At 35.6% G+C, this 71411-nt stretch overlaps 7 protein-coding genes and 1 long non-coding RNA gene across 10 annotated transcripts in view; 6 read left to right on the top strand and 2 right to left on the bottom strand.

Moving 5' to 3' along the window:
- Window positions 1–1788: 1788 nt before the first annotated feature.
- Window positions 1789–2931, top strand: LOC109004618 (heavy metal-associated isoprenylated plant protein 23-like). Its single transcript, XM_018983244.2, has 2 exons — window positions 1789–2281; window positions 2378–2931. Exons 1-2 carry the CDS (start codon window positions 2125–2127, stop codon window positions 2674–2676), a joined length of 456 nt encoding a protein of 151 aa, XP_018838789.1. The 5' UTR covers window positions 1789–2124; the 3' UTR covers window positions 2677–2931.
- A 1953-nt stretch (window positions 2932–4884) lies between these two features.
- Window positions 4885–9277, bottom strand: LOC109004617 (photosynthetic NDH subunit of lumenal location 4, chloroplastic). 2 transcript variants are annotated; one of them, XM_018983243.2, is made up of 6 exons: window positions 8765–9277; window positions 8103–8195; window positions 6613–6673; window positions 6449–6517; window positions 5845–5969; window positions 4885–5169 (listed from the first exon to the last, which is right to left on the bottom strand). In XM_018983243.2, the coding sequence occupies exons 1-5, from the start codon at window positions 9155–9157 to the stop codon at window positions 5890–5892; spliced, it is 696 nt and encodes a 231-aa protein (XP_018838788.2). In that variant the 5' UTR covers window positions 9158–9277; the 3' UTR covers window positions 4885–5169; window positions 5845–5889. The 2 variants fall into 2 exon arrangements, with proteins under 2 accessions (XP_018838788.2, XP_018838787.2); XM_018983242.2 differs by having other exon boundaries at window positions 4885–5189.
- Window positions 9278–11499: 2222 nt separating this feature from the next.
- Window positions 11500–15216, top strand: LOC109004615 (agamous-like MADS-box protein AGL104). Its single transcript, XM_018983237.2, has 11 exons — window positions 11500–11883; window positions 12250–12303; window positions 12421–12439; window positions 12558–12619; window positions 12747–12777; window positions 13123–13184; window positions 13497–13596; window positions 13756–13812; window positions 14209–14348; window positions 14517–14760; window positions 14928–15216. The coding sequence occupies exons 1-11, from the start codon at window positions 11699–11701 to the stop codon at window positions 15072–15074; spliced, it is 1101 nt and encodes a 366-aa protein (XP_018838782.1). The 5' UTR covers window positions 11500–11698; the 3' UTR covers window positions 15075–15216.
- A 2938-nt stretch (window positions 15217–18154) lies between these two features.
- LOC109004611 (pentatricopeptide repeat-containing protein At1g32415, mitochondrial) lies at window positions 18155–21246 on the top strand. 2 transcript variants are annotated; one of them, XM_035694926.1, is made up of 3 exons: window positions 18155–18432; window positions 18513–19900; window positions 19988–21246. In XM_035694926.1, exons 2-3 carry the CDS (start codon window positions 18841–18843, stop codon window positions 21070–21072), a joined length of 2145 nt encoding a protein of 714 aa, XP_035550819.1. In that variant the 5' UTR covers window positions 18155–18432; window positions 18513–18840; the 3' UTR covers window positions 21073–21246. The 2 variants fall into 2 exon arrangements, with proteins under 2 accessions (XP_035550819.1, XP_035550818.1); XM_035694925.1 differs by having other exon boundaries at window positions 18513–18591; window positions 18780–21246.
- Window positions 21247–23391: 2145 nt separating this feature from the next.
- On the top strand, window positions 23392–23969 carry LOC118349600. Its single transcript, XM_035694928.1, has 2 exons — window positions 23392–23618; window positions 23717–23969. Exons 1-2 carry the CDS (start codon window positions 23462–23464, stop codon window positions 23935–23937), a joined length of 378 nt encoding a protein of 125 aa, XP_035550821.1. The 5' UTR covers window positions 23392–23461; the 3' UTR covers window positions 23938–23969.
- Window positions 23970–24039: 70 nt separating this feature from the next.
- LOC109004616 (BUD13 homolog) lies at window positions 24040–28806 on the top strand. The gene is made up of 6 exons (XM_035694927.1): window positions 24040–24344; window positions 24450–24517; window positions 24608–24675; window positions 26805–26908; window positions 27482–27554; window positions 28150–28806. Exons 1-6 carry the CDS (start codon window positions 24076–24078, stop codon window positions 28234–28236), a joined length of 669 nt encoding a protein of 222 aa, XP_035550820.1. The 5' UTR covers window positions 24040–24075; the 3' UTR covers window positions 28237–28806.
- Window positions 28807–38786: 9980 nt separating this feature from the next.
- Window positions 38787–40447, top strand: LOC109004620. Its single transcript, XR_001998318.2, has 3 exons — window positions 38787–39215; window positions 39796–39904; window positions 40344–40447. It is a non-coding gene; the product is annotated as an uncharacterized LOC109004620 (long non-coding RNA).
- A 29942-nt stretch (window positions 40448–70389) lies between these two features.
- Window positions 70390–71411, bottom strand: part of LOC109004613 (L-ascorbate oxidase-like) — a 2923-nt gene continuing 1901 nt past the window's right edge. Inside the window, exon 5 of the mRNA XM_018983233.2 lies at window positions 70390–71411. This exon is cut by the window's right edge and continues 69 nt beyond it. Coding sequence (XP_018838778.1) covers window positions 70524–71411 — 888 coding nt within the window. The 3' untranslated portion in view covers window positions 70390–70523.

Raw genomic sequence — 71411 nt, forward strand, 5'->3', positions numbered from 1 at the left:
CCATTGCTGAGCCATATGGCGGCCCATTCCTGAACCCTTTTTTTCAACCCAGCACAAACACAGTACAATCAAAAAGGGGAGGAAAATAAAATCCAAGTATAGTTCTGAATCCGAAATCCTTCAATATACATTTCAATGTGCAATTTCATGAATATCAATACACAGGTACGATAATATTAGGAATATGTGCTAATCGGAACAATCATTTGAAATTCCTAAATATCATCGTAAATCTATTTCTCAGACCGAAAGGACACTCAACTACAACATGATAAAAATCAAGAAACAAAAATAGGCCATATATAAAATCAATCAAATAGATATTTATTTATTGTATATTTTATTGAGATTATAAAATATCTGTAATCTGACGCTCTGATACCACATGTTAAATATTTTAATATAAACATTAATAATTGAATGTTTGATTTTCTATGATCCACGATAATAAAATAAATAACAGTTAAAAGACGTACATTTCTCCATCTCAGTTGAATAGAGAATCTCACCTGACTATGAGAGAAGAATCACTTTAACAACTTTATCTCGAAGTCTCCCGATGGCTAGAGACACAATAATGATTTAGGTGAGAACCCTTTAACCCCTCAGTATTATTTATAGACTTCTATCCATCGTAAAATTTAGAGACATTCGTGTCCCACTGTGACTAGATATATAGGTATTATTGTCCCACTGTGACTCATTAATTAAGTGATAATATTTGTGTTAGTCTAAACTCATTAAGTTATGGGTGTGTGAGACGTATAATTTTAATAAAACTCTTACACAAGTAAGATCATAAGGAAAAGCGTGTAATGAGTGTAGCAAACAGTGGATGTATAATAGACATATTGATCTATCAATATTCTTCGCTGAGTATTCAGTAGATGGAGCTCCGGCTGACCAATCAAACCCAGCAGCCAATGCAAAAGAAAGAAAACATGATAGGAAAACAAAAAAGATGGAGTGGACAGACAGACAGACAGACAGACAGCCAGCCAGCCAGCCAAACAAAGGGAGCCACTCAGCCAGCTCCTACATTCCCGCTCCTACTATTTCCACCGTCAGATTCTGCCACGCGTCAATCGGCTGCACTGATGATCTTGTTGCAACTCCTTTCACCGTCCATTATTAATTTAATCAATCAATCAATTAAGTAGTAATTATCTTTCCCAGGAACATTACTTTCAATTTCAAAAGGTTTTCTTTACTGTTAGAAAGACATCTTTGTAAAATCCTTGGCGTGCTATTAATATCATCCCTCCCTCCTCTCTGATCCTCTCCATCTTAGGCTGGTTAGTTTGTGTTTGTTTCCTAGCATCTGCATCACATTATTTCATGATAAATTGAGTTGAATGAGTTGTCAAAGAGCCAATTTACTGGTTAAAGTTTCAAATAAAGTTTCAAACAAATGATTTACAATTGGAGAAATCTGGATCCTTTGTTTTTCCTTCTCTCTTTTGTTAGACGTTCAAATTCAAAGGGAAAAAAAGTGTGTAAGATCTTTAAATGAAAATGTACATATAAATAGTTACCAAGATGGTATGGTTGCCCACAACAAAGTTTCCTTCAAATATCCTTTCTCCTGAGCATAAGGTTTTTGTATCAGGAACTAAGAAAAAATTAGGACAAAGTCTACAGCAGAAAAATATCAGGGGTTTTAAAGTTTTAAGTATACTGCAGCAGCTCTGTTCCGGGTCCACCACCTTCTTTTTTTTTCTGTTTGAATGTAATGTAAAGCCCTTATAAGAAGCAGGTCTGTGTAATGAAAAGATATTAGAGCAATTAAAGAAGTTAAGACAGCAGCTTTGCTTATCTTTTCCTTTGCCGGTTAGAAGTCATGGAAGGATTCCATTATTTGTAGGTTAGTTCCTTGCAGCTTCTTTGGGTGTTCACTTCAAATGCCCTCTCTATAAATTCACCTTACACATTCCCTCAAATCGATCTGTGTTTTGTTGTCCTCTCCTCTTTGAATATCTCTGTTTTTTTTTCCTGGTCTACTTTCTGTTTTCCAAGAACTTTCTGAGTCTAGTCTCTTTCTATCAAGCTCATCAAACTTGTAATCAAGCTCTTGATTTCATCTTTCAAAGAGGTTTTTCGTGAAAGGTATTTTTAATACAGAAAATGGGAGTTGGAGGCACTTTAGAATATTTGTTTGATTTGATGGCCAGTAGCCATAAACACAAGAAGAAAAAACAACTGCAGACCGTGGAGCTGAAGGTCAGGATGGACTGTGATGGCTGTGAGCTTAAGGTCAAGAAGGCACTATCTTCGTTAAGAGGTAATTAAGTTGCATTTTTCTTCCCCTTTCTCCTTAGCTTGTTACAAATGATGACAGGCTGCTAAATTTGACAAGAGAGTTTTGATACTTTGCCAGGAGTTAGATCAGTAGACATAAGCAGGAAACAGCAGAAGGTGACTGTGACTGGATATGTTGAAGCAAGCAGGGTGCTGAAGAGGGCCAAGTCAACAGGGAAAAAGACAGAGATCTGGCCTTACATTCCTTACAACTTAGTGGCTCAGCCTTACACAACTCAGGCCTATGACAAGAAGGCACCTCCTGGTTATGTCAGGAATGTAGAGAACACTGCCACCACTGGCACCATGACAATATATGCGGACCCATATATCACAATGTTCAGTGATGACAACCCCAATGCATGCTCTATTATGTAGCTGAAGAAACAATACCAAACCTTCTGTCTCATTTACTTCTCCTCCTCTTATTATTAGTCTACCTGGCTATAAACCATTGTCATTGTCCCCAACGTAGTAGGGGGTTTACTATTTCATTCTTGTTTTGTGGTTATGAAGTGATTGAGAAAATCTGTAAGCTATAATTCATGTTTTCATTCTTTTCTTCTATGGAGGGTCCTGGATAGGGTGAATCCTGATCAGCTGTACTCTGTACTTTTACAATTCTATGGTGGTTTCTATAGGTCTTGAAAATTTAATAAACTCCAATCTCATCTCATTTAAACTGCATAACCAAATGAGGCTATATGGTGGGTTGTTCTGTGAGTTGTTATGAGGCACCCATTGTAGCTTCTACACTTCTTTCTGCCAGGGATGACTCCGGCTGGTCCGCGACTGTAATTCGCCTCAATGTGGAAACCCATTTTCAAGTTTGTTCATTGCAAATTCGTTTGCAGGTTGACTATTATGAAAAAGGTTTATTTACAAGTTCGTTTGTTGACGTAAGACTAATTTGAAAATCTGCCATATCAGCTAACTTAAAAAGGTAGAACTCGGCAACTATATGCAGGCAGTGGGATGGATGTTTGCGATATCTATTTAAAAGCTATTTCATGAGACTAGAGGAAAGTTGAATTGCAGAGTTTTTGCTCTGGAAACCTTCCATGCATTCATGACATTTCTAATATTGTCAAGAGTCAAGACGGCTTTTCTAAGGAATTCCTCTTATAAAGCTAGAAAATCCTGCTTACATCAGATTGGTAATCCCCTTTGAGTTCATGTGCATTTCTTGATAACAGAGATTTAGGTTTAAATCCAGGATACAAGCATTGGTGAGGATCGAAGTCAGAAAAAAACATTTTTATTTAAACTTGTAGCTTTTACAATTGGCTGAACTCGCAATTTCAAATTAGCCTTTCCTCTAAATTTGAAAAAAAAAAAAAAAAATCCCTTTTGATGCTAGCTAATATTTAGGCCCCGTTTGGATAGTGAGATGAGATGAGATAATTTTAAATAAAAATTAAATAAAATATTATTAAAATATTATTTTTTTATATCATTATTGTTTTGAGATTTAAAGAAATTGAATTGTTTATTATATTTTGTATGAAAATTTAAAAAAATTATAATGATGAGAAGAGATAAGACCATTTTTGTATCCAATTAGGACTTTAAACAATAAAGATGATCTAGAGTTCAAATTATTTTAAAGAAAAACATTTGGTTTATATCACATCTTATGAAAGTAAACTTATAAATTTAACATGTGAGATTGTAACGTAAGATTGTAACATGTCTTATGTCACACGTGAGATTGTAAAGTTGATTTTTTTATTATAAAGTAAATCTAAGTCATATCCCTTTACAAGTTTACTTTTCTAAAATAGACCTAACAGTTCTGTGTACTACACCATTTCAGAACAGTATGAAGAGAGAGAGAGCTGAGGCAAAAGAAAGAAACTGCTAGGAGATGCGTATGTTTCTTTCTATATTATTATTCTCCACCCAGCCAACGTACGGGAGGAGTCATCTTTACTTCCTTTTCGGCTTTTCTACTGCCATCAGCCTTTCTAGGATCCGAAGGAAGCGTAAAGGCATGCATCAATCCCAATAAAAGAGAGATTCACGTGCAATAACTGGAGTCATAAAGCATACCCACACTTTCCCCCATCCCAACTATCTTCCACAGTCCATTCCCTACCCTGAAGCTAAAATCTCTGGTTCATAATTTCTTTGATATAACCTTCCTTAGTTAAGATTTTACTCGACATCATAGGAAACCCAAAAGTCTATTGATCAATTAATACAGGCTTTACTAAAGAATGTTTTCAGATATACTTATTATATGGAGTTGCAATGTCTGCATTGATACCCAACTAGCTAATAAATAGTGCTGATTTTGTGGCAATTGATGTGGACTTTGAGATAGCAGATTAAGCGATGCCATCTTACTTCAGTGAAAAACTTCCATGATTTATTTGTAAGAAATTCGTTTGCCATGGTAGATACAGTTTTCATGCAGCATTGTAATGGTAAATGTGAACTTGGGGACAAGATTGATGTACTCGTCAACCCTTGATACCAAAATCCAATTTTGAAAACAATATCTTTTTCTTATCCTTTATTTTGGTTCTCTTCGTGGGGAACTGGAAGGAGGGGACAGGGGATTACGGTTGGGGTTTGGAAACAAAATTCACAATGTTATGTACTCTTCTTAAGATCAATATCACATATACAGGTGGTCTTGTTGCAAGCCATGTGCAAAAGACAAACATGTTAAATCAATCGATTACCACCAAAATCAGAAGAACTTCCAGCTTCAAGGGGAGCTTGATGCGAGTCTTACTTCAGGAAAAGAACAGTTGGAAAGCAGTTGCGTTAGGCCAGATATGGCACTTGCACTTTTTGAGAAGGGTGACTAGTGTCAGCCATACAATTTGAACCATATTCAAAAGCAAGATGCACTTCGGCGCCCTAAACATTGAAAACCAAGCCTATTACAAGTAATCAGAGGAGAGGAAGTACATCAGTATTAAAGCAAGTGATGCAAAAAATCTACAATATATTAGTATTTGCCTGATGATCTTTGATGGTGTACCACCTTGTGCTTGTACTACACATGTTGATTTTTATAAGACCACTATACCATACCAAATATCTAAAAAGAGTCATCCAATCAATGAAAATATGCATGTATGAATGCAGCAGTACGAGGCTTATCATTATCCTCCGTTAGGCAATCTTGACCCTAGACATTACTCTGGACAATTGGATCTTTGCTTCCTCCTCTATGCATTCACAGCATGTGCGCCGTAATGCCTTTTTATCTTTTCCTGTATTCCTATAGAAGTACTTCAGTTTGACCCAAGAACCAAAGCAGCAAACATGTTGTATCAAGGTCTCTGAGAAAGGAGTGACACCTGCAATTATGAGTGACAGCTATCTTGATTTCCCATTTCTGGGAAGGCCAATCTATTGCAGGTCTATGATCTCCAATTCTCAGGCCACGTGTGCAAATGGTAAAGTTCGTATGGGGTCCTGAATGCTTGATCACCATCTAAACTTCCATCTCATAATCAGGTTCTTGGGTTACCATCTAAACTTCTATCTTTTAATGGGATTTCAGTTCAGGGTGCACAGAAAACTCACTTGAACCTCATAGGCTTCCCATCCATATGCTAATGAATGTGAGCTTCACTTTCTGTTCCCGCTGTAGATACGAACAAAATTAATATCATATAGAAGAGTTGCATTGCCAGGTACATTGCAGTCACCTATACAAAAAAGACATGGATGTCAGTATGACCTGTGCACCATTCCAACAAAAGCATGTCATAATCATGATACAATCGGGAAAACTCATGCAACCAAGGAGCTTTGAAAATTTTCAATTGCTGGCATTTTGTCGACTGAGGTTCACAAAACTTTGCAGGGGACTTGTCAAGTCTGATCCATTAGGAATTTTTTGTCAACAAAGCTCCACAACACTATATATCTGCCCCGAGAAAGTTTTGACCACGGACAATTTTCTAGGCATATCGTCACACACATTCTCACCAGGAGAGAGGGAGAGAGAACGAGAGAACAGAGGCAGATAGATAGCAATTATAGTTTTTTTTCTGTTTTTTTTTCTGTCCCTTTTCATTAATTCTGTGAGTGTTGTTGTAGGCGTTTATGACCATATAATGTTTCATCTTTGAAGACTACAATCATTATGAGAGTCGGGATATTGAATTTCTCTCTTGAACCCCACCTGAAAAGCATCCTGCTGGTTCTGGCCCATATGCTAATTCAGGAGGAATGTGAAGCTTGCGTTTTCCACCTGTTTAAGGCAGAGTGAAAATTACTTTTTGGCAAAAGAGAAACAAAATACAGAAAATAACCTCTATAAATCTATAAACAGTTTGAGTTACATACCTACGTGCATTGGAGGTACTCCTTCACCTCCAAAAATCCCCTGGTCCAATCCCTTGATGACCTGGACACAAATAGTCATATTGAGTCAACCTTGTTAAATAAGGTTTGATTTTTCTACAATTTTGATTGTTGTCTCTAGTTTTGCAGGGAGAAAGGAGAACTACTAAGTGGGAGAAAACCTAAATTGAAAAAATTGCACATTAATGTCAACCGAGCTTAGTTACTAGCCCAATGTTTGCCTTTTTTTTTTTTTTGGCCACTAGGATGCTGATTTCCACAGCTTTTGGCTCTCTAGGTTTTCGTACAGTCACTTTGTGCACTGTTGCCTTTTTACTAGAAAGTTCATGAAGGGCTTCTGGGACACATGGATATTTATTTCAGAACAGCACATTAAAGCACTAATGTATTTCAAAGAGTGTGTACAAAAGATTCATCACCACTATAAGATTATGCTGCAAAACCAATGCCAATAAGAAGTAACAACCATAAGATGAAATTAGCACAAGATAATAGTGGATGAACAAGAAAGAAAGAACTAGACTTTGTCTAGTACTCAATTCATAAAACAGATCTACAGAATGATTAGGTGAAATAACATTTTCGAGTGTTTGACAACAACCGTGCGGAGTCCGTTCATTTGAAAAAGGTTCCATACCATGACAAGAATTAGAAAGGTTCTTATGCTAAAATGTTTCTAGGGTACCAAGTACAAAAGTACTCATTGTCTTGAGAACGGCCTATAGGACAAGCGTTTAGTGGTTCCAGACACTCTATGTCTGTAGCATGAACAGATATAACATGCAGAATATCTAACCTAAAAAACGAAGATAAAGCAGATTAAAGGATAGAGTTTTGTTACTCATCATCCCCACATACCACACTTATTTTTATTTTTTTTTAATTTGTTTTTAATTTTTTTTGTTTTATTCTTCCTAAACTAATTGAGTTCTTCTACTCATCATCCATACATCACACATTTGGTAAGAGAAAAAAAATTAAACATTAAAAAATTATGTGTGGTGTGTGGTGTGAGGATGATGAATAGAATGCAGATGTCCAGGGTATCTCTATGTGCTTCAACTTCAATGCACACAAAGTAGGTTTTGATCATAGGCCTAAAATTTCTATTATCATCAATCATAAAGTGAGAAATCGAGAGATAAGTAACGAGGCCAATTTAATGATTGGCAATAAGAGTGGGTCATTTTTTTTTTATTGGCATTAGGTGTCCAAGAACAATGTCTTGACTAATCCTGGGGGTGCACAGGCCCTTGACAAGGAGTTTCCCGCTAGTGCACCTTGGGTAATTCAAGGGGAAATTCTCCCGTCCGATGGCCCCTAGAGATTGTTTGCACCCATGACAATTCGAACCTTAGACCTTGGAGGAAGCATACCAACAAGACCAAAGCCTTAACCACTTGAGCCAATCCCTAGGGGTTATACAAGTGGGTCATACCAAGTTAATGTATTAAAGGAGACATCATACATACCTTGCCAACGCCGATACGCATAGTGAGAGGTCTAGCACGTTTATAGCTACTGTCAAAGACTGTCCCATCTCCGAATCTTGCAGTGTAGTGAATCTGTGTTGGAAATAGATTTTGGAAAATTCAATTGCATAACTAGTAGCAATAATGTTATGCAACACTAATATTACATAGAGACATCCAGTACTCGTACTCAGACTGCTGAAAGTCATATCATGAGCAGAACAGGTCTAAATGAGGCCAGAAAATAGAGCATGTTAACCATGGGTCTGACTAATGCTACATGCAACACTCCCCATCTCACTTTATCCCACTGTGTAAAATGTGGCACCCTTGGATCAACCTTAATTTTTTTAAAGAAAACTTCAAAGGTTGATGGGCGTATGTTGGATTTTTCCCCAGTATAATTCCTACATCTACGACTCATTCTAAACGATTATTAATATGATCAACCAAAAACCTTAAATAATTAAATTAGTTAACTGATGTCCCCACAAAGGTCATACAACATATAAAAGAACAGCATTTTAAACAAGGATTAGAGAGAGATAGGAACAGGCAATGGAGCAATCTAACGACTAAGCGCCACGGTGGGAAATTTACTTAAACATAAAACAATCGAAGTAAGAATCAAACCCAATATAAGATTGAATCCTAAAACTCACATCGATAAGCTCAGCGTAAGGAGCTTCCGCACCGGGCCCGACCGAGACGTCACAGTAGCCAAGCCCAGACCGAACGAAATTGAGTTCACACAAAGGCTCTCCCACAGTGGCGTAGTACTCAATTCTAGTAGCATCTGCATCTAACGGTGAGAAAGCCAGAATCGAGGCTGCTAAAATCCCAACACCCACATCAAAAACACGGTTCTTGATTGCAGAATTTGATAGCTTTGCATTGACTGCATTTGAAAAGCAAGCACGAGTAGAACCGGAACAAAGAGAAGACGAAGAATTTGGAGACGAAGAATTGGGTTTGGTGGTGAAGAAGGACTTGCGATTGAAACTTTGAAGGCTATGAAGATTTGGGGTCTTAACGTTTAGCGCAGAGACGGCCATTCTGATGTCTGCTTGTTTCGATTAAGCTTGAGCTATCTGGAACTGCTCGAGGGTTCGATATTGTATGGCTAAGCTTTCGCAAAGCGCTTTTGAGTGGGAAAAAGTGGATATCGGTTGCGACCCACAAGTGGAAAATCCTCGCCGTTAATGTCTCAACTTGTGGAGTTCACTGACAAACAAACAAGAAAACGAAAAAATCTAGGATTAAAAAAAAAAAAAAAAGTCCATAATATATAAAAGTATAACGTTTGAAAATGATGAGTTGTAAAACTCTTAAAATAGTTGGATGGAAATTTTTCACTACTTCCAATCTCAAAATGGATACACATAATAGTATAATACAATATGTGAACCATACAACATCAAGTACTAATATTAAGGGATACTTAGAGTATTTCAAAATTATATGAATAGTAATAAAATTATCAATAAAATAATTTAAATTAGAATGTTTTATTGAGTTTTGAGAAAAAAAAAATTAAAATATTATAAAGTTAAAAAATTATTTGAATATAATTTTGTAATATTATTTGTGTTTTGAAGTTTGAAAATGTTGTATTGATTTTTATATTTTGTTTTGAAGTTTATAAAATTTATAATAATTAAGTAAAAAAGTTAAATATTTGAAATTAAAAATTATTTTATGTTTGAGTGATGTTTGAAATTGAATTTATGAAAAGTTTTAAAAATTTCTCATCTCATCTCATTATTCAAACAAAAACTTTCATAAATACTAATCTATTAACCTCCTCCTCCTCTTTCTCCTTTTCTTATTTTTTTAAAAGTTACACTATTCAAAATTTTATTAATTGTCCTATTTTTTTTAGAATGAATAACTTTTTTCATAAAAATAAAAGGAAAAAGAAAATAGAAAGAAAGAGAGCTTAGGCATTCCCGAGCTGACGTGCATGAGTTATAGATCTATTACCTGAGCCAGAGGATTTGAGCACAAATGTAAGGGGAGGTGGAGTTTATCCATCTGACCAGCAGCTGATTTTTGTAGAGCTGAAAGATATGAGAAAACAAATGATACAAACACAAAGGTCGAAATTAAGCTTGGAATTCATGCTCTGTCAATTGGAGAATGAGCAAGTAGCTCATGATGATCGTAATTGATCAAGTGAAGAAACATGTAGATCCCAGGTTTGTTCACCCATTTGCAAGTTGGTTTCCCACCCTATATACATGCAATGCATTTAGTACATTACAACAAAGAATAGAGAAAATGGTGGTACATGTGAAATTATTACTTGTCTCAAAAATTTAAATTAATAGAAAAAGCTAGATTTTATTATTTATTATATACGTTAACACTCTCCGGCCCTCACGTGTAGGCAGGCCAGGCTCCCTCTCAATAGGTGACCTAATACGTAGAATATTTAAATAAATAAAATAGAGTATAGAGTCAGGATTCGAACTCATTTACCTGTGCTCTGATACTAAGTGAAATCACTACTAATTCTCCCAAAAGCTTAAACTAATGAAAATAAATATATTTTATTATTTATTTTATATCTTAATTACCCAGTGACAATTAGTTTCTGTCATGACCATATTAATTGATATAACATAGTTTCAAATCCCATATATTGCTACTAGAAAACATGAATAAAAGAACAATATTCATGCAATTTTGTAATGCCTCCACAGCTCGAGGTGCTCGAATTCTCCTTGGATGCTCCATAGCTAACATTATTAAAGTCAAGAACGAATAAAAAAAAATGTTTTAGCATTTTGTAATATGGAATATTGAATATAGTAAATACATATAATTCATGATAAATACAAATTGAAGGAATAGTAGTCATGAGTGCAAGCAGGATATCATGTTTGATATATATGTAGTGTTGAGAAATGCTTGGTACGTCCAAAGAAGAACTACTATAATAACTAACGTAAGTTTATGCAATACATCAAATTATGCAGTTATTTTTTTTTACAGAATTTGGTTTTGCATATATATATTTGATAGAGATCACTCCAACAACTCTCTCTCTCTCTCTCTCTACATATATATATACTTTCTTTTTGGAAAATGTTATTTTTTATTATAAGTTTTATCATCTTCAATCGAACTGCATCACATGATTAATTGGTGTGATTAAAAATAAGAAAATATAAGATGTAGTGTAGCATTAAATTTGTTTGAATGGTGGAACTAAATATTAATAGGGGTACGTATAATATATATATATATATATATATATATATATATATATATATATATAATAGTGTATGAAAGCCGGATTAAATTCTGTCCATTCACTACCTTTTCTGAGAAACGACCTCTTCCACTCTTCAAGGTGAGATTATAAAGATTTAACCAAGTCTGACGGCCTTGTATCTCTCCCCTTCCTTCGCATCTCTTGTCCTCTCTCTCTCTCTCTCTCTCTCTCTCTCTCGATTTGCAAGCAAGTGTGCTAAATTATATATACATTTGTTTCCTGATCGATCCAAAATAAAATTGGGTTTGGAGGATTGTTTTTGTTTAAACAGAGACGTCGACAGAGATCAGATGATGATCAAGAGATTTGTTTAAAAATGGGTCGTGTGAAACTCCCAATTAAGAGAATAGAAAACAATACGAATCGACAAGTCACCTTCTCCAAACGTAGAAATGGACTCGTTAAAAAGGCTTACGAGCTTTCCATTCTTTGTGACATTGATATTGCTCTCATTATGTTCTCCCCCTCTGGCCGTCTCACTCACTTCTCTGGCAAGAGAAGGTACCTACCCTCCCTCCTCTTCCATTCCTTCACTCTACATCTTCTTCTTCATATTTCTGCAATATCAGTTTTTTACTTAATATATAATTTCATGCATGCCTGTTTGTTACCCTACAATCAATCAATCAATATATATATATATATATATATCTTTTAATTCTTTATAAATATTATCTGATCATATATTCCTTCGTTGATCACCACGATCAGCTAGCAATCTCTGTCGTCTCATTACTTCAATGCATGTATTTTTCTGCAGGCTTGTAATTAATTAGTTTCCTCTTCTTTTTTTCATTCTGCCAATTAAATGTACGTATGCAGATATAATTCATGTTTTTTTTTTTTATTATTTTGTTCTTCCAACAGAATCGAGGATGTGCTTACACGTTACATAAATATGCCCGATCATGAAAGAGGAGGGTATGGATGATATCGCACGATTGATCGATATCCTTTAAAGAAATTTTTTGCTTTTTTTTTTTTTAATATATTTATGTAAAAATAAATTGTTGATAAATATTTCCATTTTCTTTGCAGAGTTGTTCAGAACAGAGAGGTAAGTACATATTAAATAATGACAAAAAAAAAAAAAAAATTAGTATAAGAAAGCGGCTTATAACTGATATTGTAAATCGTATTATATATGTTAAGTAATAATCATCGTATCCATGCAGTTTTTACTCGGAACCCTAAAGAAACTCAAGACCGAAAATGGCATAGCCCTTCAACTTGCCAAGTATGATCATCTCTTTCTTATATATTATATATGTGATCGATCAGGATTTCATTGGGTAAACTTCTTCATTGATTATTTCTTTTTCTTTTTCTTTTTTTTCACTTTATATACAAACTTCTTCAAACAGTCCTGCGGAAAATGATTCTAATCATGTTGAGGTAAAATACTAGAATTGTAATACTATATATATGGTCGTTATATAATTTCTAGATTTAATAGTCTAGCCATATGTTTATATGCATGTGTGTGTGTGTATATATATATATATATATATATATATATATATATTTATATAAAAAATAATCTCATAAATTGATGTGATTTTATTTGATGCGTTAGATCTACGTTATTTTATAATAAAAGTAACTTTATAATCTGACGAACCACATCAAGCCACATCAATTTGTGTGATTATTTTCTATAATCTCTTTATGATTAGAATATTTCTCATATATATATATATATATAATTTGTTGATTTCGTCTAGATGCTTATATATATAGGAACTCCGAAAAGAAATTAGCAATTTGCAACATCAGCTTCACACGGCCGAGCAGCAGTTAAGGTTAGAGAAATTTTTCATGTTATAATTAATCTGTATATAATCTCTACCAAATTAAGAGCTATTATATTTTCAAGTCGGTGCGTGAATCACACGATCATGATTCACATTATATAATTTGAAATATTTGATTTATAAGATTTAAATTTTAAAATTTATCTTTTAAATTAAATTATGTCATGCATAGAATCATTCTTTAAAGTGTGCTCGATTTGAGAATAGAATTTTTCAAATATTAATAAGTAATGGTACAATTTTGGTTCGAGTTGTGAGTAATTTCCTTGGTTACTGAATCGATATTCGACTGTTGATAAGGATTTTTGAGCCGGACCTTGTGCTGCCGAAATCGATGGAGGAACTCGAATCGTGTGAGAATAACCTTTTGGAGGCCTTGAGGCGTGTCAAGCAAAGAAAGGTACTGGATGGAGCCTACCCCTAGCTAATTATTTTCTACATTAATATTGGCCTGCTGGCACTTAAATTATTAGTAGTACTGCTTATATATATATATGCATTCCAAAAATTGCAACAATTAACGTACGTATTTACCCATTTTCTTAATTTCTTCGTGCAGGAAGACCTTATAATTAGTAACCATTTATCTGCGTATCAATACCCATCCAGTGTGCAGGTAATCTTAATTAAGATCATGAGCCCCATTATTTAGAGTTTCATTTACAGTACTTTTCGATCATGCTTTAATTTTAAGAGTTATATATATATATATATATATATACACTACACGCTCATATCATTTCCGTTACACTGTATTAGCTATGTATATATTGACAAGTATTACGTCAATACAATAGAATGTATGATATAAGTGAAATGAGAATGTAGTATATATATGGATTATACGAGGTTTTACTGATCTACTCATATTTTATAAAAAAATATATATATATATATAAAATAAAAAATTGAAGAATTATTAATATAGTTGCATTTTTTTTAAATAGTAGTACTCGTTCATATTGGTTAATTATAATAAGCATTCTCAAGATATATCGATGATTAAACGCAGATGTACTTGGACACGAAAGATGGGCCGGTACTACCGACGTCTTTTGAAAATGAGGCTGTGAACTGGTTTCCAGAGAATAATGGACACAACCAGAACCAAATTTGCGTAGGATCTGAACCATCATCTTGTATCCCTCTCCGGTAATTAATTAATTGACATAAACTCATGTGTTTTCTAAATATATGTTTTCGAATTAATGCTGCATGCAGGCTTTGCATGTGTATATATATATATATATATGTTTTCGAATTCAATTATATATATATATATATATATATATATATATAAAATACTTTGATGATGGTCAGGAACCAATCCTCGACGGAGATTTATAATCAGGTCGACGTGGGTAATGCCACAAATATAAAGATGGAGGCATGCAACATGCAGGGAGCAGCTGGATGCCATATCGGCAATATCAATCCAGGTAGTCATGATCATGATGATGATCATGTTGATGGCTTACCGTCTTGGCATCATTCCTTCACTGCAAGCGAGCTCCTCTCTGCCTTGATGCCCCAAACATCCTTCCAGCTTCCTCCCATGATGAAGGTAGTACGTTTCTTTTAATCTCGTACAAAAAAAAAAAAAAAAAATACAAAATACAAAAATACAAAATACAAAATAAAATATTATGTTACTATTATGTATCAAAATACAAAAATAATAAAATAATAAAAAATAAAAGAAAAATAAAATATATTTGTGATTGTCTGCAGGAAATTGCAGGAACAAGCTGCCTTTCATCAATGATGTCGCAGCAACAGGCCGTAGAGATTGCATCAAACTGCCCACCAATATTATTGCAATCCAGTGATGAAGATAATGCAAACTATGACATGAACACGCTGCATGCCTTAGATTAATTATCATGTAGATCGATCAGTGACAACATTAATGAATTAATATTCTTGAGTACTACTACTATTTATATATAGTACTGTTGTTATTAGTTGTGTCACATGCATTTGTACGTGCAAATTAAAGAGGATGTTTTCTTAATTTCCACATCCTGCCCTTTCGCTACAATTAATTAAATTATTATTATTATTATTATTATTTCTATATGCACTATAAGAAGATTTTTTATTTGTAGCCAATCATTTTAGAGTGGTGCTACTCCCACCGCTGGGAGCTCCCGGGCTTCCACTAGTGCATTTGGGATTTGTTTTTTTTGTTTTTGTATTTTTTTTATATTTATTTTTTAACATATTTAAATATATTTAAAAAAATAAAAAATTCATAATATTATTAAAAAATATTTACTTAATTATTAAGTAATAAAAAACTGTAAAAACTAACTATTGAAACTAGCAGTGTGAGTAATATTTTCTATCATTTTATATTAAAATGATTATTTTATATTAAAATAAATTTATTATTTTCATCATAAATAATTATTTTTATCATAAATAATGCATCATAAAACTCGTTTTACCTGTAATGATGGCCGGTGGTCAGGTTATGAGCTAGACTAAATCAAAGTTCTGTGCTAGCTACCTACCTCTTATGAGAAGTTGAGTACTATTTGTTAAGCTACTATCTGCAGCACAGCCCACGTATGTAGCAACAAACACATCTACACCAACTGATAGCACGGAGATAATCTCAAACTCTAATCTCCAACTCAAACGCTTGATAGTTGCAACACATGTTTATCTGTTGAGAACTACTACATGCACAAGATTATACAAAAGAAATTAAACTTTTAAATTGATGTGGCTTCACGTGATGCGTTAGATCTACTTTACATTAAAATAATTTTACAATCTGACGTACTGCATCAATCCACATCAGTTTGTAAATTTCTTTTTATGTAATTATTTTGTGGCTAAAATATTTCTCTTATCTGTAATTTATAATTTAAATACTTGATAGAATTAGAGTTGTATTGTAACTTATCATCTCAAATTTTACTTATCAATTCAAGTCTATAAATCACACGGTGGTCAATAATAATTTCAAGCTGCCATACTCAATTCCTCTGCTTTCTTTATATGGTATCCTGAGCCAAAAAGCTTTACCGCTCTCACGATCCTCCAATGGCTACTTCTGCCTCCCTAGTTCCAATTTTCCAAACTCCCAATCTTGCACCTTTGATCTCTGTCAAATTAAATGACTCCAATTATCTCCTATGGATTTCTCGGCTCTTTCCAGTGCTTCGCAGTCACGACCTTACGGGGATTGCGAATGGGAGTGAGTCCTGCCCATCAAAGTTTCAGGTTACCGCTGATGGCAAACTAACCGATTCTTTCACACCAGAATTTGTTCTCTGGTATAAAAACAACCGGTTTTTGTTAAGCTGGCTCAATGCTACTTTGTCTGAGAATGTGTTGTCCCTCGTTTATGGTCTCAACTCTTCTCATCAAGTCTGGAACCTTCTTACCTCTTGGTATGCATTGCTATCCAGTTCTTGGGTTTCCCATCTGAAGCCGCAACTTCAATCCTGCGACATGGTTCTAAATTCTGCAATGAATTCTGCGGCTTGCCAAAACTTTATCTAATCAACTGGCCATTGTGGGGAAGCCAGATGCTGATGATGATCTTATCACCTATATAATCAATGGTTTGAACTCCTCTTACCATGCCTTTGTCACTTCTTATTCTTTTGCTACTCGAAATGCTTCTCTCTCTTTTGATGAATTTCAGAATGAACTCTTGAATTTTGAGATGCTCGTTAACATTCAGTCATTTGGTAACGATGTTGATGCTGGAACATTTGCTCTATTTTCTCAAAAGAAAAAGCAGTCCTACCACAAGCAGCAATGCAATGGTTTCCCTAGGCTGTCACATTCTTAGCAAAATCCACTCAAGTGGTCTTCCAACTCAAAGTCAACACGACATTATCTTAAAGATGATACACCTGCTCCACCTCGTGCACCATGTCAAATATGTGGTAAAAATGGGCACCAGGCTCTTGATTGTTTCCATCGTATGAGTTTCTTTTATCAGGGACGACATCCCCCTTCTCAACTAGTTGCAATGGCTGCCAAATACTCAGACACGGGAGAAGAGCAGACCTGGTTAGCTGAAAGTGGTGCCAGCTCCCACATCACCTCTGACATACAAAACATAACACTCAGTGAGCCTTATACTGGTGGTGAGGAAGTCGCAGATGGTAATGATAATGGTAATGGTTTGCTTATCACATCCATTGGTTCTTTTGTAGTTCGTAACTCCTCTACATCCTTTCATTTATATGGTTTGCCAGATACCAACTGCTGTAAAGATGCTTGTTGCTATTGTTGCTGGGCCTCCTGTGCTTGCTTGACTCCCGCAAGATATTCAACAAGTTGTGAATAGTGTGTACCAGCTCCACCTTCCGCCAGCTCTGTATACCACTATTATGTGTAATGTAATAGTAGTAGAGAAAATAGAACAATTGGTTGCTTCGAGAGAACCCAATCCTCCACGATGTTTTTGCCAAAATCAACTTGGCTTTTTCATTGATAACTGTCAATTAAATACAACTCAGGAAATAACCACCAGTCAAGATCGATTTTAGCACCACTACTAACAACATACAGGACTATTACTAACAATACGCAAGAAATAACGATAAAACATCAAAATGATCCTGACAAATTCTTAAGGCTGATTTGCAGCCCAAGACTCGGCAGGACATGCACTAACCATTTATTGGACTCTTAACAAATAACACATTAAACAAATAGCAATAATTGGCCTAGTTAATTTTTATAGATTAGATGAGATGAGTTGAGATTAAAGTTAAAAGTTAAAGAAAATAATGTTAAAATATATATTTTTAATATTATTTTTATTTTAAAATTTAAAAAATTTAAATTATTTATTTTATTTTATATAAAAATTTAAAAAAATTATAATAATTAGATGAAATAAAATAAATTAAGAGAAATTATGAAAACAAACGAGTTCTAAATAACCAATCCGTTACCGATAATGGCCAACCAACTAAGCCCAGACTTCCGAACGCTGCACCATCCTTCAACACGAACCAAGCCCACCACCACAAGGCCTGTGGCCGAAGCCCGGCACATGACAACCGTGCCCAGCGGCCACCACCGTGAGTTCCTCTCCCTCCATTCTCAACTTTTCTCTCTCCATCTCTTCCTCCGACAGAGTCGCCCTCTCCGTATCTCTCTCTCTCTCTCCGGCAGCCCCTCTCTTCTCTCCTCTGTGTTGCGCACCCCGCGAGTTACCAAGCGCCGCCTCCTCCCGCTCGTGGTCTGACGCGTCACGCTAGTAAGTACTCGGCCCGTCCCTCTCTCGCTCTATCTCTCTTCTCTCTCTCTCTCTAACTCCTCGGTCTCTCCCTCCTGCAGACGCTCTCTCTCTAGGTTTTAGACCGCGACCGACAGAGGTCACCGGAGCCAACGTGCCCCTCTCCCGGCCAAGTTATGGGTATCTGCTCTTAAAGCTGATCTCTTTAAATGACCCATATGTGAGAGATATTTTTGATGCAGCTTTCAAGTTATGAATTTTTATTAGAGTGTAACTACTTCCCTGATCATAGAATTTGTCTCAATGAACAAGATTCATATTATCATCTCTGGAGAGCTAATACATAAATGTTCTTTTTCTTGGGGTAGAGGGCCGATACAAGAGGAAACCGTTTTGCTTTGACGGTTATATCGTTTTGAAAAAAGATTAATGTGTGCCGTTTCTTCCAGAAGCTTTCAGCTTTATTCTCTCTCAAAATCCTCAACTAGACTTCAATGCCGTTTCATTTATGTTCGTCGCTTCAAAACCCAGATCACATTTTCCAAGACCGATTACCCGAAACTCACTAACAATGACTCACAACTGCTCCATTTCCTTTCCGAACATAGTCTTCCGGATGCACGTAATATGCTTGAAGAATTGCCTGTTGGAGAACGGCATGGCCGAATCCGTCTTTGGACTTCGTTTCTGTCGAAGTTCTCGAAGAGTGGCTTTGTTGATGAAGCCCGGGCTCTCTTCAATATCATGCCTGAGAGGAATGTTGTTACTTATAATGCGATGTTGTCTGGGTACGTGCAGAGTGGGAGGTTGAGTGAGGCTTGTTCGTTCTTTGGCGAGATGCCGGAAAGGAATGTTGTGTCGTGGACTATAATGCTTTGTGGGTTGGCGGATGCAGGGAGGATAGACAATGCACGGAGGTTATTTGAGGTGATGCCAGAAAGGAATATTGTGTCTTGGAATTCCATGTTGGCAGGGTTGATTAGGAACAAGGATTTGGAGGAAGCAAGTCTGGTTTTTCAACTAATGCCAGATAAGAACATAGTTTCTTGGAATGCCATGATTGCAGGGTATGTTGAGAATGGTAGAATAGAAGATGCAAAAGCATTGTTTGATGAAATGGAAGAGAAGAATGTGGTCACTTGGACCAGCATGATGGCTGGTTACTGTAGGGTGGGTAATGTGGATGAGGGGTATAGTCTGTTTCAAAGAATGCCTGAGAGGAACATTGTCTCTTGGACAGCCATGATCAGTGCATTCACTCGGAATAGCTTATATACAGAGGCTTTGTTACTTTTTCTTGAAATGAGTGGGGATTTTGAAATAAAACCAAATGGAGAGACTTTCATTTCACTTGCCTATGCTTGTGCAGGTGCAGGTTTTGCTCGTCTTGGCATGCAATTGCATGCTCAACTGATTATTAAAAGTTGGGACCATGATGATTATGATGGCAGGCTACATAGGAGCCTCATTCACATGTACTCTACTTTTGGTATGATGGACTTTGCACACTCTATTTTTATGAAAAACCCAGATAAACGTTCTTATAATTCTATGATCAATGGCTATATTCGTACAGCGCAGCTCGAAAAGGCTCAACATTTGTTTGAAATGGTACCCATCCGAGATAAGATCTCATGGACTTCTATGATTAAGGGCTATTTTGATGTTGGCCAAGTATCGAAGGCGTGTTATCTGTTTCATAATATGCCTCAAAGAGATGCAGTTGCGTGGACTGCAATGATTTCAGGACTTGTTCAAAATGAGCTTTTTGCAGAAGCTACCTGCTTATTCTCAGAATTGCGAGTCCATTGTGTTTTACCTCTGAATTCTACATATTCTATTCTTCTTGGAGCAGCAGGTACACTGTCATATCTTGATCAGGGAAAGCAGTTCCATTGCATGCTGATAAAAACATTATATGAATTTGACTTGATTCTTGAGAATTCTTTGATCTCAATGTATGCAAAATGTGGGGAGATAGGCGATGCACACATCATATTCTCAAATATGACTTCTCGGGATTTAATTTCTTGGAATTCCATGATCATGGGGTTTTCACATCATGGGCTGGCAAATGAAGCCCTCAAGATCTTTGAAGACATGCTTAGATCTGGGGCCCACCCAAATCCCGTTACTTTCTTGGGTGTCCTGTCAGCATGTAGCCATGCAGGGCTGGTCAGTCGAGGGTGGGAGTTATTTAATGCCATGAGTGATGTTTATGCAATTCAAAAAGGTTTAGAGCATTATATTTGCATGATTAATCTTTTGGGCCGAGCTGGGAAACTAAAAGAAGCAGAGGAGCTAGTCCTTAGACTACCTCTTGAACCAGATCGTGCCGTTTGGGGTTCATTGCTTGGAGTATGTAGTTTTCATGAGACAACTACCGAGATTGCTAGACGTGCAGCCCAACGACTCTTTGAGCTGGATCCTTTAAATGCAGCTGCCCATGTGGTTCTCTGTAACATATACAGAGCAAAGGGGTGGCATGTTGAGGGGACAATGATAAGAAAGAAGATGCAACTGGAGGGTGTCAAAAAGGTTCCTGGCTGCAGTTGGATTCTGCTGAAAGGGAAGGCTCATGTTTTCCTGTCTGGAGATAAAATACCCCCCCAAGTGGATGTGATGCTATCTGTTTTACATGGGACAGCAAGTGAATCATAAGAAAGTGGGTGAAACATATGAAGTGTGGGGAAGTTTGACCCATCATCCCTAAGGAGACTCAAACTTATGACCTTCGATCTCAGTAATCAACTTGTCAGAACATCTGTTTGCCAACATGTTCCTTCTCTTTGAGAATACAGCCTTTCCTTTCCCGTGTCCTATGAAATAGCTAATATGTGAGTTTTCTTATTTTTCATGCATATAAACATCTTATGATAATCTTTCCCGTGACTTTGTATCTTCTGAGCAGGCACCACTCTGTTCTTCCCAATACAAATTTCATCTATTGATTGATAGTGAATAGAATGTGAACTAAGATCAGTTGTGAAATCACAACTATATATTTTAAACATGTCTGAAAACTGTTCTGGATCATGGGGAGACTGGTGGCAGATCTCCATTTTCAAACTGTACCAAGAGCATCCAATTTTTTCTCTGCTTCTCCCCTTCAGGCATTGGAATGGTACCCTTGCAAATGCACCAGATTATAGCAACTTGGGAAGATTTATGCACTGCTTCGAGATTTGGTAGGCTCAACTATTGGACTTGGGAGCATGTTTGAGAAGTGAAGGTAGACAAAGGAGCAGCGATGAGTTGGGAAAAAAAGTAAGAGAATGTAAATGAGGGAGTTGGAAGAGAAAGTAGATCGATGGAGAGCATACAGCATTTGGTGGCGAAGGTGTGGTTAGGGACAATGTAGGCCATAGTGTGTTTGAGACACGAAGGTAGGGAGAGGACTAGCGAAGAGTTGTAAAGAGGGAGTTGGAAGATAAAGCACATCGATGGAGAGTAGAAGACGTTTGGTTACGAAGGTGGGTGGAGATGATGTGGGCCATTGCAAAACTTAGGGGCCAAGAAACAGTTTCTTGGAGCTTTTTGTATGAGAGGAAGCATGAAAGAAAGTTTAGAAATGTAAAATTTCATACTGAGTGATGAGTGTAGGGGGTGCATGGGATCCCACATTGTTTGGGACCATTTGTGATGCCCAAGGGAGGCCCAAGCCACATTTGGTCCATACTCCAAATTCCAAAAGGACTGGTCAAAGATATAATTGGAGCCTTATTGGAATCATTATAAAAAGCAAGAATTATCCCTCCAAGCAATGTGAGATCCCATTCATAATCGACACTCATCAGTCAGTGTGGGGTATCACAAGAAAGAATATCATTTCTTCTTTCTGGGTACTTATTGTGTAGAAAGAATATTTTTTGTTTAAATGAGACCACCCAACATTCATACTTAATTAGTCAATTGACCGATCCATCCCAAAATCTATGGCCTAACCTATTTTTACAAGCAGGACCATATCAGAAAAATTCATTGGGAAACTAAATCTATCCCTTACCATGTTGTGATTTGAAACCTAACCTTCCTTAGAAATATAATAATGGGGATTCTCCACCTTTGTGGTCCCCGATAGGCATTATATTCAAATGGTTAATCTTGTCTGTATAGATAGGTTAAACTCCTTCACAAATGTCATAGCCTAAGGTCCAAACTGTTCATGCCTGTGCCAATGGACCCTCCTAGAAACAGCTCTCCTTTTCTTTCTTTTTATTTTTGATGAGTGAAACAGCTCTCCTTTATTACTAGAAAGAGAGATTAGAAGAAAGAAATTTCCAATTTGGGCGGCATATTTCTAAGAGACTACTTATCAAAGACCCTAATGCACGATAGCCTTGAGAAAGGGCAGATGTATAGAACCTTCAACGAGATAGTGCTTTTGCAACTCTTTCAAAATGGAATCTATTCCAAACATATATGCCATGGTTTCTTACTTTGACAGGGTACAAATATCTAAATCGGATATTTGTAGATACCTTCTCAGACCTATTGCCAATAATATATTTATGTATGGATAGGTAGATGTTGTGTGTATAAGTTAATGAATTGCATGGGAGAAAGAAACGAAAAAAATTCAACATAAAAAGAAATGAAAAAAATTCTAGGTGTAGTTGTAATATGTAAAATTAAATTAAATGTGTTTGTGAAGTTGTGTCAATTATCAATGTTTTTTTAGTTTATTGTATTCTGTCAATCAAGATTCGTCGCTTCTTGAAGAGTCTGAATTCATGGCATAGAAGTGTGTGAATGAAAATGGATGCAATTTGATATTTATATTGCCCGGTTTCTGTCTGATCTCTTGCCTATTAGACTGGGAAATTGTGATATGTAGTCAAGCTGCTAATATAGGCAATTGAAGCTGTTAATAGATTCTGCTGCTTCTATGTTGGTAATTATAATGGGTTTAAAATCCTTTGTTTTTTTGTTCGTTAAAAATCAAATGCAGTAATATTGTCTTTCCTGCAAGTTCAAGGCCATTGATATTGAATGATGGTGGCGGCTTCAACTTCGGTGTCCAAGTTGCTTAAAGAATATCTGAAGAGATATGAGAGCAATGATGAGGAAGGAAAGGAAAAGAAAAAAGAGGAAGAAGAAGGTCGTCCAAAGTAAACCAGATGTAAAAGGTGTTTTAGTCATGAATGAAGATCCAGTTTGGCAGAAACCAGTTAATCTTGAAGAGGAAAACAATGATGATCCAGCTGGTAAAAGTCATTGCATTTTGGTTTCTAGTATATAGTGTTCCATATCTAGTTGAGTTTGTTATAATGGTAATAAGCACATTTTCTGTCGTTTGATGTAGATGAAGAGAAGCCACAAGTTGATGAGGACATTGAGGTTAAGCGGATGAAGAGGCTTGAACAACTAAAGGCTATGGGTCCATATAATGCCACATCAGAGGATGGAAGTGGTTGGGTTTCTCTCTCTCCGAAAGCCGCTAATTCTACTGACCCAAATTCTGATATGTCACCACCACGTAAGTCGGCAGTCCGGAATGACACACCTTCACCGGACATGAACTGAAGCCTGCAGATTTTGGCAGAGGTAGCTCTGATTTGTCACCTTCACGACAGCGGCTGAAGCACCAACAGAACGATACAACATCTGACTTTCCTGACATTTCTCCTCGTAGACGGAGGAGTCGTGGTTCTTCGTGCCAAGATGACTTCCAGGCTTCTCCAGGGTCAGACCTTTCACCCCCAAAGGAAAACCAGGGAGGATTTTCAGATTCCTGGGTCGCCTGATCTTTCCCCTCCACATAAACGTTCAACTGAAACCAATGCTTCACGTGCATCTTTTCTTCAGGATCTTTCTCCACTGAGAAAAAGCCGAAAGGAAGCTGCTGTGAATGAGCAACGAAAAACAGGTCTGCTTACTGGCAAAGAGATCAGTGAAGAGATTGCTAGAACTAAGAAGACTGATTGGTTAAGGTAAAACCGACACTTCCGGCTTATATTATTCCACCCGCTCCTTTTAAGTTTATGTTCAGTGAATATAAGTTGTTTATTGTGTCTGATATTCATTCCTCTCTGTAGGTTTAAAGAGATGGATCCTTCTATAAGTGGTCTAGGTGCGGAACATGTATATCGTGATAAGCTAAAAGGTGAACAAAACTAATTTTTTCATTATTTTTTTGATATTATGTCTGAGTTGGCAATGCTTACATTCTTTGCTTTGGCTCCTAATGCTGCAGGAGAATGCATATCGAAGGAAGACTTTTTGAAGTCAAGGCAGAAAGTAAATGTAGAAGAGAAGCCTAAGGTACTTTGGAATAGAACCTTAAACATGTCATGGACTCGTGTGAGGAGTGGTATAGTGAGTATTTTTATTAAAATTCTTGTGAGTATTTTATACCTTAAACCTGTCCCGTGTATTTGGCTTAGCCTATTTTTAATAAAACTCCTATTTACTGATCAAAAAAGAAAAAAATGTGTGAGTGGTATAGTGAGTATTGTGAGTCATGTTTGACCAGTGAATAATGTCTTGATCCAGATTCTGCTGGAAGTTTTAGTAATTGACCATTAATTTGATAATAATAATTATTATTTATGGCAACCATCATCATCGTAATGGTCAACATTAATTAATTTTGCTAGTTTTATGAGGTTCACGAAATTTTTTTCTTTTCTTGGATTATCATTTCCCCCTTTTCTTCTCTCTCTGTTTTTTTCTTGGTGTGGGAGATATGTAGAATATCCATGCAAACTGCTGATTAATAAAGATCTTCTTACTACAAAAAAATGTAGAATATCAGTGCAAGCTGCTGATGGCAAGAAACGTCTGATGATCATGTTGAGAGAATTACAGTTTTAGAGATCATTACCACATTATATCTGTCCCTCCCTTCTTCCTTCTTTCTGTTTTGTTTTGTTGGTAAATGTCAACTTTTACCCTTGAGCCCATGTTACTCAATTATGCTGACAAGTGCCACTGTGGCCCTTCAGTATTTTTCATGTTTCATCAGAAAAGAAATTTCCATTTTATTACAAGAATTACAATTCTCATGAATGAAGGAAATTGGTGTTTCTAACAGATATATTCGGATAAAGAGTGCATATACATATTTGTTAAGGTTATGCTTCTGCTGAGTAGTTGATCCATTTAATTCTATTGCACATTCTGGATATTTTTTCTTTTTGGGTAATCGAGAAATTTTTCATCTTGATTGTGACAAATCTTGTCTTGATAGCAGTCATAAATTTTTCTATCACTCTTTGTTGCTTTGGGCTTCTTCTATTGTATTGAATGGAGGGAATTTTAATGACTTTTATGCTACTTTCCGTAGCGTGTAGTTTGTAACTAGGCTTTTTCTTGTATACTTCCTGTGTACTAGGGCATTGCCTTTTTACGTGGATTAATAAAACTTCGTACTTATCAAAAAAATAAAAAAGCAGTCATAAAGTCTCCCTATTTTTACCCCATGTTTTGCTGCCTCTTTTAGAGTGACATACTTTTAAGGAATTTACAGCGATTTTTTTTTAATTTATTAGGTACTGTATAATATTGTCTTATAAAGTTAACATTTTTTTCTTCAAAATGGAACATTTTGAGTTAATCATAACTTGAGTTGTATAGATATGAATTAGTAAAAATTTCCCGGTTATTTGTTTGCAATGAGTGGATGAGTGGACAACTATTGGGCTGGGGGGTGGGAGCTTTAATTGATCCATTTTCTTTTTAACTTGGCTGAATAAGCAATTTATTTTATTTTGAAACAAATAGGTCATTGATTTTTACTATTCTTTTTATCAGTATCATTGCTTTTGACTGATGGTTGGATAAATGACTAAAGTTTAGTCCAGAGAAGAAATGGCTCTAATGGCAAGTTGGGTATGGGGCGTATATGTGAGTTTATGTGTTAGATAAATGTTTATATGGGTGGTGGGCCAAGCAATCTCATCTTGTGAAGTTTTTCACGATAGGCGTTTCTTTTTTCTTTTTCTTCTTTGCCCTTTCACATTTCCCAATTCTTTCAAGAACTTAATTGTGGAAGGGACAGATTCAGGCTTGTACAATTGCAGTCTGATGATGTTCATGACTCTATGAAAAATTTTCCTTTACTTGTTCTTTTCATCTCTTATGAGGCTTTGGTGCTAATGTTACAGTAATTCTGCTAGTTGTCAAAGAGACTTGGTGGTTATCAATACAAATGACTATTTTTAAGCTTGGCAGACGCTCAGAAATTCTATTATGGAAGGCAGTTAAATCATAGATTGTAGAGGATGTAAAAACTTGCGTAAATAATATGTTAAGTTCATCATAGTTATGGACTCGGGCATCTTTTTAGTTTTAATATTGTAGCTTGAGTTCGAAGCTTCTTTGAAAAATAAATGCTGTCCCTTTTCTTTAAGTTGAAGAGTCAATTTTCATTTCCTGTGCATTTTAACCAGGAGAAGAAGTTGGAATGGGGGAAGGACTTGGCTCATAAGCGGGAAGCTGAAGCTAAGCTGCAGGAATTGGAACTTGAGAAGGAAAAACCATTTGCACGAACCAGGTAAACCAAAGATACCAGTTTTTTTTTTTTTATGGGGAAAAAAACCAGATTTTAAGGTCTTTTTTTTACTTGCATTGTTGTGCTGACATTTTTTATTTGCATATTCAGACGTTTTATTGTGCCACAAACATCTGGGCTTCTTGTTGTTTAGATGATATTATACTAGGGGAAATATAATTCACCACAATAATGGGTGTATTTTTTTACATTTGTAATAATGGGCGTATTGTTGCTGACCTGGTATAAGTCTGTTCCTTTATTGTACCCAAGTAAATTTTTGCTTTAGGTAAATGATCAAATGTTGGGTTATCTTGATGATTTTGTGCTCAATATGATGGTGTAATCATTGGGTATTGTGGAAATACACGTTTGTATGAAATTGGACATAATAAAATACTTTTGTAAGAAAAGAAATGTTCTAAAAAATAAAATCTCGATGGAACATTAAGCATGCTTGACTGCTTGGCTATCAATCTTCGGTTTAACTAGGGCACTACACAGTACTTTCATCTGGTCTTCTTTTGTGTACACCTAGGGGCGTGTTGGAATTGATAGACGGATTCTCTGATGCAGGGATGATCCAGAACTAGACAACATGCTGAAGGAGAGATTAAGATGGGGTGATCCCATGGCGCATTTGGTGAAGGTAAGTTATTGACTGTCTTATATTTTGCTGCCAAAATTATAGAATTGATTTCTTATTCAACGTCTCTCTGACATATTGCAGAAAAAGCATCCTGTGTAGCTCTTGTATATGTCCCGTGTACTTGGCTTCGCCTATTATCAATAAAGTATTTATTTACTGATAAAAAAAAAAATATTACAGAAAAAGCATCCTGAAATGGTTCTCCCAAACCTAGGGGATAGTGAGAAGACGAAGGAAGCGGGGTTTGTTGTTCCTCAGGACATTCCTGTCCACAGCTGGTTAAAAAGAGGATTAGATGCTGCACTAAATCAATATGGCATAAGACCAGGAAGACATTGGGCTGGAGTTGAACGTGGTAATGGTTGGTTCACCCCACCATTCTTGAGTCAGATATTTCTTCTTTACCTTTCAGAGAAGCTATTGACCTTGCCTTGAGTATCTTCCAGTGTGCCATGATATGGCGAACTCAGTCATGTTTATTACCACAGGAAGATTCTTGTGCTTGGAAACATAGAGCCAAAGAAAAAAAAACAGTATTTAGAGAATACGTTTAGTTATTAGAACTGATTAACTCCTGCTGTTTTGCATCTTATAGGATTTGAGAAGGGATTGTTTAAAAGGACGAACAAGAGACGACGAGCTACAGAAACAGAAGCAAACCTGTGGTCTGTCTGACATGTGACTTGAGTCTTGACAGCGTACGGACTGTGTAAGAAGATTCCAATGGGCTTTCTAGGTGTTTTCGGAAAGGCAACGAGGCGCCCGACTTAAAGCAACTTCAAAAGAGTTAATTGGTTGTGGTGGTGAGTGGTTGGGAGTCCTGAATTGCTAAACAGCATTATGTTTGCATTGCCAGTGAGTTTCTGTGGTTTTAGCCCAGGTAATTTTTGTTGCCTGCTCTGTGGATTACCACAATTTTATAAAGCATGCAGGCTCGAAGGTTTTATGCTTTTGAGTGAGATGGCCTCTCTTATTGTGGGTGGTCTGTTGCCAAGCAAGCATATATGGTTGGCTTTGACAGCTGTGACCGCCTCCCTTATAGCTTTTCCTTCCATGGCATGTGATCTAATGATGTTTTAGAATGTAAAATGGTTGAAAACTGGAAGATGGTCACTTGACTGCTGCTAATTTGTTGCTGCTTGGAGTAATAGTGACTGATGATTAGGAATTGCAATATAGCAGTTATACAATATGGGAAATTCTGCATGAAGTCTGATTATATGATAAGTTCAACGATTCCGTTGGGCCCAAATATTGTGTGCATCTCTTTTTTAATTGTACAAAATGTTTAGATAAAAAAAAAGAAAAAGAAATGTTTTAACTATAAAAAGATTTCACAAAAGTAAACTTATAAATTGGCATGGTTTGACGTAATACGTTTGATTGTAAAACTACTTTTAGTGTAAAGTAGATATACAAATTATATAAAGTCATGTAAGTTTTTTTTTATAAAATATATTTATGTATTTAGTACTTCTAAAAAACTATATAATAAATCTTAATTAATTGTGATCCTTCTCGTTTGTGTTTATAATGTTTATGTCTAAAGTGATGACTTTTAATTAAAAGTCGAGTCTGAACAAAAATTTGAAAATTTGATTTCGATTACGACTTTGCTTTGGCTCCTCTCCGGCTTTGTTTTGGAGTCGATTTTTTTTTTTTTTAAATTTTTCAGTCGGAGTTGGAGGTGTTGTTGGACCGACTTCGATTTGATCCGACTCATATTTTGCCCTTCGAATCTAACTCTGACTTTGAATCCAATTTCGATATTGTATCTATGTTAAAAAAATATGTATTTGTTTATATATTTATCATATATACTAATATATTTATATAGTTATATAACTAGAATTTATATAGTGAAATTCAACAATATATTAGCATGAGCTAATTATTATAAAATAATATACTTGTAAATAAACTAATAATAGTTTAGTATATGTAAACATCATAATATTACTACCATATATAATCAACTATAGAAATAAGTTAGACATTAATATTGAAATAAACTTAGTATAATAAGTTAATAACACAAAATACTAATTTACTAAAGTATAATAACATGTAATACTAATGTATAATAATATGTAATTAAACACAATAGTATAGTCTTGTATAGAAATAAGTTTAGTATAATAAGTTAATAACACATAATACTATAGTATAATAACATGAAATTATACACTGAAATAATATGTAATACTATACTATGATAAAATGTAATTAGATACTATAGTATAAGACTAGTATAAAAATCACTTAAAAAATTAGTATAGAAGTAAATTAGCAGTGACTGATTTAGTTTGTTTTTAATTTTTGAAAAAATTAAAATTTGAAAGCCCACAAAAAATTCTTTTTAAAAAGGGGCTAAATGTGAAACTAAAAAAAAGTCCAAATCCGATAAGTCGGAGTTGGAGTCGGATCGAAACTTACACAAGTTAGAGTCGGAGGCAGAGTTCAAATTTGAATTCCGACAAAATCAAAGTTGGAGTCGGATTTAAGGGAATCCGACTCCAACTATGTCAATATTCACCAAGTTACTTGAGAATTTTATTTGCCAACAATATTAAAATTATTTCCTAATTCTCGAGTAAGCATAATAACGATGAAAACACAGTAAGAATTTATTTGAAAGGTATAAATATAAAAACTGAATTGTAACAATATCAAGCTAGCCGTCTATAAATACAATTGTACTCCCAAGTCATATTTTTCTCCAGCTTTCCTGTCTTGGGGTATATATGTTATTAATGAGAATTAAACATGGCACTACAAAAAATCACTTTTTGCAGTGCTAAAAATCAAGCAAAAAGTAGTAAATGTTCCCACAAAAAATTATTCCTTTTTGTCGCCGCTAGGTGGATGCTAATAATAATGTTAAATGAGCAATGTTACGTATATTTTCTATTTGAAGATTGTAATGTAAATTTAGATAATTTTATTTTTAAAATATTTTAAAATTATAAAAGTATCCCTCTTAAAATGATATTTTTTTTTTCATTTAATAAAATGTCTGCACATACAATCCTCACTCTGTAAATAGAATTTCTCACGTTAAATACATATCTTTTTACAACGATATTTGTTGCCGCAAAAAATCATATATTATATAGCAAAAAGTATACACACTATGGTTAAATATGGCCGCAAAAGACATTTCTTTTTTGCCACAAAAAATATTACTCATCAGTCATCTTGAGGTTTGACCACAAATACTTATTTGTGGCGATTATTGTCACCGCAAATAAGTGTTTGTGACAAAAAGTTATGAAATAGTATATTACAAAATAAAATAATACTGAATCTAGAATACATTAGGCCTGCAAAAAGTGATGCTTATAGAATAATAATAACCAAAAAAAAAAAAAAAACTTATAAGATCGAGATCACCTGGTTAGTGATCGCGAACAGCATTAGAAATAGAAATATATCTTATCCATTGTTAATTGATATAGATACATCTTAGTTGTATGGCTCAATATATATATAGCAACACAACTTTCTGTATCCTGTATTCGATTTCAAAGAGATTTTCACTATTTGGCATACCACTATCACAATCTTTTGGTAGAAATAGAATATTTTTGAACTTTTGCTCTGATTTTTTTAATAACATGTTTTAATTCTACATTCTGAAAAATAAAAATATTTTGTTATGCATTCTGAACTTTGTAATGCTCATATTTACATACTATTATATATTCTTTACTTATTGAGTTGTTGATAACTCACCTTTTATCTCCACAATATTTTTCAAGTAATTTTGATGCTTCAGCTGGAAGTTAAGAATAGGAAGTGTTAGCAATATTTGATGGTCGAAGAGGAATAAGTGCCAAAAGGTATTTATTGGAGAGTTTTATTTAATAGATTTATTATTTTATTTCATTTTGGTATTTTGAGACATGAATAATTCCGAGTCATTGTGGAGATTTTAGTTTATTTTATTGAGGTATTTCTTTAGTGTCTCCAGTCTTGGTGTAGGAACATATATTCTTAGTTTTGAATAAATGAATTTATATTTTATAGAGAATTTGGAGTATATAAATATGTTTTGGGAGATGGTTTTTAGGTTACAAGTACTAACTCTTCGGACCTCCAGAAATGGGGCGTTACAGTAGACTTCCGTATATATATATATTTATATATCTCCTTATACTTAAAAGTGACTATCGCCCGATGAGCAGTGAGATGAACAATAACTTATTTTATGTTTTCTCCCTCCCCTTACATCCCTCACAGCAAAATCATAACTTCCCCTTACGTCTCTCTCTGCATCCTCACAGCAAATTCACCACACAAATCACAAAATTACCAAACAAATTTTCACACAAATCACAAAATCACTACACAAATCACAAATCAACAGATCCCGTGAAGAGAGAAGGCAGGAGCTGGGGCTTCGGCTGGAGGAAAGGAGGAAGAGGAGGGGTCGTTGGCGAAGGACGAGGCTGCTGGTGGTGGTGCAGTGGCGTAAGGGTGGCTAACGGCGGCGCTACAAGGAGAAACCCGTGTGTCGAGACCCATTTTGGGTTGCTCGCGTGCAGCTGAGGGAGGACCTGCCAAGGGGTTTCGAAGGTAGGGTTTGCTCGCCAGTGTGAAGGGAAGCCGGTGAGGTGGTCGGTTACGCTGCAGGGTGGTGCACGGCGGCGTTGGCTGCTTGAGGGAGGAGATCGGGTGAGAGAGAGAGAGGGAAGACGCATGCGGAAGGGAGGAGCTGCCAAGGAACTTCGACGGTGGGGTTTGGTCGCCGGCGTGAGGGGAAGCCGGTGACGTGGTCGGTGACACCGCACGGTTGCGCACGGCTGCTTGAGGGAGGAGATCGCGTGAGAGAGAGGGAGGATGCGGCTGGGCGGAAGGAGAGAGAGGGATAAAGAGAAAGTGAGGGGAAAATGAAGGTTTTTGGGATTTAAATCCAACATTTCATCATAAGTCTCCAAATTTGATTCTATGGCGAAAATTTAAATACTGATTTAAATTAATTTAAAATAGATAATTAACATATAAATATCATATCATAAATAAATTATCAAATTTAATTTATAAAATATTAATATTTCATCAGTAGATAAATGATAAAATTTTGTTAAATAATTTTAAAAAAAGTAAAACTATATAAATAATTAGAGTTTTAACATAATTTAAATATGATAATATTCTTAATTAACTAAATTAGACAAACGTCCATTGGACGTTACCCTACTGCTAGTATATATATATATATATATATTTCAGTTGTTGCTCTATGTTTCTCGTTTGTATCCACTTATCTTTTCTTTTCACCAGTTGCGTTTTCTTTTATTGTAGAAGGATGTGCCGTTAGTTCTTCATGCTGAAGTATAAAATTAAGTGCCCCTTTTCTTTGGGTAAATGTTGGTGGTATCTCAGAACCTTCATAGAAGTAATTGGTTCATAATTTGGAGAGGCACCAAATTGAAAGAATGATATGACCTTTTTTAGGGCAGAAATTGAAAAAATATAGTGCAACTAGAGTCCATACATATGCAGTTCAGCACTATGTCAAACTCATTTTCTTACCCATAAGGGGTACTTGTTTTACTTGATATATACATTTGTATAAGGGTGAACACCAAAAATCACAGCAGAATATTTTTCTATCATTTTTATGTGTAAATTAAATTAATAATGTAGTAAATATAAACTCATAAGCAGGACACAAGAATTTTTATGTGAAAAACCCTCCAATACGAAAGGAAAAAATCACGGGACCTAGTCCAGTTAAACTTCCACTATCAACGATAATGAGGTTACACATTGCCTTCTCTAGAACAATATCTAGAGGCTACCAATACATCAAGAATATTTATATTCTTGGTTCAACACAAAATCATCACCATACGGATGGAAAATCACAAAAGTGACAAGAAAGATTTCACCAAGTGAGTATTTGTAGTGGACAGATGAAGATGAATCTCAACTATCAGCACCAATCAAAATGAAGCTGTCAACATCATGAACAACATACTAAAATTTCATCAAAATCGAACCACGAACAATCTCTTAAATGTCTGATGGAAATGAGAGAAAAAAAAGGAAAAACTTCGTACACACACACATACTCTCCTTTTTCTCTCCTGTCTATTCCTCTTCTCACTTTTCTTTCTTCTTTGTGTAGGTCTATCACTTTCAGCCGCCATTCTCATTTACTTATATATGTGTATGATAAGCAAAATTACAAGTATGTCATTGCCATAATTTCCCTCACATGGAGGGACCCACCACAACAAAACTCCCCCTCCTGACTATGTGAGAGGTTCCATTAAACCTGTTTTTGCTCTACATACTTCAAGTTTTTGCATATGCAGTTGTTTTGTCATCATATCTGATTCATTTTCATAAGTGTGGATTTTTTCAATTTATAACAACTTCATCTCCAATGCATTACGAATCCAATGATACCTCACATTAATATGCTTGGATCTTGAATGAAAGATTGAGTTCTTGCTAAGATGAATAGCACTTTGACCATCACAATATAGAATATACTTCCCTTGTTTCTGATCCAATTTTTCTAAGAATTTCTTCATCTATAGCAACTCTTTGCTAGTTTCAATTATGACAATATACTCAGCCTCTGTGGTAGATAGAGCAATACATTTCTGCAGTTTGGATTGCCATGACACAGTAAGTGGAAAACACACTTGTAGGACTCTGCTTTGAATTTAGCTTCAAATGACCTACAAGTGGAGAACACATTGGTTTTGCCTTACCCATGTTGAACCCGTTTAATACCTTCTCGATATAACTCTCTTGAGATAGCCACAACTTGCCTTATTTTTGTCACGAGAGATCTTTATACCAAAGATCTGTCTTGCATGGCCTAAGTCTTTCATAACAAAAGACTACTCAATTCTCTTTTCAATTTATTAATTTTTCCAGAATCACGACTAACATTCAACATGTCATCCACATATAGTAAAAAAATAATAAAATCATCTTCATAAAACCTTTTAACAAATACACATTGATCAGAAGTAGTTGTATCATACTCGTGCTCACTCATAAAAGAGTCAAACTTCTTGTACCATTGTTGAGGTGTCTGCTTGAGTCCATATAAACTCTTTTCCAATCGACATACAAGATGATCTTTACCCTTTGATGTGAACCCCTCTAGTTGTTCCATATATACTTCCTCCTCTGAATCACCGTAGAGGAAAACAGTCTTCACATCAAGCTGTTCAATTTCTAAGTTCATATTAGCAGCCGAGCCCAAAAACAACTCTAATAGAAGACATTTTTACTACGGGTGAAAACATTTCTTCAAAATCAATGCCTTTCTTCATCCCTTCACAACCAAACGTGCCTTGTGCTTTGGTTGTGATCTGTTTGGCTCAGTCATCAATCTAAAAATCCATTTATTCTTCAATGTTCTTTTACCCTTTGGTAGTTCTACTAGTTTATAGGTATAGTTCTCATGCAAGGATTTCATCTCTTTTTGTATAGCTCTCAACCACTCATATTTATGATCATGTTTCATAGCCTCTTGATAACATTATGGCTCTCCCCATAAGAAAGTAAAACATACTCAGCAGCAGCAAATCTAGTGGAAGGCTTATGCTATCTAGTAAATCTTCTTAACTGATTTTTTGCAGGTGGTTTTGAAGGAGATCCCTCTACTTGTTGATCTGATCCCATATCATCAATTTCAGATTCACCTCTTTCAACAGTATCAACCTGTTCTTCTAATGCATTTCCCCTATGCTCATCATGTATCACAGAAGAAGGAAAGACTGAATCCATATCAACAAGTTCTTCATTTAGAGATTCATGCTTCTTATGATTCACATCTTCAATGGTCTGATCTACAAAGAAAACAACATCTCTACTTCATTGAATTTTCTTCTTAACTGGATCTCACAATCTGAAACCAAACTCCTCATGTGCATAGCCCAGGAAGATGCACTATTTGGATTTGCTATCAAGTTTAGACCTCTCATATTTAGGAATATGAACAAAAGTTTTACAGCCGAACACCCTCAAATGCTCAAGAGAAATATCTTTTCCTGTCCAAACTTTTTCAGGAATGGTCCTCTATACTCACCTCCATTATCTGCCCGAACACATTTCAAATGTCTTCCAGTTTCTCTTTCAACTTTCACATGTAATGTTGAATACATCTAGCACCTGATCTTTAGTTTTCAATGGAAAAGCCCACAATTTTCTAGAATGATCATCAATAAAAGTGACATAATACAACGCACCACCAAGACTTTTAGCATCCATAATGCAAATATCAATATGAAACAAATCAAGAATGTCACTCCTTCTAGAAGGAGAAAAATTCTTAAAAGAAATTCTTCATTGGATACCTTTGATATTGGATAGGACTTGTTTCTTTGCAAGAATATGAAGTCCTTTCTCACTAATGTGGTCAAGCCTTTTATGCCATAACTCAGTGGAGATTCCATTCTCAGCAACAATAACATCACCCTTGATGAATCTTGCATCTGTCATGTAGAGAGTGTTGACCTTCCTTCCTCTTGCTAGAATAAGAGAGCCTTTACTCCACTTTCCATCTCCAAAATGATTATGGTAGCCTTCATCTTCCAATTTTCCAATTGAGATCAAATTAAAACATATATCAGGAACATGCTTGACATATTTGAGAATCAATTTGCATCCAATGTTAGTTTCCAATTGCATCTCTCCGATGCCCACAATCTGACACTTTGCTTCATTTCTCATCCTAACTCAACCAAAGTCACCACTGATATAGGAAGAGAAGAAATCTCTACATGAGGTTATATGAAAAGAAGTTGTTGTATCAATTACCCAAGTAGAATCCTGACAAGCAATATTAACATGAGCATCTTCACAAACAATGAATACATTAGTATCAGATGCAACTGCTGTAGTTTCTTTTTATTTTTTCAGCTCTTCATTTTTTTCTTTCAGCTGTTCCTTTTTAAACTTTCTGCACTTTTTCTTCATATGCCCCAGCTTACCACAATGAAAACATTTTATTCCTCTTCTTTAAGCGGATCTTCCTATTACATTGTCACCATTGTTATCACCACAAGGTTTTCTACTTTTACTCCTCCATCGCTTTTATGTAACAAGTGCTATGTAACAAGTGCCGCTGAATGAGAATGAATGCCATGCTCTTTTCTTCTTGCATCTTCATTGAACATGCTATCTTTCACCATACTCATAGTCATTACACCACTGGGCGCAGAATTACTAAGAGACAACCAAAGTTTCCCAACTGTCTGGCAAAGAACTCAACAAAAGTAAAGCCTGAACTTCATAATCCAAGACAAGTTTCATGGTAGATAACTCATTCAATAATTCTTGAAAATTATTAAGGTGCTCTGCAACACTTTGTTCATCCCTATATTTTAAATTCACAAGCCTTCTTATCATAAAAGCTTTGTTTCGTGCAATCTTTCGCTCTTAAAGACTTTCTAATTTCATCCAAAGACTGTAAGCATCTAACCCATTGCCTGATATGACCAACAACTTTCCTGTTTAATTTCTTCCACTCATCATCAGTTTTCTTTTATGGTTTAACACCGGCAACTCAATAGGCTCAAATAACTCTTTGCAATACAAAACATTCTCCATACTAGTCTTCCAAATTGAGTAATTGGAAGAAGCGAGTTTCATCATACTACTAGATGAATCATCCATATTTAATTCACACCGACAATTAACAAAATAATCAACCAAAGCTCTGATACCACTTTGTTAGGGCGAACACCAAGAATCACAGCGGAATATTTTTCTACCATTTCGATGTATAAATTAAATTAATAATCTAGCAATTATAAACTCACAAGCAAGATACAAGAATTCTTATGTGAAAAACCTTCCAATGCGAAGGGTAAAAACCAATGGACCTAGTCCAGTTAAACTTCCACTATTAACGATAATAAGGTTACAAATTGTCTTCTCTAGAACAATATCTAGAGGCTACCAATACATCAAGAATATCTATATTCTTGGTTCAACACAAAATTATCACCATATAGATGGAAAACCACAAGAGTGACAAGAAAGATTTTACCAAGTGAGTATTTGTAGTGGACAGATGAAGATGAATCTCAATAATCGGCACCAGTCAAAATGAAGTTGTCAACATCATGATCAACAACATACTAAAATTTTATCAAAATTGAACCGCAGATAATCTCTCAAATATCTGATAGAAATAAGAGAAAAAAAGGAAAAACTTCGTACACGCATGCGCAACTCTCCTTTTTCTGTCCTATCTATTCCTCATCTCTCTTTTCTTTCTTTTTTGTGTAGGTCTGTAACTTTCAGCCGCCACTCTCATTTACTTATATATGTGTATGATAAAGCAAAATTATAAGTATGTCATTATCATAATTTCCCTCACATGGGAGGACCCACCACAACAATTTGTATGTGCCATGATTCATTTATAACGTGCTATATCCTTGGAAAATTTCAGTCGATTTTTCCCTGCTAAAAGCTGCTGCCTTTATGGCTTTTGTTCTCATTGCAGGATGATATACATACATAATCTGTCTCTAGGCACCCATCCCGCCCTGGCAGCCGGAATGCATTTGATAACGGTGCTGAAATTTCAGAATCCCATTTTGCTCATTTGCACCATGAATTGGCAACTACGGATGATTTGCATTCTGGTGGGCATATGGAAGGGATTTCAAGGTCACAAAATGTTGGCGCATCAGCTTCTCATACATATGAAACTGATGCTCACCGTGACTTATTCAATTTGGAGGGCGAGAAGGATCATATCAAACAACATTCATACTTAAACAAGTCTGAACAAGGGCATTTTCATCTCAGCCCCCCATTCAGCTAAAGGATCATATCCAAACTTGGCTAATAGCAGTGGGGTTGGGATGGATCTGAACATGTTACTATATGAGTTTAAAAGCAATAAAACTAAATCTTTTGAACTTTCAGAAATTGCAGGTCATGTTGTTGAGTTCGGGTATACACTTGTAAATTTATAATCTGTTACTTGTTGTAGGCCTTCAAATTTCAATTTTCTAATAGAATACGGACTTCTTGAACAGTGCCGATCAGTATGGTAGTCAATTTATTCAACAGAAACTTGAAACTGCCACGGTATAAGAGAAAAACATGGTTTTCTGATGAAATTATGCCCCAAGCACTTTCGCTAATGACTCATGTCTTTGGTAATTATGTGATTCAGAAGGTAATTTTGTCTACTGTTTTGCCTTGTCTATCATATTCTTTATCATTTAAATGCAAGCCGGGGATTGGTAAATAAAGTGCCAAATTATTCAGCCTCACAGTTTTTTTTTTTAAATGTCAGGAAACCTATCCAAGGCATAGCCTTTTGAACTCACTCCTGCAGAATAAATCCCGATCCCGTATATCGTATTTTCAGAAGTTTTTTGAACTGGTTAAATTGTTGTCTTTCCATCATAGGTGTGGTCCCAAAAGATAATTTGCACCTAGCTATGAGGTGTTGAACCTTAGACTTTGAAGAGAACGATACTCCAAGACCAAGGCTTTCACCATTGGGCCAACCCTTAGGTTAAAGCCTCACAGTTATTATTTTGTATTCAGTTTGTTGAGCATGGAACTGCGTCCCACCAAATAAGAGACCTGGCTGACCAGCTCAATGGTCATGTGCGGACCCTTAGACTTCAAATGTATGGCTATCAAGTTATCCAGAAGGTATGGTCATTCAATTGACCTGATATACAAGTTCTCAGTACATCATTCATATTTGTTTATCTGGGTTTTCTTACTTGATCTTCAGTAGTGGTATCTTCTACCTTGCATCAACGTGTTGAAGAGAGACTTAATGTTCTATATATTATCATATTCTTAGGTAATTTGAGCAATTGTTAAGATTCTCATCCGAGTTCATGCTGACATTCACCAGCTTAAGTATCAAATGAATCCAATTAGATCACTTGCTATTTTTTCATTATAGAGCGCCCTAAATTTTTTGGGTCTTCAAGTGTTCTTACCTTCTGTCCTCCTGTTTCTAGCTTCCTGACCATGGATGACTGTTTTTTTTGCTACAAAAAAGAGCAACTCTCAAAGCAATGCAAGTCAGTATCTTTTGTTATTAGTTATAAAAAAAATATATTTATGTATTATACTTATCAATTGTAGCTCAGTCTGCTAGTATTCTTGGTGCATTATGCCAATATCATATCAACCTATTCTAGGCAGTCAGTTAAAGAGATATATGCCTTGTTTGCACCTCAATAGTTTACTCTGTATTTAAGTACCACCTTCCTTGCAGGTATATTGACCACCAGCTGTTGGGACATGAAGTTGAGCTTCATATGGTTTGCAATAAGTAGCCCAAACACTTTGGTGCACCCGGCCTTCCACAATTCAATGCCTCTCAAGTATGCTGCTTTGATTCTACCTTTTCAAGTTTTATCTCGAACTTTTGTTACAAATGTATGCAAAATATATCATAATTGGCTGAATGTTTTAGCTATGGAAGAAACCTGGGAAGTCTAAAGTTGCACACTTGAATATATAGGAGATTTTTATGTCTTTGAAAAGCCTATGAGAATGTAAATATCGGGACTTTGTAAGCCTTGGCAAAATATCACTTTACATATCCAGAGGAAGTTTCTGAAAAATCTCTAGAGTGGCACTCCCCCTTTGTTTTCTGCATAAACCAAGCCATTGAATCTCAGAAAAACCATTTTATACCTCTTTTGTTATCTAATCTATAAGAAATTGTAGGATGCTCGAGGTGATTATAGTTCCATGCATAGATCAGGTAGGAATTATGGCAATGAGGTTCTAATTTCGTATAATGCTGTTATTGGATAGGAATGATCAGAAGAGCGTGCTACTGGATTCCATAAAGCTGGATATGTTAACGGATATCAGTCAAAGCCTTAATTTACTGCAACAGGATAGTCTCTGTGTACATGTATATGATCTCATTGAAGAAGATTGCTCGCATGAACAGAATGTACTAGGGATGCATCCCAGATTCAATGGTTCCACAATTTGGATGTTCTATCATGTAGCTGTGATATTGACAGATTGATGTCGATCTTACACTTTAATGAATGTCGTCAGCCGGGTAATTAGAAATAGCCCATGTAATTTTTATTTATAGAAGTAATTTCAATCACTACAAAATGCCAGCCGGAGCTGCAATGCACAAAAGCTCTATAATTACACCTTCAAATACTTCAAGCTAGCAGCACAAAATTAATGGATTGGAGTCTCTTAATCATCTACGTAAAAACTAAACCATACAAGAAACCCTCCTAACCTCGCACAGTACGGCTGGGAATTTGTAATAACAACCACAATATCTGGCAAACAAATATTATGGAATTCAACATAATATCTAATAAACTAAAACTACCAAGTACTGCACCCAACGTACATAATATCTAATAAACAAGAAAGACTGACCATCGGGAGTTTATTCCATGCATATACATCATCACTTTGGTTTGTTCAGCTTGAATCCTACTGCCAAATTCCCGTATTTGTCACGCGAGAGTGGTTCTCCCTATGATCGTCGATCTCCTCTTGGGCTGGTGCTTGCTTCTTCTTCATCGGACTTATTGCCTGGCTATTTTTCAAGCTCCCTTGGGTTTTCTTTCTATTAACCACGACAAGAGCCAAGCAGAGACGTTCTTCATTACCGACTCGGAAAGACCATACCTGCACCACATCACCATCCTGGAGATCATTCGTTAAGGTGACATCATGCCAGCACTTCCTCAGCACGTACATTGAGCTCGTTTTTCCCCTAGTTTTGCGCATGTCCCACTGCCTCAAAACAATCTTACTAAACACATCAGAGGGTTCAATGAATGGAACTTCCATGTCATTTTGCCGGCGAAGATAGTCTCTCTCTCCCTCTCTCAAGAAATCCATATTGATCTGTCCAAAAGGCATGGACAGCCGAGCTTGGCATTTTTTTACGTCAGTTGCTGTAAGAGCTTTCTGTATTACCATAACCACTCCGGTTCCATCCATAACCTCGATACGATTCTTTAAATCTTCAGGCAACTCCTGTCTCCTGTTTGAAACATTGGTCACGATATTCTTCATGATCAGGTTCTTCTTGGACCGCGGGTTTCCTCCATTCATGGTTTGGAACCGGATGATCTCTTGATTCTTGATCGTGGAATCGATATCTCCCATCTCGCTTCGAGCATAACTTCGCTTCCTTCGGCTCGAACTTGTTTGGGATATTGGTACTCTTCGCCAAGGATCACTAGCCACGAATACATCATGATCATCATCAGTCGTCGTGGCTGGCTTCTTCAAAAGATTTTCTCTCGTAAGAATTCTCCGTTTCATGATAGCCTTTTCCTTTACATAGATCTCAGCAGCTACTTGAGTAACATCAACCAACATTTCGAACGGAGAACTTGGGCCATGAACATACCGACCCACAAAATCTTCAGAACTCAACATGAGCAGCGCCGTATTCTCCATGATCAAGTACTCCTTTCTTTCTTCTTATTCTCCAAGATTTTCAGAATAAAGGCCTGAAACTTTATTATTGCCACGTACAGGTACTAGCCAGTTCTTGCCGATTTAACTCCTATTTCAAAGTCCCAACATTCCTTCTTGAATTTGGATTTGACGCAAAACATTGCTGTTCATTTAATGTTCTTAAATTTGGATTAATTACACCCATTTGCAGTTCGTGAGGATAATTTAGCATATCTTATGGTTTCAATATTTCTACTGTCACAGCCCAATAATCTTCCATGTACTGTTCTTTCAGGAGTAATCTAACTCCTGTTGCAAGTTTATCTGTGTCTCTTACGACTGTGATTCTAGATTTTAACAACATACCGCGTGGCGCGTATCCATGTATCTCTGTCATTCGTAATTTCGTAGATTATTAGGTGCAGTAGCTGTAGGTGTAGGCCAAAAGTTTTTTTCTTGCGAGTACGTAATTATTGCGAAAGATTTTCCTTTTTTTTTTTTTTTTACCGTTGATGATATTATATAATTAACTACTTGGTGTTAATAATCATTCAACACTCTCTCTCTCTCTCTCTCTCACTTGGTGTCCCCTGCCCTCACCACCCTCGAAATTAATTCAGGACATAAATCTGATTTACGTAGTACTCCTGTTATGATTGGTTTAAATATTTTAAATGAATGACCTTCCTATCTCGGGCATTTTCATCAATAGGTATTTTAGAAAAGAAGAGACAGAATGTTTGAGATAATTAGACAATTTGGGTTTAGAAGAGATCCTATTTTACCACAGGAAATTAAAGGATTATGATTCACTTGCAACAGATCCAACTTTGAATTTCATTGACCTTTTGCTCCCATTCAACCAATGATGTCTACAAAAAAGTCGTTTAAGAGAGGTAAGTAGCTATCCATTCAGCATACTTATCAAAAAATAAAAAAAAAATTGATCATGCCTATGGCCGTTTCAACTCTCCTCTTTAGGATGGTTAGAATATGTTTGTAAAAAAAGAGGAGAAACGCTTCAGAACGGTCGGGCTGCTAATAGGAGAAGAGCAGCCCTCCATTCAGACATTGACACATAAGAAAAAAAATACAATAAGCTCCTTACACCTTGCCACACAGAATCACAGTAGGCAAGATGTTGCACCACCAGTCGCCGTCTCTTTGCACCACCGCCCAAGACGAAGACGTTGCCTTCCTCCAGTCGCCGAACATAGAAAATATGATGAAAAATCGAAGCAAAAAAAATCTGATGATTTTCTGTGGCAGCGTCGATCATCCATGACTCCACCGCTCTCTGGCTCGAATCCATTTTCCCCCAATTCGCAAAGAAAAGCCTAACTTTCACAAATCACTGAACACCATACCAGTATAATTCAAAGGCAGTAGAAACGATTAATAAAGCAGCCCCAAATATGCACCAGTTTGATAAATTCTCTCTCTCTCTCTCTCATTTTCTTCTTTTTCTTCTCCCCCCTAAACATTTCAGAGGAAAAAATTCTAAAAACTTGCTCAGTCTCTAAAAATTCACATCAAAAGCAAGTGTTCTTCTCAAGCTCATGTGTAAGTTAAAAAAAAAAAAAAATCTAATCTTTGTAAGTAGCTCGATCTGATCTGGTTTGGAACTACACGAAGAGGGGGGCGTTTTGCTTCATATTTTCTTCATGAGGGGAGGGGAGAAGATTTCTAGGGGTAATATTGCTGTTATCGTAAGTGGTGCAGTTCAGTGATGATAAAATAGAACTCATGCGTGGCATATTTTTATTGGAAGGCTGTTATTTAAAGAAAAATAGATGGACCGGTTATAAGTATTTCTCAAAAAAGAGAGATGAGATAACTATATAAGAGACAGTAGAACATAATACGGCAGTCTCCTTTATTTGTTTATTCTTATACGTGATGCCCATTTTGCTGTACATATCTAAACGGTTTTCATGTAATTAAACATCTCCCACCTGACAGTTAATTTGACGCCATGATTATCTACTTCCTCCTAATCTTATCTTACTTAAAGTGACATTAAATCACATTATGGCTTCAGATTGTTTTTGTAGCTCATCTCAACTGATTTTAATTTATCTCAATTTATTTAATTATTATAATTTATTTTAATATCTACATAAAATATAATAAATAATTTAATTTTTTCAAATCTTATTTTAACTTTTTCAAATTTTAAAATAAAAATAATATTAAAAAAATATATTCTAATAATATTTTATTCAACTTTCAACTTTTATTTCAATTCATCTCATCACATCTCAAAAAACAAACAAAGCCGACTACATGAAATATAGGATCAAATTCCCACAGGTTGCATATGTCTTGGCCCTGTCCTCTACCGTCCCACTGGATGTCACCATGCTTTTTCATCCCACTAATTAATTAATTTTTTGTTTCATTTTACAAAGTTACAAGAGCAGCAATGGGAAAACTACAGATTTCTTAGGACTCTAATGCTATACCATCACCAAATTCAAATCACAGACATAAATTCTAGATTATTATCAAATCATAGCAAACCAGGGTTTGAATCACAGAGAAGGCGACGTGCTTGGGCCCAACAGATGCCGAGCGACGAGAGGAAATAGAGAGGAGCAACCGATCATAATTGGTCGATGGAAAGGAGAAAAACCGGCCATATCGACTCCGGCAATTCACGGTTGGCTCTTGGTTTGAGCTAGCGGCGATGGTCATCTGAGAGAGTAGAGAGAGAGAGAGATGCAGAGGATGAGAGAAACTGAAAATGAATCGGGAAAGAAGAAAGGAGGGAAATAGACGATATAATATCGAAACGACGCCGTTCGGTTTCAAATCAAACGGCGTCATTCCACTTGTTTTTTTTTCATACGTTATGGATAAAACGACGCCGTTAATACCAAACGACATTGTTTCAGTTGTGTTTAAAGCACAACTATAGACATAAATGACGCCGTTCCACTTAAACTTAGGAACGACATCGTTTCATATATAAGATAAAAACTTATATATACCATCAGCCGATTCGGCGGTTTGACAGTGGTTCAAACCGGGACTGAATCAGCCGACGTCAGTTTGAGCAAATATCTAACGCATGCCAACCAGTTCCGCCAGTTTCTGACTCCGACGACCGGTTCCAGTCAGTTGCAGTCGGTTTGGTTGATTCCACACCCCTACTTGGGGCCGGGGTATTCCAATCACAGACAATGCACGTGAGGGAACTGAGAGAATCACAGAGAATGTTTTGCTGAAGAAGAAGAAGGTCTCGAAATCGAACTTGAGTTCCACGATTCATAGAGAAGCAGATTCAGAATGTTGAGTTTTCAACTTCATCAGCGTCACTCCACGATTCACAAAGAAGAAGATGAAGATTCGTGGGTTTTTTTAGGAAACTTGGGGGTAACACAGTGAAGAAAAAGGGGTTTTCGACAAGCTCGCGAGAGGTGCGGCACTGTTCAATGACCTTGCGGGGATTGGCGGCATTGGGTAGATGGGGGAGCTAAGCTAGGTGGCACTGAACATAAGGACGACATCGCAGGGTGGCGCTGGGCAGGGAGGCGACGAGAGGGAGGAGGGGCGGTTTCGTAAGATGGGATGAAAAATTTGAATGGGAAGAGAGAGAAAAATAGAAAAAGGGCAGTGAAGAAGAAAAAAAACCCCACACATTAGGTGTAGGGTGTGAGATCTGGGATCAACACAGTTGCTGATCCATAAAAGAACTCATATTTCAACCTTAAAATCATTGGACCGAGTTGTTACAAAAGGTAAAGTTGGTATTTGGGTCATTATCCAGGATTATGAAGGACAAGTCATAAGTACCCTTCCAGCAACTCGGGTGCTTAATGCAAATGCACTCTTAGCAAAAACTTATGCAGTTACGATGACTACCAATTTTGTCAAGAGCTTGGTATATATTAACCAAATTCTACTAGAAGGTGATGCTCTTCAGGTTGTTAATGCCCTTATGGATATCAGTCAAAGCGGTTTTAATCTTTTATGGCGATATTAATTTATCAATCAAATAATAATGATGGAAGAAACTAATTTTGACTTTTTAAATCTGTTATAGTGATATTAATTTTCCATTAAAAGCAAATCGTAGTTATTTGCGGCAACGTTAAACTGCCACAAAAGTTGTTATTTAAAAAATGGTAATAAAGTCGTGGAATTTGAGTTTTGAAAAAGAGTAAAATCTATTATTAAAAAATTAGTGAATCTATTATTAAAAAATTAGTTTTTTTTTCTTATAGGTCTCATATTTATTTATTTTTTACAAAAAATTTACAACACTTATACACTCCATGACTTCAAATATCATTTTTGTTTAAACAATTTGCACCAAAATGGAGCCTAAACTCTTCCCCTTCTTTCGTCTCAGAAACGCTTCGGGCCGGTGTTTCCTATAATGAGCTGTTATCGAAGAATAATAAGGAGCTACCACGTAAGGGTTCCTCAATAAACCGTGGGCGATGCATAGCAGGGAATCAACTCTGCTTCTCTCCCCTTCCCGCTCGAACTCACTCTCCACAGACCTCTCCCTCTCCTTCCCGAGTCTCTCTCTCTCTCTCTCTCTCTCTCTCTCTCTCTCTCTCTCTCTCTCTCTCTCTCTCTCTCCCCTTCGATCTCTTTCCTTCCATTTCCCTCACGAAAATGAACCCGAAATCAAGACTTGCAACTTCACCATCGAGGACCTAGGTACCTGGGTAGTTCACGTTGACGGGTGGGTTATTTTCTCTAATCCCTAATTTTTAGTAACCCCTAATTTTTTGTAATCCCTAATTTCTAATGGTCTGTATTTTGTTATAGGGTTTTTGGCTTTGATTTCCCACTACAACGATGAACCATTCAAAATCATGGTCTATGTTTTGTTATTCTCTAGTTTCCAGTTGTAATCTAGAATGAAAAATATGTTTGTGCTTGTCTAGTTTCCATTTGTTGTTCCTGCAAAGTCAGCATAAGTATGATATGAAATGACTTGCTGCCATTTTTGTAACTACAAGGTTATCTATCACTTCATGCCAGTTTCTATACCTTAAGATATTTCCAACTTCAAATTAAAAACAAGAAGAATTCAATCTCCATGAACACACAAACACAGATACACAAAGACATGCACACAAAATACAGACTTCAATATAAGAATTCTTACCTTGAGTTGCTTGGCAATGTTTGTCTATGTATAGATTTCTACGTAAATCTAATTGTATTAATTTTAGAGAACTCCTGAATGGACTAAGAATTCAGTGGCGAGCTGTAGCTGTTTGAATAGTAATTTGATAATATTGTGGTTTTTTTAAAGGATTGATCTTTTATTGACTACATTGTTTTATGTTGGGATGAAGGATTTTGGGTAGAGTTCAGATAGTGATGATGTTGAGATACTAACAACTAGAAACTGTCCACAAGTTGTAAATGAAACTATTGAGGTTGAAACCGTAGAAGATCAATGTGATATGAATGTGTGAGATGGATTGGATATGAGAGATGATGTGAATTTGGGTGATGGTGATGGAGATTGAGTGAATGTGGAAGATGGAGATGGAGTCAATTTCATTTCCACTTCTAGTAGTGTACTTTTTAAACCATTCATTGGGAAGGAGTTTGATGAAGTTAAGGACGTCCAAGCATTTTACAAGGCGTATGTAAAACGAAAAGATTTTGCAATGAGGATCAACCATACGCAATTATTAAGAGGGGACAAAAAATTAATTAGAGTACACTATGTTTATACAAGGGAAGGATTTAGGCGTGAAAGTCTCAAACAAAAAGAAAGACAAATTCCCGTACCTGCTGAAACAAAGATTGGGTGTAAAGCTACCATATATATAAAAAATGATGGTGAAACATGAATAGTATGCAAGTTCGTGCCTGAAAACAATCATGAGCTACTTACACCAAGAAGTACCAGTATGCTCCATGGACATAGATGAGTGACTTACGAACCACATTTTCTGCCGGTATGTCAACCACGCAAAAGAGCGAGAGCATGAATAATTTTTTCAAGGATTATGTGTGATTGAGCACGATGTTGAGTGACTTTATGCATCAATACGAGAAAGCCTTAGATGCATGCTATTTTAAGGAGAAAGAGAGGGATGTGAGAACGAAATCTACTAGGCCGGTTTTGAAAACATGTTGAGAAATTGAAGAAGAGGCAGCCAAAGTATATACAAGAAAGTCCTTCAGTATCTTTCAAAATGAGCTATTCAATTGCCAACGACACAAAACAACAAAAGTTCAATAAGAGGGTGAGAGTAAGATTTATGATGTGGCACCTAAGAGCAAAGACAAATGTATTTATTATGTGAGTTTGGACTATAGAGAATCAAAGGCAATATGTATATGTCATATGTTTGAGTTTCTAGGTTTTCTTTGTAGGCATATCATATGTGTCTTTATGAAGAAAGCAAACTTAGATTTTTTGCAACATCACTATGTTCTAGAGCGACGGACCATCAATGCTAAGAGTCGAGCTATCCGTGAAATATCAAATTCCGATGGGCATGTTTCGACACAAGAAGATTAGATAATGCGAAAAAACCATTTGATTATGCAGTTTTACGATATTGCAGAACTTGGCTCAAGTTCAAGGATTAAAATGGACCACCTTTATCTTGCCTTGGACAAGGTACACAACAAGTTGCTTTTGATAGATAGTATTGAAGAACAAAATTTAAAAGGCAGAGATACGTCATGTAATGATTCCCATGTATTAAGATCACAAGTAATATCAAATTTCTCACAAACTTTACAAGATCCTCAAAGAGTGTCAATGAAAGGAAGACCAACATCTTTGAGAGCAAAGAACTCGAGAGAGACTCAATCAGTGAATAAAAGACATTGTAGCATTTGTAAGATTGAGGGTCATACCAAGAACAACTGTTCTTCGTTGGGGTATAATACAAAGATCCAAATTTTTGTTTGCGTTTTAATCTAATAACTTCATTTTCATACTTTTTTTGTCTTTCATGTATGGATGTTGAAAATATAAACGACAACATATCACGAAGGGTGGATCTTGAACAAGAAACATGAGATTGGTGTTTAAGTTGGAGTGTGCAACTTCCGTGTATAAAATGTGATGGTACTCTTATTGCCAAAACTTATTTGATTTTTTTTAACGTTATAGAAAATGCCTATGGAGATAAAGACATTGTTTCCATGGAGCCTGTTATTATTTGGAGCTGTTGAATTTCTGGACATGGATACGTTTGGGTGTTGAAAAGTGTTGAGAAGTGTTGAGAATGTTTGTGAATAGTTATGAGTAGAGATTGGAGTGAGTTTGTGGGTCCCATTGAGAGTATTTTGAGTTGTTTGGATGTGTGAAGTATGTTGAGTTGTTGACTTTTGAGTAGGTAGTTGAAAAATGTGTGGGTCCCATAAATATTATAGTGATTTGATTTTTAATAATAAATATTATAATGATTTTATTATAGTGATTTTTTAATATTAATAAATATTGTAGTGATTTTATTTTACTTTTATATATAATAATGATAAATATTATAATGATTTTATTTTTAATTTATATATAATATATAAATATTATAATGATTTTATTTATATATATATATATATAATAGTGATAAATATTATAGTAATGTTATTTTTTATTTATATATTATAGTGATTTTATTTTTTATTTATATATAAATATAGTAGATTTTATTTTTTATTTATATATTATAGTGATTTTATTTTTTATTTATATATAATAGTGATAAATATTTTTTATTTATATATTATAGTGATTTTATTTTTTATTTATATATTATAGTGATATATTATAGTGATTTTATTTTTTATTTATATATTATAGTGATTTTATTTTTTATTTATATATTATAGTGATTTTATTTTTTATTTATATATTATAATGATTTATTTTTTATTTATATTTAATAGTGATAAATATTATAGTGATTTTATTTTTTATTTATATATTATAGTGATTTTATTTTTTATTCATATATTATAATGATTTTATTTTTTATTTATATATTATAGTGATTTTATTTTATTTATATATTATAGTGATTTTATTTTATTTATATTTAATAGTGATAAATATTATAGTGATTTTATTTTTTATTTATATGTAATAGTGATAAGTATTATAGAATGTTTGTGAATAGTTATGAGTAGAGATTGAAGTGGGTTTGTTGGTCCCATTGAGAGTATTAAGTTGTTTGGCATGTGAAATATTTTCAAAAGTACGAGAATACTTGGAAAGTGTTGAGGAATGTTTGGTACCCAAACATAGCCTTAATGTATTTGGAGCATCTAATGTATTTGTATTTTGCCTATTTTGAATATTTGTATTTGTATTTGTATTTGTCGATTGGGTGTGCAAAGTCCAAGAACTTAACATATGTTGTACTATTATTTATTAGAGACATCTTCTTGAAATGAATCTTCATATGTCTGAACCTTTTCTATATTTATTGGTGTCAATCTATATTTAATTTCTCATTTGAGGAATAGGTTATCAAACCAGCGCATGATTTATGTGGTGATATGATCTACAATGGAGTCAATGGAATCTGTATCCATGTGGTGATACATTTTACTAATTAATAAAGCATCCATGTGGTGATATGATATGTTTCTTTACTAATTGAAGAGCAAAAGCATCCACACATTTTGTGTGTCATTTTACAAATTAATAATTTGTATCCATGTGGTGATATGATCTATAATGGAATCAAGAATATATACAAAACCATACAAAACCATGACAATTATAGAACTTTTATTAATCTATAATCTGTATACATGATTATTGTTCAAATAAAAAACAATTACAACACAAAACCATGACAAGAATTGAACTTTTAATGTTTCATTGTACTTCTTTTCCATAGCTTTGAATTTTGCTTCTTCAACCATTACACGTTCTTGATTGATCATGTCGTTCATTCTTTGAGCTAACTCCAATGTCATTTTGCAACAACTGTTTTGTTCCATTTCAAAGTCAATCTATTGAAAAAATCCACATTGTTTGTCTATCTTATAGTTTGGACAATTGAAAAACCGTCTACCAAAACTAATATCTTTGGTAGAAATCCTTAGCTTTGATGGAATCCCACAGTGGCAAAGTGGTCTCTCCAACCCAGCTTCATCTTTTGCTCTTGAAGTCCAAGAACTTGAACTAGCACCATTGTTATACTACATTTTACACGTCAGTTATATGATGGAATCGTGGGAAATAAATATTAGATATTATATGAGAAGAATAAAGTTATAGATGTATGGCATGGTTACAGAAGTTATTTACCAGCAGCATTTAGAAATTGAAATAAATTGAACTAGCTTTGGTTTTAGGCAACAATCTCACCTGCCTAACTAACAAAGAGTATTTATTATTTTGGGCATAAATGTTAGTAATCTGCAGAAAAGATAGTAGTCTCCTTGTGACCGTCCTTTAGGAATAAGTATATAAACGGTTATATTGATGGGTTAGCATTGTGGAGTCTTGACCTCTTATATTTGTATTGGAGCTGCCTGCTATCACTATGGAACTAAGCTATGTCTTCCAATTAAACTTCTATTTATGTTCCTTGTACAGATACTACATGATGTAGTTTCAATATTCAACATGGTTTCTTCTATCTCCTAGAAGAAGCAATCTCTAAAGATAAACTAGGAAGGAATTGAGGTTGATCCACACCTCTTAATTCCTTTGGTTAATTTCTCTTTTCAACTCCTTTTTACTTTTAAGAGTTTTTATAAGAGTTTTTATAAGTTCCTTTGGTCCACCCGGTAAAAACCAGCAACATTAATCAAAGTATCTAGAATAAACTTGAAAGATTTAATTGTAGTGCACTGAGGTCTAAAGACCGAAGTTATCCACTGTCAACCTGATTCACCCCACTATGAATTAATGTCAAATTCCCTTGTAACACCCCCTCCCCGTAGGCTAGGTGTGTCACGTATTTTTTTTTCATGAAAAATAAACCCGGCAAGCGATTCTCTAATTTCACAATTGAAAAATAAACTGAAATAATTTATTGAAATAAAAAGGTCTAATAAAATGTCTTCCCCAAAACATTTAAGAAATAACTGGATAAATTCGTCATAAGAGACACATTTTATTTTAAAAGTCTGAACAAAACTAAAATGCTCCTTCTACTCCTGGCCTGCATGCTCGTAATCATCATCTTCACCTGGGTATTTAAAAACATGAAAATAAACTAAAATGAGTCGATGACTCAGTAAGAAATCTATCATAACGAAAACGTAATAAACATAAAATTTTCATAAGAACTTTCATGCTGAACTTAAAATTTATGACTGTTCATGCTAATGCTTATGCTATGTATGACTGAATTTTCTGAACTAACTGACTGATTTATCTTACTTATCTGACTGGCCAACACACTTAACCCTGTGTGCAAGGTTGTGCACCAGCCCCACATCCCGCTGCAGCAAGGGGAACTGCTGATAGTATTCTAGCATACTATGGTGGACCACGACTGAGTTCGTGGCTTGCACACCACCCTGAAACTGGACCGCATTGGTACCATGCATCTGAATGGCCATCTTATTAACTGATCTGAACTTATCTTACACTTGAAATTAAGATGGCTTACGTGTCTTATACACATGAGATGCATGACATATTACATACATAATTCATAATTTCTGAATTTAAACATGATGCGGAATGACATGATCATATACTATGCTGGATGACATGCTTGCATGTGATATGAGCGGTTCATAAATAATGGCTATCAAAGAACTGGTTTGAATAATACATACATATAAGCTAACTGTAATGATCCTAATTTATGATCAAATTTACTTACCTCGATGCGTTTCTCCTTGAATAATACTTCGTAACTTGAGACCTATATTCAATAAATAACTATCACTAAATTGTTTGGAACTAAAATAAATGCTAATATCTTACTTAACTAAATTCGGAATTCTAAAACATAGTCAAACCAATATTTGTTTAACACTAAAATCAATAATTCATAGTATTTAAATTACTTAAAATACTAATTTATAATTTAGTAGAAATACTCGAGTTATTTTAAATAATTCACAAAAACTTAAATTCTTAAACTAGTTTCATTTCTTAACGTAATTATTAAATCTTATAAGAAACTTAATAAATTCCATTAAATTCTTAACATAGAAATCTTATTAAAATCTTTACTAAATTGACAAAAGAAATATTAACTCAAATATTAGACTTAAAAATTATACTTTAAAACATCTTTCCAATTCTTTAAACATTTATTAAAAAGAACCTTTAACTAAATATATTTATTTAATAAACTCAACTAGTAATATTAAACTCAATATAAATCACTAAAGCAATTATTAAATAAAATAAGATCAAGTCTAATTTAAAATATAAGTTCAATTAAACATCATTATAGTCTAACAAAAGGTCAAAACCTGGCCCATAAAACAATACTACATGAGCCCATCGAACGCACAAGGCTTAGGGCCCAATGGCCCATTAAGACCTACGGATTCTTTCTAGAATCCGAAACATGGCTACAATGAAAAGGAAAACAGAGAGTTGAGAGAGAATGAGTCTGCGATGGAGGAGCTCACCGAGAGAGGGTAGAGGGCGACGGCGGCGCTGAGTGGTTGGAGTGACTGGCGACGCGATGGGGTCTCTGGGAAAGGTGGTGCGACGCCGTGACACAGAGAGAGAGAAAGAACCGTTAGTCCGAAAACATCCCGAAAACTACCGAGAGAGAAAGAGAGCTGATGGCGGTCGAGGCCTTACCGGAAAAGAGGTGGCTGAGCTAGGGCTGGGCTGGTCGGCACCGTCTGTGACGCCGGAAGGGAGTCCCGCGTCTCTGAGTGGCGTGGAGTTACTGCGAGAAGAAGTGGGTGGCTGCGGGTCAGAGAAGAGAACTCCAAAACAAGTGAGTTTTCTTTGTATTTTTTTCTTGTGTTTGAATCAGATATTCTAGATGGATTTATAAAGACGGTAGAAAGGCTATCTGATAGGGTTTTTCTAATGAGAGTTAGACTCCTACTAGGACTCGAATTTACACACTACGGCAGGGTTTCAAATTTGAAACAAAGTGGATGAACTTACGGATTGGTGATTTGAATTTGTCAAACAGCGGCTAACCAAGTGATGAGGTTCGGAGACTAGAAAATTTAAACTTTAATTTCAAAACACACATCGCAGTGAACGTAATCTGAAACACTTTAAAAATCCTTATTAAAACAAAACTCTAACAAATCATAAATAGCAACTATAATAGAAATATAGAGATAAAATTAAATATAAATTCTGATAAAACTATACTCATAAAAATATAAATTCTAAAATAAAAGTTTACTAGGAAATATTACTAATATACCCTATCACCAAAACTGGTATGTCACATCCCTAGAGCCAAGTTCGGGCACTAGAGGGGTCTGCCACAACTGCTGGCCAAAACTACTTATAGCCTGCATGAACCTATCTTATTAACTCACTTTAAACTGAAACAAACAACTTGGGGTTCTACAAAAGGGTCTTGTCATGGAGGTTAAGAAACCAAGAACATTATAAATACCTACATACATATCTAGAACATTAAAAATTTCCCTTTTAAGTAGAAACATGATATATGAATGATATCTTATCTACTTGGAGTGTTCCAGAAAGTAGGACAAGTGAGTCAACCTTAACACTTCATGACCCAATTTTAGTCTAAATAGACTGAAAATAGAATTTACTTGGGCCATGTATCACAAATAAAGATGATCCCAACTAAGATTTTTATGAAACTGTAATGTCGCAATTAATGGATGCATGAGCTGGGTAGCAGATCGAATCGTGAACAAAAGTACCTTCATTCTTCGGTGGATTCAAGGGAGGGTTAGAGTTTTGTGGGAAATGGATTTGTAAAAAAACCCTACAAAAATAAACAACCGAAAATTAGGGATTAGAAAAAATAAAATCCTAATCTACTGTCAGGAGAAGAAAAGATGAAAATCAAAATCCAAAAGATGATACCTCGATGTCTTTCTTGCAGGTTTCGTGGCACTACCTCGACGTCTTTTTTGCATGTCTCGGATGTCACATTAGGGTTCGGTCACGAGAGGGAAGGAGAGAGATGGAGATGGAGTGAAGGATCTCCACAGGTAGCGTGAGGGAGGGTTTTCGCCCTAGAGAGAGAGAGAGAGCAGAGAGAGAGGTTTGGCTTTTCGCCTTTCGGATTGAGAGAGAAAAAGAGAGAGAGAGTGAGAGAGCATAGAGAAAGGGAGGGTTTTCGTTTTCGGTCAGATCCCCTGTTTGCGTGCCTCTCATTTTCCTTCATGTACCCCTTACGTGGCAAGTTGTCATTGGTCTCCGATATATTAGGATTGTAGGAGACACCTGCATGAAGTTATTCTCAATTCGTCTTCCTCCAGCTCGGTACTTTATTTCTCTCTTATTCGTGAGCGCAGTGAGGGGATGAGTGATGATGGGGAAAGGCTAGTGAGTGAGGATGAGTGACAGACTGGTGGGCAAGAAAAAGAGTTAAAGGAGGTAAAGGCAGTTTGCACAGCAGTTGAGTGACAACGGCGCGGGCCCAGTGGTGGGAGGGGTCGGTGATTGGAGGCGAGTGAGTAGAGGTAGTGATGAGAGTAAGGATGGGGATGAGAATCGGTTGTTTTTTTCGGTGCAGCCAGGGTATGGTAGTGGCTCCAGTTTGGATTGGAAACTCACATCATCTCATCATTACAACTTTTCCAAATTCACACACAACATATAATAAACAATTCAACTTTTTCAAATCTCAAAACATAAATAATAATATTAAAAAATACTATTCTAATAATATTTTATTAAACTCATTTAAAACCATCTCAATGCATCTCTAAATCTAAATAGGACTAGTGTATATGTTAGTGTGGGAATAAATATTTTTAAATGAGGAAGGATGCCCTACTGTAGACTTTCATATATACATATATATATATATATATATATCATTGGTTGTATAATTCTACAACTATTTTACAACTTCTTTTACCATCAACAAATACCTATAAAAAATATATATTTAAGTGGTTGCCCTATATTTCTCATTTGTATCCGCTTCTCTTTTCTTTTCACCAACTGCATTTTCTGTTTTATTCAGTTATTCATGCTAAAGTATAAAATTTGGATAGTAATAGAGTTATTATTCTCTTATTATTTATAATGTATTTGAAATTCTTTATTTTTTTATTATTTTCTTTTTAAGTATTTTTTTAAATATCCTTAATCATTAAAAAAATATAATTTTACAAATAATCTCTTTTTTAACTATTAAGTAAAATAAAAATTCAAAAAAATCAAATTTTAAAAAATTAATAAATATATAGTAAGAAGATAGTAACCTATCATCATCCATGAAATTTAGTGCCCCTTTTCTCTGGGTAAATGTCGGTGGTATCTCACAACCTTCAGAGAAGTAATTGGTTCATAATATGAAGAGGCCTGCACCGAATTGAAAGAATGATATGGCCTTTTTGAGGGCAAAAATAGAAAAAATATAGTGCAACTGGAGTCCATACATATGCACTATGTCAAACTTGTTTTCTTACCCATTAAGGGGTACTTGTTTTCCTTGATATATGCATTTGTATGTGCCATGATTCATTTATAACGTGCCATATCCTTGGAAAATTTCAGTCGATTTTTCCCTGCTAAAAGCTGCTGCCTTTATGGCTTTTGTTCTCATTGCAGGATGATGTACATACATCATCTGTCTCTAGGCACCCATACTGCCCTGGCAGCCGAAATGCATTTGATAATGGTGTTGAAACTTCAGAATCCCATTTTGCTGATTTGCACCATGAATTGGCATCTATGGATGCTTTGCATTCGGGCGGGCATAAGGAAGGGATTTCAAGGTCACAAAATGTTGGCGCATCAGCTTCTCATACATATGAAACTGATGCTCACCGTGACTTATTCAATTTGCAGGGCGAGAAGGATCATATCAAATAACATTCGTACTTAAACAAGTCTGAACATGGGCATTTTCATCTGGGCCCCCCCCCATTCAGCTAAATGTAAGCCGGGGATTGGTAAATAGAGTGCCAAATTATTAAGCCTCAGTTATTTCGTGTTCAGTTTGTTGAGCATGGAACTGCGTCCCAAATAAGAGACCTGGCTGACCAGCTCAATATGGTCACGTGCTGAACCATTGCCTTCAAATGTATCCAGAAGGTGTGGTCATTCAACTGACCTGATATACAAGTTCTCAGTACATCATCCATATTTGTTTATCTGGGTTTTCTTACTTGATCTTCATTAGTGGTATCTTCTACCTTGTATCAACGTGTTGAAGAGAGACTTAATGTTCTATATATTATCATATTCTTAGCTAATTTGAGAAATTGTTAAGATTCTCATCCAAGTTCATGCTGACATTCACCTGCTTAGGTAGTGGGAACCGTTATAAACCATTATAATTTACTACAAAAATCTCATATTTCATGATTTCTAAAAATGAATCTAATTAGATCACTTGCTATTTTTTCATTATAGAGCGCCCTAAATCTTTTGGGTCTTCAAGTGTTAATCTTACCTTCTCTTCCTCCTCTTTCTAGCTTCCTGACCATGGATGACTTTTTTTTTTTTTTTTTTGCTAGAAAAAAGTGCAGCTCTCAAAGCAATGCAAGTCAGTATCTGTTTTTATTAGTTATAAAAAAAATATTTATGTATTATACTTATCAATTGTGGCTCAGTCCGCTAGTATTCTTGGTGCATTATGCCAATATCATATCAACCTATTCTAGGCAGTCAGTTAAAGAGATATATGCATGGTTTGCACCTCAATAGTTTACTCTGTATTTAAATACCACCTTCCTTGCAGGTATATTGACCACCAGCTGTTGGGACATGAAGTTGAACTTCGCATGGTTTGCAATAAGTTGCCCAAACACTTTGGTGCACCCGGCCTTCCACAATTCAATGCCTCTCAAGTATGCTGCTCTGATTCTCCCTTTTCAAGTTTTATCTCGAACTTTTGTTACAAATGTTTTAACTATTGAAGAAACCTGGGAAGTCTAAAGTTGCACACCTGAATTTATTAGGAGATTTTTATGTCTTTGAAAAGCCTATGAGAATGTAAATATCGGGACTTTGTAAGCCTTGGCAAAATATCACTTTACATATCCAGAGGAAGTTTCTGAAAAATCTCTAGAGTGGCACTCCCCCTTTGTTTTCTGCATAAACCAAGCCATTGAATCTCAGAAAAACCATTTTATACCTCTTTTGTTATCTAATCTATAAGAAATTGTAGGATGCTCGAGGTGATTATAGTTCCATGCATAGATCAGGTAGGAATTATGGCAATGAGGTTCTAATTTCGTATAATGCTGTTATTGGATAGGAATGATCAGAAGAGCGTGCTACTGGATTCCATAAAGCTGGATATGTTAACGGATATCAGTCAAAGCCTTAATTTACTGCAACAGGATAGTCTCTGTGTACATGTATATGATCTCATTGAAGAAGATTGCTCGCATGAACAGAATGTACTAGGGATGCATCCCAGATTCAATGGTTCCACAATTTGGATGTTCTATCATGTAGCTGTGATATTGACAGATTGATGTCGATCTTACACTTTAATGAATGTCGTCAGCCGGGTAATTAGAAATAGCCCATGTAATTTTTATTTATAGAAGTAATTTCAATCACTACAAAATGCCAGCCGGAGCTGCAATGCACAAAAGCTCTATAATTACACCTTCAAATACTTCAAGCTAGCAGCACAAAATTAATGGATTGGAGTCTCTTAATCATCTACGTAAAAACTAAACCATACAAGAAACCCTCCTAACCTCGCACAGTACGGCTGGGAATTTGTAATAACAACCACAATATCTGGCAAACAAATATTATGGAATTCAACATAATATCTAATAAACTAAAACTACCAAGTACTGCACCCAACGTACATAATATCTAATAAACAAGAAAGACTGACCATCGGGAGTTTATTCCATGCATATACATCATCACTTTGGTTTGTTCAGCTTGAATCCTACTGCCAAATTCCCGTATTTGTCACGCGAGAGTGGTTCTCCCTATGATCGTCGATCTCCTCTTGGGCTGGTGCTTGCTTCTTCTTCATCGGACTTATTGCCTGGCTATTTTTCAAGCTCCCTTGGGTTTTCTTTCTATTAACCACGACAAGAGCCAAGCAGAGACGTTCTTCATTACCGACTCGGAAAGACCATACCTGCACCACATCACCATCCTGGAGATCATTCGTTAAGGTGACATCATGCCAGCACTTCCTCAGCACGTACATTGAGCTCGTTTTTCCCCTAGTTTTGCGCATGTCCCACTGCCTCAAAACAATCTTACTAAACACATCAGAGGGTTCAATGAATGGAACTTCCATGTCATTTTGCCGGCGAAGATAGTCTCTCTCTCCCTCTCTCAAGAAATCCATATTGATCTGTCCAAAAGGCATGGACAGCCGAGCTTGGCATTTTTTTACGTCAGTTGCTGTAAGAGCTTTCTGTATTACCATAACCACTCCGGTTCCATCCATAACCTCGATACGATTCTTTAAATCTTCAGGCAACTCCTGTCTCCTGTTTGAAACATTGGTCACGATATTCTTCATGATCAGGTTCTTCTTGGACCGCGGGTTTCCTCCATTCATGGTTTGGAACCGGATGATCTCTTGATTCTTGATCGTGGAATCGATATCTCCCATCTCGCTTCGAGCATAACTTCGCTTCCTTCGGCTCGAACTTGTTTGGGATATTGGTACTCTTCGCCAAGGATCACTAGCCACGAATACATCATGATCATCATCAGTCGTCGTGGCTGGCTTCTTCAAAAGATTTTCTCTCGTAAGAATTCTCCGTTTCATGATAGCCTTTTCCTTTACATAGATCTCAGCAGCTACTTGAGTAACATCAACCAACATTTCGAACGGAGAACTTGGGCCATGAACATACCGACCCACAAAATCTTCAGAACTCAACATGAGCAGCGCCGTATTCTCCATGATCAAGTACTCCTTTCTTTCTTCTTATTCTCCCAGATTTTCAGAATAAAGGCAGCATGCAGGAACTCTGTCTCTCTATATATATTGGTGTTGAAACTTTATTATTGCCACGTACAGGTACTAGCCAGTTCTTGCGGGTTTAACTCCTATTTCAATGTCCCAACATTCCTTCTTGAATTTGGATTTGACGCAAACATGGCTGTTCATTTAATGTTCTTAAATTTGGATTAATTACACCCATTTGCAGTTAGTGAGGATACTTTAGCATATCTTATAGTTTCAATATTTCTACTGTCACAGCCCAATAATCTTCCATGTACTGTTCTTTCAGGAGTAATCTAACTCCTGTTGCAAGTTTATCTGTGTCTCTTACGACTGTGATTCTAGATTTTAACAACATACCGCGTGGCGCGTATTCATGTATCTCTGTCATTCGTAATTTCGTAGATTATTAGGTGCAGTAGCTGTAGGTGTAGGCCAAAAGTTTTTTTCTTGCGAGTACGTAATTATTGCGAAAGATTTTCCTTTTTTTTTTTTTTTTACCGTTGATGATATTATATAATTAACTACTTGGTGTTAATAATCATTCAACACTCTCTCCCTCTCTCTCTCACTTGGTGTCCCCTGCCCTCACCACCCTCGAAATTAATTCAGGACATAAATCTGATTTACGCACTACTCCTGTTATGATTGGTTTAAATATATAGGATTATCAAAAGGAAAATACTATTTTGATACTTTATTTTGAGACCTCATATTTTTTAAAAGGAAAGGGAGAGTTTTTATGTTGTTATAAGTTGAAAACTCCATTGACATGATTAAGAAAGAGCCATTTTTAAAGAAATTCTAATCACACTAATATAAGTCTAAAGTTGTTTGGTATGTGAAATATTTTCAAAAGTACGAGAATACTTGAAAAGTGTTGAGGATACTTGGTCACCCAAACACATGTGTTTGGCAAGTGCGAGTATTATTTACTTTATTATTACTTTTTACCTACTTTTCTACTATTCATTACTTTTTACCTACTTTTTACTACTATTCAATATTTTATTATTACTTTTTCATTATTTTTTCACTACTATTCACAAACAACCTTTCACGTTGTTTGAAGATGGAAATGGTTATCATTAATAACAGTCTTTTAATGAGAAATGATAGTTACAATCGTGAGCCGCGCAATCATTTTAAAAAAAATGAATATATACAGGATTCACATGAAAAAAATTAATTTTTTAATAGTGAACTTCACTCTTTTTCAAAACGACTGTACGATATTTACGCACTCTATGACTACATGTAGCATTATTCAATATGCCAATTTATAGGGGCTGTATTTGCTAGGGGTGGTTGTGTTATGTATGAGTAAAGGATTCAATTCTTCATTTGTAAAATTGTGATGTTTGCTTCTACTAAGTTGTAAAATATGAATTTCTATGTATTTACTATTAAATTGTTGTGCTACTGATTTAAGGATATTGTCATCAAAATTATTTTCTTAATGTTCGTTTATGGTTTTGCCACCCATATAGGTCTATTTGTTTTGATGATTATCGCAACACTATATCAGATTTCTTTTTAAAACTTTTTATATGACTATTTCTGGCGAACTAATTTTGCCGCAAATAATCATTTCAGCCGCAAATCAACTTTCTGCGGCAATTATTTGTCGCCCCAATAGAATTCTATGATGACATGGTCCAACGAAATGAAGATCTATTGTGGCAAATTTATGACCAATTGTAGTGACTTTTTTCGTCGCAAATACCTAGCTATTTATGGCGAAAATTGATTTCACCACAATAAACTTGGTGAGACAGTTAATTTCGACGACTAGAAGCAGCTTGCACCATTGATATTTGACTGTCTTAAACCACGATGTGGAATAAAGCGAGCTCAGACACTTATTAACCAAAAATTGTCATATCAAATATTTTACAGAAAGTCTACTTTCACCCGGGAGGGGAACCCCCCGCGTACCCGGGGTTCCACGTGTACATTAATGAAACGATGCGTTCGCACCATCATTTCCTTCCTTTTAATTTTCTTTTGATTCCTGGTTTCTGAAACTCGAAACCAAGAACACCTCGTTTTCATCTCAGCAAGGAACACGGCCATGGAACACAGCAAGCTTCCCAAACAAGTTACGAAGATAATTCACGCAGTGGGAAAAAGGGAGAAAAAGGAAATTACAGATTCATTTTTTCCTCAATGTCCATAATTTTACTCTGCTCACCTTCTTTATCTCCTATCGCTGCTTCTTCCTCTACTACCATTTCTGGTCTTTCTTGTGTTTTGTGCATAGTTCTATTAAGATTTGTTTACTCAAAAGAGTCAAACATTGAAGAAAACCAGAATCAAGGTTTGGTTTGTGCATAGTTCTATTAAGGTTTGGTTTCTCTTCTTTGTCTTCGTTATTTTCTGACCAAGCCGTGCCTCATTGGTAGGAATCAAGGATCTACTCATGATGCTGCCATGGGTATGATTTGAAAACCAGAATATTCAAACAAGAACAGAAAAAAGACGATTGATCATCATGGGCAACAATTTGATCATCATGATTTGAGGCTTTTGTCACCTGGGATTAAATATTCTGCATCTTAGATAGATTCCCAGAAAAAAAAAAAAAAAAAAACGAAGGTGGAGGACCTTTGATTCCTTGTATACGTAGCTTTTTGACTTTACCCAAATTGTGTTGTAAAAATGAAAGAACAAGCCAACCCCTCCTATGCGAAGCCGAATCTGTAAAAATGAAAGAACAAGGACTTTGATTTCTTCCTTTCTTAAACCCCAACAGCTTTTATCTTTGTAATGGGTTTGATTTGCAGATCAATTTACGTGCGCTGGGATGGGTTAAGGTTATTTGCTTTGAAATCGCTTCTGTTTTTTTTTTTTAATTCTGTTTTTTTAATTTTATTTATTTATTTAAATAATATCAGCTGACGTGGCATTAACCACGTCAGCCGATTCCGCAACAGGTACCCAACGCCGGGTACCTGTAGCAGAATTGAATATTTTATCATAAATAAAATACTCATTTACACAAAATTCTAATTCTTTTTTTTTTAAATAAAATAAAATTCTAACTCATTGAGTACGGCAGCTAGATTTCGGATTCTCGGCTACCACCAGCCACCTCTAGGTTTTTTTTAATAGATTTTCGATGATTGTAATTACCTTGATCATTTCGACTCGGAGTGCTTGCTACCATATTTATCAAGAGATGGTTGAAGCGATGAACTGTTGTGAAGTTGAAGGGAAGAGGAAGCTCTAAGTCTGGAAATCGTAGACAAGAAGTGCGAAGTGATGTGGACTTCGAACTAATCTGGTTTGAAGTAAGGAAGTACAGGACAGCGTCGTTGCATTGAGAATAAATTAAGGAGTCTATTGTAAGACGCAGCGTTTTGACATGTATAAGCCAAAACGGTGCGTCCCGTTAATAGTTTTAATTAGTTCAAAGTAGTTTTATGTTATTCACAGTCGGTTGTAACTTGTAAGACGCAGCGTTTTGGTTATAGCCCAAAACGGTGCGTCCTGTCATTCACCATTAGAGGGCAGTTGATGTTATCTTAGCTAGAGAGTTTGTTAGAAGTGCGGTATTTGAGGGAAGGAAGGGACCTGTGTAGAAGAGAACGGATTGTAAGGCCTTTTTCGTAGTAGTACGTACGTAGTGGAGGAAGGAACTACCTCGAATAGTTCCAACGTAGTGATGAATGAATTCAGCATTTCACCATTCTAATTGTCTCATTTCCATTTTATCAAACACCTGCAGTGCATTCGATTCTTAGTGCATTCCAGCATCCTTTCTATTCTACGGAGCCATTGTATTACAGTAAGTTGCTGGGAGTGTTACAAAGGAGTTTAACATGAACACACGGAATTCTAAAATTTTTTATTAGGGTTTATAGCTTTTGGGATTCAAACTTCCTTTTCTAGAATTTTAGTAATAATACTATGTGGTCTACCTTATTTTAAAAGTCGTATAATCATTAGGTGATTTCTGATGTGATACCAACAATGACAAATAAAGTAAAAGTAAACAGTACTAGCAAACAATCACACGACACAAAATTAATGTGGTTCGATAATGTATTTATGTCCATAGAACTGCAGAGGATTTTTTTATGCTGGAGAGTCAAAAAATACACTTTGGGATGAAATTTTATATACCTACATAAGTTATTAATACATACATATAATATAATAGTAGATATCTATTTCATATATATATGGTTCCCACATACTAGTATATGAAATTGTTAAATCTTATTGATTAACTATTGTACAAATTATAAAATATAGTTATAAACATATTCAATATATAGGCATAAGTAGTTATGTTACATATCATATATTTAATTATAAAAATGCTATGCTTATATTATTAGCTAATATATATATATATGTATATATACATAGGAGGAGATATATATATATATATATATATATATCAATATATGAATGAACTTTAATCAAGTTGAGCTAACGAGTCGATTCTGGCATAAACGAACGGGCCTTAATGAGTCTTAGTTGAATCGAGTCAAATTTAGTCATGTAACACCATCACCCAATACCAAACCCTTTTTTTTTTTTTTCTCAAAATGAACCCAAAGCCCACAAGTTAACCAAAAGCACTGCACACGTGCAAGGGCCATCATGCACGTTGATCTGCTTCTTCTCTTTCATTAGGTTTCATTGGCATCCATATATATAGATACAAAAACTCTATATGTAGTTACTTTTGCATACTCTTTGTGCACTCCACTAATGTGATTGGCTGTGTCACTTTTTTTAATATAAAATAACTGTTTTGACCAATCACAGTAGAATGAGTAAAGAGTATGCAAAAGTGACTGTATGTAGCATAACTCATATAGATAACATAAACCTAGATCACATGTAGGCGACAGTTTCCTCCCACCACCATGACCCACATCCTCTTTTCTTTCAACAAACTCTTCCTCCTTATCACTCCGTATTCTACTCCCTCACAGCAATTCTTCCCCCCTTTTCACACACCACTCCAGTGGTCATCCCCATCTCTCTTGTGTGCTGAAGCCAAGAAACCACCATAGAAACATTGCAAGTAATGACAGAACACCCTCACAACCTCCACTGCCACTGCCGCCAACCACTAGCCCACCCTAAGCTAACCGAGCACTGGCATCACCAAAGCCCAAAGATCCACTGACATGCATCGCCAGCCCATCCAGCATCACCTTGCACTACCACCCACCGAGATAGGCCGAGAAACGAGGGTAGCGGGCTACCCAACGTGTAAACAGGCTCCTTACGACGTGTGCAGCTACACTAGAGCCACCATTCATCTCCTCCCTTTGATTAGTCATCTCCCAAGCCCACCTAGTCGTGCACCACCACTCCACCACACGAAAACCACTGACCCAAGGCCTAGCTACTGCACCTCCACAAGCAGCCAACAACATATCGGAATAAACCAAGAGGAAGAAACCAACTCTCATGCGTCCTCTCCACCACGGAAGCACAACCCAAGTACGTCCACCGCACTTAAACACTTGCCCAAACCTCACCGCAGTAGCCCAGTCGTGAACCCATGTGGAACCACCGCTAGCCATCACCGAAAAAGGGACCTCTATTTTCACACCCCAAAACAAGGCATCTATCTCTCGATTGTGAGCCACTGCAACCACCACAACAGAGAGTCCAGCGCGTCGGAAACCATAGAAATCGCTGACCGTTGCCACCCCAGGTTCGTCTTCCCCCTCACGGTAAGCCATTGTCACCTTCGCCGTGTCTCCCCCTCACGACTCTTTCTCTAACCGAGCCCTCTCTCTCTCTCACACACACACACACATTTATTTTCAGGCTCTGCCACCGGAACATCCACTGTCCCTCACCCATGCCAGAGGTTCATGGCTGAACCAACAGCGAACGTCACATGCATACACTCCCATTCGTAAGTCACTCTCCTCCACTTCATGTTAAGCACTTAGAAATAAATTATATGTATGCCTCTCTTAGTTAGTGATCCAGTATTTCTTAATTATAAGGATTTTTTTTAATAAAACTAAGAGATATTGGATGTTGGAAGTTGTAGGCATTTTAGGTTTTTTTTTAAAGTATTTTGGAGAGTGACGATATTTTAGGTTTTGAAAACTTTTTTTAGATAATAGGAAAATGTAGATTTTGTATAACTTGGGTGTTGATTACGAAATACGCGTTCAACTAAAAATTTACGAAGGCTACGTGTCATTATTTTATAGGTGATGATCGATTTTCCGTTAGCATTGTTGCAAGGAAATTCAAGAGAAACTAAAAAAAATCTAGATAAGCGGGGTTTCTATGCTAGACTTTGCATAAAAGAAATTAAATAAGGTTGATTTTGAAAATATGCATGTTTGTGTTGAAAAGAAATATTAAAACAATCTCAAATATGTGTTCTGCATATGCATAAAATCTGTATAAGAGAAAATATTTTCTATCATGATTGGTGTAGACATGAGTCTATTTTGTGCATTCTATTTTCTAAACTATGCAAAAAGAGTGAATATGAAATTTATGAAAATTTGTACATGTGATACGAAGATGTTCTAAATCTGTTTTTGAATATGTGAAATTATCTGAATTTATTTCACTACTCTATTTTGATATGATGTGGCATCTGAAAAATTTTTGGCATGACTTTCTGATTCTGGTTCTGATATGATGATTTTGATTCTATGTTGCTTTGATATATGACACTGTCACGGGAGATAATAGTGATATCTGGCCCTGTTATGGGATATAATAGTGACTTCTGGCCCTGCCACGAGATATAATAGTGGTCTCTGTTCTGAGTGAAATCGCTTTGGTATCATGGTGATTTATGTTCTACTTGATTTTCTGCAGAATGTACAACCCTACCAAGGAGGTTAAATATGGTTTCTGTTTTAATATGATACTCTGATATGATATGATATAATAAGATGATGATGTTCAGTCATATTATGCTAAAAGATATTTTTTGAATATGATTATTTTGAACTGTCGCTCTAATAACATGTTTTTGAATTTGCATTTCTGAAACTAAAATGTTTTGTTCTGCATTTTAAACTCTGTGAAAATGCTCATGTTTACATACTAGTATATGTTCTCTGCTTACTGAGCTGTTGATAACTCATCCCTTATCTTCACAATATTTTTCAGATGATTTGAATATTTCAGCTGAGGATCAAGATTATAGAACATGGGTGAGATGATTTAAACATAGAAAGTTTATATGAGTTTTGAGGAATTTTTATTAAGTAATTTTGTCTGTTCTGATGACTTGGTATTTTGGGAGGTTGATTATATTGAGGTAATTGGTTTGAAACAATAATTTTTATATGACATTGAGATTTTGGAGTCTATATTGGTACTATGATATATGATTTTAAACGAAAGGAAATAACTATCTGATTCCTATGGGACCGGGGCGTTACAAGTCAGGTATGTGTTATTTACTAATTGAGAATGTATCTGCTTTCACGGATGAGCTTTTTTTTTTCACGAGTCGAGTTCAATTCAAGTTTAACCAGACGAGTACCGAGCGAGCTATCGAACAAATTGATTCATTTACGACCCTAGTTCAGAACACTCAAAACCCTCATTAAGTACATATTTATGGTGTAACATAGCAGAAATACTAATCTTTACTTTTCTGCGTTATATGCTCTCGCAGCGTGTCAAGCGCACATCGAACGAACATTGTCCGAATTTCACTCTCACAGAGTGTCGAGTACACGTGGAGTGAACTCTGTTTGAGCTTCCCTCGAACAACCTATCAAGTGTGTGTTAAACAAACTTTCTTCCTGACATTTTTTCTTATCGCAAATAGTGCCAAACATTTTTCCTGGGCCTCATTGAAATTCTACCAAAAAACTATAACACATCCTTATCGATGGTCATTAAATCGGGCCAATATACCAATAAATTCAGGCTCCACAAACCTAACAATTTCTTGTGATTGAAGCTAGTACCACATCTTGGTAGAAGGTACTTAATTCCTTTAGCATTTCCTCAGTAAGAAAAGTAGGAAATCCAACCGCTTATATCTAATGTACAAGACTACAAGTGATCATCATTCCTAAGCCTTGTTTATTAACGGCATTAAACATCCATTGCTATCAACCTAGTCAAATGGACCACTGCTATTATTATTTTTTTATACGGGGGTGAGGGGTTTAAACTTAATTATTTAGAGACCAGACCTTATATTATCTGGTTAAAAGGACTTTGGCTACGTACCGCTACCATTATTGATATTTGCTTTAATATTTAAAGAGAAATGATACTTGCAGTCGTGAATATGTAAGTGCAGTACAGTCACTTTAAAATAAATAAATAAATATGAGACTCATATGAAAATAAATTAATTTTTTAATAGTAGATCTACTCTTTTTCAAAGCGACTATACAGTATTTACGCGTTCAACGATTATATATAACATTATTGATATTTAAATCAATCTTATAAATTGTACTTATTAATCAATTTTCTGTAATCTTTAGTACTTTCATTTGGTTGGTTCGTGGACCATCACCAAGACTAATCGATCCGCACACCCACATGTAAGCTTCATATCGTAAATCATGCACGTCCGGTTTAATATAAAAGTTTTCAAATTCATCCCATCTAAATTTTTATATAAAATATAATTAAAAAACTTAGTTTTATCAAATTCTAAATAATAATAATATTAAAAAATAATATTTTATTTCACCTTCAATTCATTTCAATTCACAATTCAAATATTTTATAAATAGTCCGTCTACTGGAGAAAATCTCATGGGGTTGTGGCTAGTCGCTCTTTTTGACTTGAAGGCATTGACCTTCGATACTAGGGTGCATGGTAGTCTTATCTCGTTTGAGTTTGCACTGTTAATGCAATAAGCTGCATGCTATTTGTACATCATTCTGCACTAGTGTTATGAGCAAGGGCCGCTCAAAATACTTTGTGGTCTAAGGTGATGATTAAGTACATGATGCTTTAATTTTAAAATAATAATAAAATTTTAATAAAGATTTCTTATATGCAATATTTGTTTTGGTTAATAATATTTATAAATAATATAACAATTTTTTAAAGAGAATCTAATTTTTCTATAAATTGAGTAGTACTATCTTTTAGGGCTGTACAAGAAACTGGGAGAACTGGAGAACCGACGGGGACAAACCTAGACCAGTAGCCAGAGCTTAGAATCGGCCGAAACCGACATAGAACCAGTTGGCCAACGGTTGAATTTGGCAAAAACCGATGTCCAGCGATTCGGTCCCAGTTTGATCTTGGGTCGAACCGCTGAACCGACCGTATTAATAAAATGTTTTTTTTTTTAAATTATACATATATAAAACGACGTCGTTCCACTTAAGTAAGTGAAACAGCGTCGTTTTGAGACTCAATGTTTGAAAAAAAAAATATAAAGAAAATGGTGTCGTTTTCCTCTAAGGTTTAAACTCTCAATACCCATACCTTCGATTTTCACCCCGACTATCCCTTATCCATATATAATACTTTTTTTAATACTAAATTTTGAAAACAAATAAGTTCATCAATATCAGACTAAATACACATTATATTTTAGAAAATTTTTAAGACATATATCATCATTTTGCTACTCTTACTCCATTTTCATTATTGTTTGAAGATTTTGTACATTTTGAGTAAGATCTTTTTGAGTGAAAATTTTATATTTATATTTTTTTTACCAAATTTTACCATTTAAGATTGATTTTATTTTAGGCAAAAAAATTCATCTTTTATTGCTAACCAATATTTTTTCTATACTTTCTTTTTTAGGGTCTTTGGGGTATGGGGCACTTAAGCCTTGAGCTGCCCAGTTCGTTCAATGTCGATTAGCACCAATTTCTGCAGCGATGAATTAATATGATTTCAATATATATGTTAATTATTGTTTCGATTATAAATAAAAATGTTATATTTATTGTATATCGTGATATTATAATTATGTAGATTTATTAAATGTAAGTTATTATTTATTTTCATAAAGCGCTGCCACAAAGAGTGGCATTGGTTTAATGTTAAGGATATATGCAGGAGCTTAGCGACTGAAAAAAATAAAAATAAAAAATAAACAGCTGGCTCAAGTAAAATAGGGCAATTTATTTTTTATAGATAAAAAATAGACAATGTTATAGAAAGAATTTAAGGAAATATTATAGCTAGTTTTTAGCCGTGTATTATATTTTCAGCATTAAAATATATATATATTTTTTTTATCTGTGGTTTTTCCTAATTACTAGACCAAATAATTGTCTGTTTTCACTCTTTGATTTTTTGTAGAGTTGATGCAATTACTTTGGTGTAAGTGAGGTTAATAAATAAAGTAGCGTGATGCTTTTAAAAAGAAACATTTTAATCAAGGTATGAGAGAGAGAGAGAGAGAGAGAGAGAGAGAGAGAGAGAGAGAGAGAGAGAGATGCGAGCTAGAGTACTGTTGTAAGTTGTAACTGTAGATCTTGAGTTTGCTAATATTCTATTCCCAAAAACAAAAAATTAAAAATTAAAATATTCTGAAAAATTGGTCAACATTACCTAAAAGAATTACAAAAAAAAAGTAGTTTTAATTATCTAGGGCCTGCCCAATCCTCTGGTATCACCGCAGCCCATAATCGATGAAGGCAAATTTCCCACCCTCTCTATCCCTTCTTCAAACACAACTCCCATGCCCATGTAGAAATGAGACTCTATATGGCAATGGAAAGCCCAAACACCAGGGTTATCTGCCTTGAACCTCAACGCTGTCCAACCATATGGATGAAGAGGCACTGTGTTCTTCATTATTGGGTTCACCAAATTATACTGTCTTGGGTCCTTGTAGATGTCGAACTTGCCTTTTCCATGGCCTAGCACCCAAAAATCGTGCCCGTGGAGATGCCATGGATGAGTCTCACTATCGTTATCATTCATCGTGTTTGCATTTTGCAGTATGATATCTACTGTGGCATTGAAATGTAATCGGTAGATGGCATTGCTAGAAGTTGCGTTTGAGTTGTTGTGCTTCCTGTAAATGTCGTAGTTCTTAAAGTCGTACCCTGTACGAGGACGAGTCTGCTCGAACACATGGTGCAAGTTCAGCTTAAGTGCGACAAGGTAAGGGGTGTGGGGGAGGTTGAAAGAGACATTGTTTACAGACCAACGACGATAACCATCTATGGTGTTTTGCGTGTTGAGAAACACGATGACTCTATCTGATGTTGGGGGAGGGCTGTGGATGTAACTCTGGTGAGACTTGATGGCTTGACTTTGAGCCAACCGGGGTTCGGTATCATTCCAAATAGGGCCAGTTGGCGGAACCGTCGGAGGGGATCGCCGTGGATGGTTCGGGTAGTAGTTGAGAATGGCTAAGCCGGCGGAGGTCTTAGGAATGCGGCTAACCACATTTGTTGTCATCCAATAATTTCTTGAAGGTGCTTGATCAGCTTTTATAAGGACAGAGTATGTCTCTCCAGAGTATAT

This window comes from Juglans regia, chromosome 10 (assembly GCF_001411555.2).
Source record: "Juglans regia cultivar Chandler chromosome 10, Walnut 2.0, whole genome shotgun sequence".
Classification (NCBI taxonomy): Eukaryota; Viridiplantae; Streptophyta; class Magnoliopsida; order Fagales; family Juglandaceae; genus Juglans; species Juglans regia.

Excerpts from the sequence above, each read along its gene's own strand:
- LOC109004618 (XM_018983244.2), top strand. The coding sequence starts at position 2,125 with ATGGGAGTTGGAGGCACTTTAGAATATTTGTTTGATTTGATGGCCAGT. Across the intron at positions 2,282-2,377 it reads GGCACTATCTTCGTTAAGAG|GAGTTAGATCAGTAGACATA; the intron begins GTAATTAAGTTG and ends ATACTTTGCCAG.
- LOC109004617 (XM_018983243.2), bottom strand. The coding sequence starts at position 9,157 with ATGGCCGTCTCTGCGCTAAACGTTAAGACCCCAAATCTTCATAGCCTT. Across the intron at positions 6,518-6,612 it reads AGTACCTCCAATGCACGTAG|GTGGAAAACGCAAGCTTCAC; the intron begins GTATGTAACTCA and ends TGCCTTAAACAG. Across the intron at positions 5,970-6,448 it reads ACCAGCAGGATGCTTTTCAG|GTGACTGCAATGTACCTGGC; the intron begins GTGGGGTTCAAG and ends TTTTTTGTATAG.
- LOC109004615 (XM_018983237.2), top strand. The coding sequence starts at position 11,699 with ATGGGTCGTGTGAAACTCCCAATTAAGAGAATAGAAAACAATACGAAT. Across the intron at positions 12,620-12,746 it reads ATAGCCCTTCAACTTGCCAA|TCCTGCGGAAAATGATTCTA; the intron begins GTATGATCATCT and ends TTCTTCAAACAG. Across the intron at positions 14,349-14,516 it reads TCATCTTGTATCCCTCTCCG|GAACCAATCCTCGACGGAGA; the intron begins GTAATTAATTAA and ends GATGATGGTCAG.
- LOC109004611 (XM_035694925.1), top strand. The coding sequence starts at position 18,841 with ATGTGTGCCGTTTCTTCCAGAAGCTTTCAGCTTTATTCTCTCTCAAAA.
- LOC118349600 (XM_035694928.1), top strand. The coding sequence starts at position 23,462 with ATGAGAGCAATGATGAGGAAGGAAAGGAAAAGAAAAAAGAGGAAGAAG. Across the intron at positions 23,619-23,716 it reads AAACAATGATGATCCAGCTG|ATGAAGAGAAGCCACAAGTT; the intron begins GTAAAAGTCATT and ends CGTTTGATGTAG.
- LOC109004616 (XM_035694927.1), top strand. The coding sequence starts at position 24,076 with ATGACTTCCAGGCTTCTCCAGGGTCAGACCTTTCACCCCCAAAGGAAA. Across the intron at positions 24,518-24,607 it reads ATATCGTGATAAGCTAAAAG|GAGAATGCATATCGAAGGAA; the intron begins GTGAACAAAACT and ends CTAATGCTGCAG. Across the intron at positions 27,555-28,149 it reads CCATGGCGCATTTGGTGAAG|GATTTGAGAAGGGATTGTTT; the intron begins GTAAGTTATTGA and ends TGCATCTTATAG.